At 38.5% G+C, this 72,089-nt stretch overlaps 2 protein-coding genes across 6 annotated transcripts; both read left to right on the forward strand.

The window, feature by feature from the left end:
* Positions 1-3,134: 3,134 nt before the first annotated feature.
* LOC125256319 (calcium-activated chloride channel regulator 1-like) lies at positions 3,135-30,391 on the forward strand. Of its 5 annotated transcripts, none has more exons than XM_048172257.1 (18): positions 3,135-3,533; positions 7,547-7,575; positions 8,045-8,108; positions 8,444-9,463; positions 25,241-25,516; positions 25,802-25,939; positions 26,034-26,184; positions 26,278-26,383; positions 26,466-26,622; positions 26,714-26,941; positions 27,085-27,309; positions 27,402-27,579; positions 28,183-28,289; positions 28,371-28,586; positions 28,672-28,936; positions 29,033-29,197; positions 29,420-29,644; positions 29,785-30,391. In XM_048172257.1, the coding sequence occupies exons 5-18, from the start codon at positions 25,370-25,372 to the stop codon at positions 30,165-30,167; spliced, it is 2,691 nt and encodes an 896-aa protein (XP_048028214.1). In that variant the 5' UTR covers positions 3,135-3,533; positions 7,547-7,575; positions 8,045-8,108; positions 8,444-9,463; positions 25,241-25,369; the 3' UTR covers positions 30,168-30,391. The 5 variants fall into 5 exon arrangements, with proteins under 5 accessions (XP_048028214.1, XP_048028194.1, XP_048028205.1 ...); XM_048172237.1 differs by lacking the exon at positions 7,547-7,575 and having other exon boundaries at positions 8,444-8,778; positions 9,396-9,463; XM_048172248.1 differs by lacking the exon at positions 7,547-7,575 and having other exon boundaries at positions 8,444-8,778; positions 9,396-9,463; positions 25,297-25,516.
* A 14,637-nt stretch (positions 30,392-45,028) lies between these two features.
* Positions 45,029-45,923, forward strand: LOC125262676 (calcium-activated chloride channel regulator 1-like; the record flags this gene model as incomplete). The annotated part of the gene is made up of 2 exons (XM_048181494.1): positions 45,029-45,275; positions 45,368-45,923. Coding segments are annotated over 2 exons (636 nt in total), but the record flags the coding sequence as incomplete, so codon positions are not given.
* Between the last annotated feature and the right edge of the window lie 26,166 nt (positions 45,924-72,089).

Genomic DNA, 72,089 nt, shown 5'->3' on the forward strand with positions numbered 1-72,089 from the left:
TTTTCCACAATTCATTATTTCTCTCCATTATGGCTATTCGTAAACCTTGCCATGTTTGACCTCTTGGGTTTCTCCAAAAAGCTAACCAGTGTTTAGTTTTGTCCTCTTCTTTCCAAGTGATTCCAGCTCTAGCCATATAATCTTTCCCACAATTCCATTTTCTAGTCTTGTGGTCGCATGGGCATATACTTGTAGTATATTCTTTCCCTCTTTCTACACAGTTTTGGTTCTCAATCATTTTCCTATAGGCATCCAATGCCTTTAATCTCCAAATGGTATGTAAATCCCAATTATACTGAGTACCATCACATTTACTTAAATTCTTTTCTGGACAGTCTTCCCAGAATTTACGTGTTACAATACTAATTTGGTATAGGGTTCGTAATCTCCTAGAGTATCGGCTAATGCCTTCAGTAGTTTCTCCTATTCTGGTGGATTCATTATACCACTTTATCCATGAAAATGGATCCCACATCTTTTTTGGTGTTTCATACATAGTATACTTATTTCTAGTATAGTATTTTGCACAATTTCTCTGAAAATTTCTTTTAGGATTATACAACCCCCACTTTTCTATTTGTGGCCCACCATTAGCTGGTGTGAGTGGGGTCGGGACAATTTGGGGTTCCCTAGTCTCCATAATAATTTCCTTTTGATGTTCCTGATAACATCCATGCTTCTCTCCAGGTCCAATATATTCTATTCCTTGCATCTTGTGCCAAATCCAAATTTTCTTTCTTTGTGTAATATTAAAGATGTTTGTTCTTGTTCTACATTTCACTAGTATATTTTTTCCCACTCCTCCAAAGTTCTCTGTTCACACGAACCAAAAATGAATCTTGTTTCTATAGTACAGTTTGCTACTTCTCTTATAGTAATTTCATCCACGACCATCAGTTGTGTGGTGAAATCAATTAAAGGCCAAATTCCTGTTATGATTGCAATTCCTATTGCTAGCATTACCACCAGACAAGGCCTAGGCAAACACGGTTTCCTCCATTGTTGCAGTTTTCTTGCCCATTCTTCTCGTTCATCTCCGTCTTGAAGTTGCATCTTTCCTGAAAAATAAAAATTTTAGATCACCCCCCCACCCCAGAACCTCCTGTCAATCTCACTTGATTATCAATCTTGTGCCAATTCAAGTTCAACAGCACATGCAAGAATTTGAGGTTCTGAGGCAGTGGTCATATTTATTATTACTTTAAACACCAGTGTATGCCTGTGTACTGGCAAAACTGAGGTTTCACCTTCCATTATTGGCCTCTTGCCAGGAGATAAAGCACCTGGCTGCATGCTTCCTTGTCTCCAGAAGCCAATTGGAACACACATAACTCTGTTCTCTTTTAAAAAGATTTTATTTGAGCATCTTTCTTTACTTTGAACATCCTCCGTATTTTTCTTCATACGGTAGGACCATAAATAATTGATGCTAGAATTACCCAGCTGTTTCTGATAATTTGTATTATCCACGTACACCTTTGCACCTTCAAGTCTTCAAGTTTACTAGATAAATCACCAAAAGTCTTATTCCAAGACCACACTCTATGTCTACCGTACACCAGCAATTTCCGTTGTTTAATGTCTTCAAGACATTCCTCACATTTAATCCATTTCATTCCTGTCCATAAACATTCACAGGCATCTTTTCTCTCTCCAAGTCTTTGAGTCATTATCACTTCAAGTTTAGGGAAAATAATCCTGCATTCCTGGCAGATAACACATAATGCTGCTTTTATGCCTCCAGGGCATTTGAAATATTGGTCTCTCGGTACTTTGGACATTGTTTGTGGTTTGCTGTCTTTTAATTCCTTTCTGGATTTTGGCTTACTTTTAGCTGGCCCATCCCACCAAATATATTCTCCAAAGCTACCACAAATTACACACATTCCTCCAAAAAATGCTTTATCACATTTTATTTTCACAGGTTTAGCTAACCTGCCTGTTTGTCTAGCTCTTTCATGTTCAACATTTGTTACTATATAATTAGCTTCACATTTTGTCATTAAATTGGTTTCAATTCTAATAACACCTCTTTGATTATGTATTTCTACTAACTTAAGCAGCTCTTCTTTATCTTGTTGATAGTTCTCTTGTTTAATTTCTTTCTTTGCCTCCTTATTCCTTAACAAGGACTTTTTTAGTAATTAAATCTTTAAATGGTTTATTTGTATTTTTATTGTCCAACCTGATCCCAATGTGTTGATCCCACTTGGCATGGTTACAGTTGGCCCTAATCCAACTTTTGATAGTGCCTACAGCCCTTTCTGCAAGGCCATTGCTCTCTGGAGCATATCGCAAAGACTTAGTTAAGATGATATGTTTTTCAGTTAGAAAATCTTCAAACCGTCTGCCAACAAAATATGTTCCATTATCCACACGTACACTTTCAGGACGGCCCCATGCAATCATTAACTCTTCAATGGCCTTAATTATTGCATTAGCTTTTGTTTCTTTTAAAGGCTTTGCCCAAATTCGTCCTGTAAATCCATCCACTGCCACCAATAAATATTTATTACCTGCTTTAGATCGAGGGTTCAAGGGCCCTGCAATATCTAAAGACCATTCTTGGTTTGCTCTTTCTGGTGTTATGCTTCCATAATCATTTCGTATTGTTCTATTATACCCTTTCCACATACAGTTTTCACAGTTTAATCGTATAGTCCTATATTTCTGTCTCCAATTGGAAACATGTATCTTATTATCTGTCAAAACTTTTCCCATTAAATTTACACTTGGGTGTCTGAGTTGATCATGAATTTTTTGTATAACATTTTCCTCCGTTTCCTTAATTACTACTATTCGTCTCATACATGCCAGCCTGTCGACCTCATTGTTTCCCTTGGCCATTAAAGTGTCTTCTTTAGAGTGGCTTGGTTGGTGTATAACGGTCAATTCCATACCTCCCATTAATTCCTGAACTTCCTGCCATAATTCTGCATGTTCAATTGGTTTACCTTTTGATTTGGTATAACCGTTTTCTTTCCAAATTGGTAAATGATCATTAATTCCTTCCACCACATAATTACTATCTGCAACTATTATGGCTTGTGAGATTTCACAGTTTCTCAGTGCTTTGAGTGCTTTCGCTACTCCCATTAATTCTGCGTACTGTGCTGTACCATCTGTAACTCCCTTTTCAGAGACCATGACCTTGCCGCCTCGCTTCACAATGAAAGCCCAATGATCTTCCTTATCTTTACTCGTCTTAGAACCATCCGTGAAAACAACTGTACTTTTATACATATCCAGTGTCTTTTTCTGACATTTTCTTAATTCTTTATGCCTAATTATTAAGTCTGGATCCAAGAGCATATTTTCCCATCTCTGCCATCGAATATTTTGTGCACGAGCGTCTTTAACTTTATTTTTAGAAAGATGAGCCAATCCTGCTGTATTCGTGTTAATAATTATCTTCTGCCCCCGTGCCAGACCTTTCAACTCGCAATACCTTTTACTGAGTGCAGCAAGTTGTTTTTCCACCGGAGTAAATTTAGTTTCTGGATTTTCCCAACTACCTGACATAATCCTAATAGGTATGTTACTTTTTTCATTCCTCACTATTAATTGATACCCTATAGTATCAATTTCCAAATCAGCTTCTAAATTCTTTCCATCATTTCTTCCTTCCAAATTTCCTGAACTTAAAATAGCTTCTTTAAGTTCTTGCAAAGCTTCTTCTGCTTTTTCAGTCCAATTTAGGCGTCCACCCTTTATGGCTATATAAATTGGTTTTGCTATCTGGCTAAAACGAGGAATTAAGTCTCTAACATACCCCATCAATCCCATTGTTTGTTGGACCTCTCGAACGGTTTTCGGGGTCCCAATTTGGCTGACTCTGTCTTTCATAGTCTGAGTAACCCCTCGATTACCTGCTGAAATCCAAAAACCTAAAAATTCTACCATGTCTGTCATCAATTGTGTCTTTTTTATATTTAATTTAAACCCTGCCTCCGCAAGACGGCTTAGCACCTGTTTAACAGTTTTTACATGTTCTTCTTCATCGTTAGATACAATCAACACATCGTCTATATAAATTTCAACCTCCAAATCCTTTAAAATTTCTAGCATTATCGCTTGAAACACTACTGGTGAATTTAAATAACCTTGTGGTAACCTTTGATAAACATAATGTTTATTATCTACAGTCAGTGTTGGTCACATTGCTTTAAAAAAGTAATTAGTTATAGTTACTAGTTACTTCTCACAAATAGTAACGGAGTTAGTAACTGAGTTACATCATTATAAAAGTAACTAATTACCAGGGAAAGTAACTATTGCGTTACTTTAAAAAAATAAAATAAAAATAAAAATATGCCAAATAAATTGAATGCCCCCAATATTACATATAAGTCTAAGAATAAATTATTCTTGATGCGACTCCTGACTGATGATCCGCTCTTGCTCACGACATGAAATTTCTCTGTACTGTGTTGGTAGCCATTAAAGAAAACGTAGTTTCATATTTATGTTTAAATAGTCCTATGTTATGTTTTAAATCCATTTATTCGATTATGAAAAGTTAGTGAACAGCATGAGTAAGATGCATCATAAGATATATCGGGAGACATGGAGTGGGTCAGATAAGATTTTTACCACTTCATTAAGTTTTGCTTTGTAGAAAGCCTTTCTTTAAAGTGAATTTCGTTTTGTAAAAATTGTATCTTAATTTTAATCAATGTTTCATCTACAAATTGCTTTGATTTAATATATAACAAGCAAATATAGCAGACAATAAAATCATGACATGGAGGCGCGGGCGCGATCACTGGCGCGTGAACTGGAGCGCGTCTTAAATGAACCGAAACTCAGAGGCTGCTTGCCTCGCAGACATGAGAAATATATCTATAGAATGCTTGAAATATCTACTTTAACGAAAATGAAGTTATTAAAAACGAAAAGAAAGAGGCTACTCTGATTATGTAGCCTAATCCGAATGAAATGTGCATTATCTCTCTAGGCGCGTCCATATGAGCAGATGATCAGCAATGAGAATCAGCAATGTCAACTTCATCTTTGCAGCCGACACTGATTCAGAAAACATTACTTTATTAATAAACAATTAAAATGTCTCCTTACTGTTTTTGTCACACTCATAATCATTACTTTTGCCGGTTCTTTATGGCAATTATGCGTGCCATTGAGTGCTATATAGCCTTTATTATGTAAACGCTCCTTATTATGGTTTATTCTCTCCAGTATTTAAGAAATTAAATTAATATAAATGTGATTAGTCAACTAATAGCTTAAATGAACAACTACTAGTCGACTAGAAAAAAAACTCATTTCACATATTTTCGATCAAGCATCAAAAAGGGTATTCTGGTTTGAGCTCGCGCTTCGCGCGCATGCTCTGACAGACACATGTAACAGGTATACAAAGTATACTAGTAAATATTGTTATAATTCACACAAAATTGTTCTATTGTACGTTTTATGATACCTGATCTAAAGGTGCGCTTCTCCTTTAAGTGTTGCATGGTCACAGTATGACCTAATTTCCTGTCCTGTCTCCTCCTCTTCCCTTTTGAACTGTGATTCAGTGGAAGAGAGTGTTATAAGGGCCACTCAATCTGAGGCTGCTTATTTTGTCTCTATTATTCAGTAAAAAGATCCAGTGAATCGGCTGCCTGCTGTCCCGTGTCTGTTTCTACATCCACACAACGTAACACAACGCAGACCAAGTTTTAATACCCGGTGTCGCTAGCCGCACATCACGCTGGGCATAAGCGAGCCGCACGGGTTACACACACACACAGCGCATCGTACATTATTATCAGTTTAAAATTATATTTGTGTATGACTTACCACAGCACACACCAGAGAAAAAAACTTTGCAGGTCCTATGGCTGAGAGAGAGCTTACTCTGATGAAAACCGCTTCAGTGAGCTCAATTATAGTAACGCGGCATTTTTTTTGTCAGTAACGGTAACGGCGTTGTAACGGGAGAAAAAGTAATTCGTTTGATTACTCGTTACTGAAAAAAGTAACGGCGTTAGTAACGCCGTTTATTTATAACGCCGTTATTCCCATCACTGTCTACAGTAAAGGCTGTTTTTTCCTGGCTTTCTTCAGCTAAAGGTACAGACCAAAATCCATTTGCAAGGTCTAATTTTGAGAAATATTTTCCATCTCGCAATCGTTCAATCGTGTCTCGAGAATTAATAAGGTAACGTCTATCCGGCTTTGTTACCCTGTTCAAGGCTTTAAAATTAGTCACTAATCTAAATGTATTATCGGGTTTAGGTATTAACTGTATTGGACTATTAGTAATAGCTCCTTTCATTTCTTTTATAACCCCTTGCTCCTCTAATTCTTGTATTGTTTGTTTCAATTCAGGTATTCCTTTTTTATTAATCGGGTATTGTCGTTGAGGTTTATGTATTCCTCCCTCAATAACATGTGCAAATTTATCACTCACTTTTCCGCAATCATATTTACTCTGTCCAAAGGGCGTTGTCCTTAATGCTGACATTAACTGATTCTTTGCCCACTCTGAACCCTTAATTCCCTTTTCTATTCTTTGTAATTCATAATTGACCTCTTTCAATCTTAAAATCTTCTTTAGGTCTTTTGCTGCTAATAAATTTTCTGAGCCTTCAATCATAGTAATTCCATATTTTTCCCCTGTTTTTTTCTGTTCTTATTTGCCCATCATATGTTTGTACATGAATTATACCATTTTTATCTAAAGGCTCAGCTGAAATACTCACTTCGGCCCCTGTGTCAATCAAAAAATTTGTCCCTTGTATTTCAATATATAAATTACAATCTTCCTCTTTCACTCTGGGGTCACAAAGTCTGTTTTTCAGCTGGCCGGCCGTATTTCATGCCAGGTCAGAGCCGTTTCTCTCTTTCTTACTCGCTTTATCTGTTTTTTCTTTCTGAAGCTGCGTTTGCTGCTCTGCCTGATTGACTACTTTATTCCTTCTAACTTTTTTTGAGCTATTTGTTTTGTTCTTATGGTCTTCAATCACTTTACTTCTCTCTACGGGGGTCATTTCTTCCCACTTGTCTGCTGGGATAAAGCTTGTATTCAGCGGGGTCCTTATGCTATTTTTCCCCCCTGATATATTATGCACTGGTTTCTTTGTTGTGTTAAAGGTCTGTCTATTTCCAGCAAACTTGTTTATTTTTCTCTGTTCACTCTGAAACCGTGTATCATACCTTTTAAACCCTTCCTGCTTATTAACTTGAAACCTATTATTTTTAAATTTCTTTTTATTCTGTTGCCCCTGTTTTGGTATATTTTGAGGTGCCATTTTCTTTATTGCTTTCACATGCCTGGAACCCAGGTCGTATTCGGCCAATTTCTCTTCAATTTTGTCCCTAGTCGCATTGTTTAACAACGTAATCAGTCCCTGTCCTCCAGGGATTTTCCATCCAACTTGTCGTAATAGTGCCACCTTTTCTGTAGCAGGAATCTCCTGTTCTATGGATAACCAAATTCCTAATAATGGAACCTGCTCCTTTTGGGCATTAATTAGGGTTTTTTCCCATTCAATAAATTTATCTTCAGTGCCTGTTAAATTTCTCATTCTTCCTAAAGCTTCTGCAGAGATTGGATGCCCAGTACAGGTCTGTACCAGCCTTGTAGCGGCATCCCGACTCAGCTGTGCATTCTCTGCTGCTTTCATAATACGATCTGCATATGCACTGGGGTCTTCATGCATCTTTTTGCCCCCAACTTGCTTTCTTACTGCTTCAGTAAGCTGTAATTCCAGCAGTTTTACATGTACGCTATTCTGATCTGTCCTGGTTTCCTGAGGAGCGTCGAATTCCAACTGTCTAATTGGGGTTTTAAATCCAGGGGTTGCTAATCTAATTCTGACCCTCTTCCTTGGTTCTGAATTTTCACTCTCCCAGTCCTCCGGCTCCGTTAATATAGTATTTTCTGTTATTGCTTTCTGACATTGTAACGTTTCTATTTCTCTTTTCAGACTTTTAATATCTGATTTCAGTGACTTAATCACTTTTTCCAATTCTTTAACTACTTTCCTAGTATATTCATATCCTTCTTGAAACAGTATTTGCTTCCCTGTTTTAGACCATCCTTCTGTACTAGCAACTCTCCGTGCCGATGGGGAGCGACTGGCTGACCTCATTTGTCCGTAAGTCATATTGTTATCCTGAATAATTCTCTGGTCCCACTTTTTTGTTAACGTTCTACCTCGTTTTTCACTAGTAGGATTTTTATATTTAGTACCTTTTATAACAACATCAGGCCAGTCATTTTCTATTAGGTGTGTTACTCGTTTTAATTCAAGCTTACTTCCTCTTTTATTTCGGAGTCTAGCTTCTCTATCAATATTGTCTGCTTCACTACTGTCACTATTTATACACGATGACAAAGAATCTGACGTGTCAGAATCACAACCAAGCTCTGACATTTCAGATCCAAATTCCGACTCCATCTCACCCTGTTGTAAATCTCCTTCCACTCTAGGGCCATCCCATTGAGGAGCAGATGGATGAGAGGATCCTGGCTGTTTTTGTTCATCTCTCCGTTTAAGAATTTTTTCCAATTCTTCTCGATTTGTATTAGACATTAATAAATGTATTGTTACCTGACCTTCCTGAGACATATCTGTGATACCTGATATTATTCCTTCTATTACTGATGTTACAGGATGTTTAAATTGCCCAGTTCCCATTAAAGTCATATGTATCTGACTTTCATTTCTGCTTAGTGTTTCTCTTATCACGGCTGCTGTTATCGTCCTGGCTTCCAGCCAAGAACGTTCTCTGCTACACAGCTCTTCTCGGCAGTCCGTCATTACAGTATGTGCCACAAAATTCCACTGAGGGAGCCCAGATGTCATTCTGACCGTTGCTGCATTTTGGGGTCCAAGCTGAGCCCTCATTTTCTCTATTTCCTGTAATGCTGGAGTACCTAATCTACTGAAAATTGCTTCAGCCGTTCCAGAGCCAGTTATCATTTGTTTGTTTCCATTTAATATTACAATGCCTCCTTCTGTTTTCTCAATTAAGCTGTCACGAACTAAAAGTCTTATTTCACCTATGTTTAACTTGTACAATTCTGGGGTAGGTGTATATGGATGGGCCATGGTAATAACACTTTCTCTATCCTCCTCTTCATTTACTGGTAGAGTTAATCTAATCTCTGCTGCTTGTTCAAAGTCATTAATGCCAAGCTGATATTTCTTGACTTTTTCCATATCCGGTATATCTCCTCTTACTTTCTTTAGTGCTTTACCGGTCATACCAAAAATTTCTATTTTGCCTTGATCCCTTTTACTAATAGTAGCTATTATATTTTCTGCTTCTGGCGTTTTACACTGTAACTGTATAGTACAAGCACGATTCCTCCCTAATTCCTGCATCCATTGTATGACTGCCAGACCTACTTCACTTTCCTTAAATTTCCCTGCTTTTAGTCCTTCTGTTGAGGGGAGCCACAGAAGTATTTCTCCTGGTTCCGTTTCCTGGACCGACGTCTCTGCTTGTAAGGCAATTTCCTGCCATCCTAATACACGAGAATCTCCCCATGTATAAACTTGTATAAACATATTGCTGGATTTGTCTTGGGCTTTCACTGCCATAGTAAAATCTCTTCTTATAGAGACTTCTTAGTCCTTTCCTTAACTCTTAAATCAATTTATTATGTGCACATTCAACCCTTTCTGGGTTACTTTTAAATAATCTCTCAGATTATTTCTTTCCAACTTAGTTTCTCTAGTCGTTGTTTACTTGGTGATTTATCTTCTAGTTGTTTCAAACTACAACTTTATCCTTAAGCAAAACAATGTACACGCTAAAAGCAAACACTTAATTGTTCAATTCTGGCCAGTAAATGGGCCATGGGGCTCTCGTGGAGAGCCTGAACAGCTCTGAGGACCAAGCCTGGCTCCTCCAGAACGGGGCCACCAGGAGGACTTTGTGCTCGTCTTCCTTGATTCGTCTGATAACCTGAGGGATCAGAGCGATCGGGGGAAATGCGTAAAGAAGGGTGCTGGGCCAATGGTGGGCCAGCGCGTCGTCCTTCTTCGAGAAATAAGTTGGGCAATGAGAATTGTCTTCTGAGGCGAAGAGGTCGATCTCTGCCTTCCCGAAGAATTCCCATATCGTGAGAACCGTCTGGGGGTGGAGCATCCACTCGTCTGAGGGGACATTGCTCCAGGACAGCATATCTGCTCCCAGATTGTTTTTTCCAGGAATGTGTGTCGCCCTGAGCGACAGAAACCTGGGTAGAGCCCATTCCAGAAGACGCTTCGCCAGTGTGCATAAGCGGCTGGACGAAAGACCTCCCTGGTGATTTATATATGACACCACCGCCATGCTGTCCGATTGGACTAGGACGTGGCGTCCCGTCAGGTGAGCCTGAAAGAAGTGAAGGGCACGAATCACTGCCAGCATTTCTAGGCAGTTGATATGAAGATGGCTCTCCTCGTGTGACCATGAGCCGAAGGCCGGTCTGCCCTCGCAAAGAGCGCCCCAACCTGAGTTGGATGCGTCCGTCGAGAGCACCGTCCTCCGCGACGCCGCCTGAAGGGGTACGCCATGCTTGAACCACTCGGGGTTCAACCAAGGCTTCAGGGCTGATAGACAGGCCTGATTGACCTTGAGACAGAAGCGGCCATGCCGCCAGGCGTGGGGGGGGACCCGAAACTTCAGCCAGTACTGCAGAGGCCGCATCCGAAGAAGGCCGAGCCGTAGAACTGGGGAGGCGGAAGCCATCAGCCCTAAAAGCCTCTGGAAGGACCTCAGAGGAAGGTAGGCTTTGTTTGTGACGGAAGCCGCGAGCTGCTGAATGGCCAGAGCGCGCTCTGGCGAGACTACTGCCGTCATGCGAACAGAGTCGAAAACTGCTCCCAGGAACGAAATGCGTTGGCTGGGAAGCAGCGAGCTCTTGGATAGGTTGACCCTGAGACCCAGGCATTCTAGATGGCTGAGGAGCACAGATCTGTGAAGTTCTAGCTCTGCTCGCGAGTGGGCCAGAATGAGCCAATCGTCGAGATAATTCAGAACACGGATTCCCATCTGTCTGAGTGGGGAAAGAGCCGCATTCATGCACTTGGTGAAAGTGCGAGGAGCCAGGGACAGCCCGAAGGGTAGGACCGTGTATTGGTAAGCCACACCCTCGAAGGCGAATCTCAAGAACCGCCTGTGGTGGGGGCTATCTGGATGTGAAAGTAGGCATCTTTCAGGTCCAGTGAGCAGAACCAGTCCTCGTGACAAATCTGTGCGAGGATCTGCTTCAGCGTCAGCATCTTGAACTTCCGTCTCATGAGGGAGCGGTTCAGGATCCTGAGATCTAAGATGGGTCTGAGACCGCCATCTTTCTTGGGGACCAGAAAGTAACGGCTGTAAAAGCCTGACTCGCTCTCTGGAGGAGAGACTATTTCTATAGCTCCTTTCCTGAGCAGCGCCAAGACTTCGGTTCGGAGAACGTGAGCGTTGTCCGAAATCACCGAAGTTTGAAGCACCCCGCCGAAGCGTGGGGGTCTTCGGGCGAACTGGAGCGAGTAGCCCTAGGACCCACTTTTACAGCCCGGGGATGGCCCGCCAAGCCTCGACCCGGGTGGCAAGAGGTTGAATGACATCGGCTGACAGCCCGCCTGAGGGGGGGCTGTGCACCGAGGGGAGTGGAAGAGGAAATTTGCCCTTTATTAGAAAAGGTAAAAATGTGTTCGCCGTGAAAACGGCGGTTTGTGTGGACGCAACATTTGTGGGCCCATCTGTAACACTGAGCATCATTCCCACGCCCGGATGTGAACGAGGCGGAGGGGAAACTGCGCAAAGGAGATTTGGGGGTGGTCCGGCCGCAGCGAGACATTCCCCCGTCCTCTTCCTTCCTCTTAAATCAGGATGACTTAGGCGTCACAGGGTCCAGCGCAATCTTGGGCCGGGGTCCCTGGCGTCTCGGGAAGGAGCATCTGGCAGAGCGAGAGCGCTGGCGTTGCTCCTTTGGCGGTGCTGCCTGGGAGGCAGAGGGGGCAGGCTTGCTCTGCTGAGCCGGCGCAGGCCTGGGTCGGCTTGAAGCAGATGCGGAGCTGGAGCGTTTTGGCAGGAAGTGTCTCATGGCCTGAGACGACTTCTGCGCTGCGGTGAATCGCTCGGTGAGACCCTCTACCGATGACCCAAAGAGACCGGAGGGTGAGACAGGGGCGTCTAAAAAGGCCATCTTATCCGCGTCCTTGATCTCGGTCAAGTTGAGCCATAAGTGGCGCTCTAAAACCACCAGGCTGGCCATGGACCTTCCAATGGCCTGGGCTGTGGCCTTCGTGGCTCGCAGGGCTAGGTCAGTGGCGCTGCGGAGGTCCCTGAAGGCAGATGCATCGAAGCATGTGGAGCGCCGAGGCAGCTTGGCCTGCAGAGGTGTAGGCTCGCGAAGCCAGGGTGGAGGTAGTCCTGCAGGGCTTTGAAGGAAGGGCCCTCTTAGATTTCCAGCCCACAGCCGTGGGAGGACAGAGGTGAGCTGCCACTGCTTCATCCAGGGGCAACGGGTGCTCGTAGCCCTTTTCTTCAGCGCCGTCCACAGTGGTGAGGGCTGAACGGTGCGTGGTGTGCAGGCGGGCAGAGTAAGGAGCGCGCCATGACTTGGTCAGCTCCTCGTGTACCTCGGGGAAGAACGGGGCAGCACGTTGACGAGGGGCCTGGCGTCTTCCCGGCAGGAACCACTCGTCCAGGCGGCTCCGTGACGGCTCTTCCAGCGGAGCCCAATCCAGGTCCAGCTGCTCCACAGCTTTAGAGAGGACGCGGAGAAGTTCGGCGTCCATGCCCGAGCCGTGTTCGATGGGCTCCAGCGGAGGCGGGGGGGCGGGGTCGTCCGACTCACCAGCCCAGCCTTCTGCTTCGGAAGCCGCGAGAGACATAGACTCATCTAGCGGCTCTTCATCCGATCCACCGAATGAGACGAGGTCACTTGCGTATGCTGAGGGACGCTGCTCAGGGTGGGAGAATCTGACGGGCGACTGTTCTCTGGCGGGAGAGGGCGAGGCACGCGGGGGCTGGGCCGACGTGAGCTCGCTCGACTCCGGGCGCTGGGTCGCTCTACTCGCAGTGCGGGCATGAGGCGTCACTGAGCGCGGCTTCCGCATGGGGCTTACCCAGGCATCCAACGCACTCGTCGTGTCCATTGTTGTCCTGCAGAGGGGCTCTGCAGGTGTCACAGGAGTGACGTGGCATTTAAAAATGCTGGCGCCGTGAAAACGGCGATTGGGGGGCTCTTTAGAGCGGCGAGGACCGCGGAAGCTCTTTTAGAGCGGACGAATCCGCTAGGAATGCTCTTATAGAGCGGTTATAGAACCGCGAGGAAACGCTCTCAGAGGGGGCGCCGGATGGCGGCAGGAGACGGCTGAGGCGGCGGCCGGAACGGGAAGCAGGCGGCAGGCGTCTAGAAGACGGCGCTCGGGGCAGTAGTCCACGAGGGCGCCGGCGCTGTCGTAGTCCGGCGGCTCAGCTGGGTCCGCTGCGGGGCCTCTTCAACGGCGGCGAGAGCTGCTTCTTCCAGGCGGCGAGCTTCTTCGGCTTCAGCGCGGAGATCAGCGAAGAGATGTGTAGTCGTCGCTGAAGGAGAAAGGACTGGTTTCCTATGGCGAAACGCCCGCTTATATAGCACTAAACCCCGCCCCTTTCGGCGGGAAAATTTGCGCGCTTTCTCGCCATAGGTCGCGCAGCTATGCCGCGCCGTCATTGGTTCAACAACTTCTCATGAGTGAACCAATGACGATGCAGTTACACTGCGTTATTGAAAAAGGCTTCAGTGACGGGGAAAAAGGGAGACTTTTCCCCATACGCAGTACGAGTGAAGTATCGAAAGGGAACTGTTAATTCTCAACAAGAACTTCTGTACATGTATGAAAGAAATAATGTCAAACTGGTTTGTGAACTGGTTTGACACTCAGTGTGGCTGAAGTCAGTTGTAGTTCTTGTATTTCTGCTCGTCTCTTTTTTCTGGTCTTGTTTCTCTGTCCTTCAGTGATTCTGCTAATCAGGTGTTCATTAGTGTCTGAATTCACTCACTTCTTTTCATTCACTCTGTCAAGTGGACTATATTAATGAACTAATGTAGGGAATAGTGAAAGAGGGAATAGGGTGTGATTTAGAACACAGCCTGTGAGTTTTAATGGAAAATGTTTTTTTACTCTCAGAATTTGGCCATTTTTCTACAGCAAGGTCTAACAGTGTATATTATAATTCAAATGGTTTTTGTTTTATTGACCACGATGTTGTTGTTGTTGATAATTGTTGAGAGGGGTACTTTTGTCATAATGATGTGTGAAATTGTGAAATATTATTTCAATGGAAAACACATAGCAGCTGGATAAAAGAGATTATGTCATACATTCTGCTGGAAAATATTAAATACATAATTTGAGACTGGAAACATATGTTTTAGGTCATTGGAGGGAGGGAGTTTTTTGACATGCCCAGGAGGTTCAGTTTTCTCAAATTCTTGAGAATGATGAACACTGTTGCCAGTTATTTACTGTAATCTACAGTATGTTACTGTAAAGATACCATGCACTAGATTAAAACTTGTGTTGCTTCATTTCATTTGCAGAAACCAACTACCTCAAATTGTCAGACTGCCATTTAAATTTACAAATGCTAAATAAAATAAAACAACATACAGCACCTCACCAATGGCTTTTTGATCTTCTCCTGAACCTAAGCACAGGCTCTACTCTTCAGCACAATGGTGACCCGCAAAACTCAATTTTACAGTAAACTACTGGCAAGAGTGTTGCCAGTATACAGAGGTGGGAAGTCCAGGGGTCAGAGAGTAAAAGTCCTGCCATATTTTTATTTCACCCACTGAATCATTAATGAGATAAATAAGTGTTTAATTGAGTGATGATTGACCATTATTGAAGACACCTGATGATAACAAGCAGAATCACCAAAGGAGAAAATCACTATTTTTAAGTTACCATCATCAAGGTCAGGGTTTGTTTTAGTTGAGCTCTTGACCCTTGACTCTTTAATATTAGATTTTGTTTGGGCAGTTTTAACTGCATTAACACCAATCAGACAAGCAAAGTTAGAAGATGATCCGATGGTGTGGGTTATGTTTTCACATAATCATTATTTGATCTAATTCACTGAACACATTTAGAGCCCAATCTTAGTTAGATTTACATTATTAATTACAGCAGCACTGTGATTCTATAGCAGAAGATCAACTTTATCAATGCAAACAATTTTTTGAAAGTTGTCCTTATCACAAAAAAAAAAAACTTATTTTAGGCACAAACAGACATCAAGAATCAGCGTATGAATTTCAACAACGTGACAAGCAACATATTCTGATAAACAGATCAACTCTGAACATTTGAAAACAAGCTACTAAAAAGTCACAGAAAAACAGCAAAATTTAAATAGTGAGAATAAAGAAAATTACTAAGACAATTCAGCTCATAATTTATTCATGCAGCAATGCATGATGGGAGGCTTGGATGAATTTTGATTGGTGGCACCCAGAATGCATTGCAACATGCTTTATTACTCTCACCACTGTTGAGATTCACAGACTGATTCTTGATGTCTGTGTGTTTAAATGAAACATTGTTTTTTTTTTTTTTTTTTTAAGTCAGAACTTTAAAAAAAAATATTTTTTTGTATTATAAAAGTTAATCTTCTGCTGTAGAATCACAGTGCTGTTGTAATCAATAATGTAAATATAACTAAGATGAGCTATGTGAAATATGACAGAGATAAAAGGGAACGATGCATTAAAATTAAAGTGTCCTGTTGTCGATAGGGGCACAACCTTAGTAAACGCTCCTATGGGTCGTATTTCAGGGAAGTGACAAATGACCTATATAGGCGTATTGGTTAAATAGTGAGAGCTGTTTATCAGAATATGTTGCTTGTCACCGTTGTTGAGATTCATACGCTGATTCTTGATGTCTGTGTGGGCCTAAAATAAACCTTTTTTTTTGTGATAAGGACAACTTTCAAAAAAAAAATTTGTATTGATAAAGTCTGCTGTAGAATCACAGTGCTGCTGTAATCAATAATGTAAATCTAACTAAGTGAGTTCAGACCAAATAATGATATTTGGTATTTATGTGTAACCAACACCACCTGATCATCTTTTAACTTTGCTTGTCTGATTGGTTTTAATGCAGTTAAAACTGCCTAAACAAAATCCATTATTAAAAAGTCAAGGGTCAATAGCTCAACTAAAACAAACCCTGACCTCGATGATGGTAACTTAAAAATAGTGATTTTCTCCTTTGGTGATTCTGCTTGTTATCATCAGGTGTCTTCAATAATGGTCAATCATCACTCAATTAAACATTTATCTCATTAATGCTTCAGTGGGTGGAAAAAAAATATGGCAGGACTTTTACTCTCTGACCCCTGGACTTCCCACCTCTGCGTATGACTGTCGTTACGAATCAAAATGTGTGCTCATTTAAATGCAATGTGTGGAGTTTTTACACCATTTCTCCTATTTCCATTTAGCAAAATTCATTTTTTTATTAACGACTACACCCACTCCATCCCTAAACCTACCCTTAGTGATTTATAGTGAATATAGACTTTATGAGCACATGCGTTCCCTGGGATCGAACCTGCAATCGCATGATCACGATTGCATATTGTTATTGCAATGCTCTGCCAATTGAGCTACACGAAACCTGAAATATGATGCAGATAAAAGGGAACAATGCATTAAAATGAGTGTCCTGTTGTCGATAGGGGCGCAGCCTTAGTAAACGCTCCTATGGGTCGTATTTCAGGGAAGTGACAAACGACCTATATAGGCGTATTGGTTGGAGAACATGTAGAAATTTAAAGAATTGGGAGCTAAGCTTAAAAGTTTACAGAATTGCTTTATTAACGCTTATTTGATTGTAGCTGGAGATTTTAATGAAACTCCTGATGATGCACAAGATAGATTTCCTACAAGAACTACTTCTAATTCACATGTTTCTAATTCACAAGATGTTCATGCTGTTAATCATCAGTTTGCCCCATTTATTAACCACATGTTAATTTCTTTAGATCTTGCATAATATAAAAAGTTAAATAGAACAAGGAGTTATTGGAAATTTAACAACTGTCTTTTGGAAGACGCCAATTTTAATGATAGTGTAATTCAGCTGTCTAATTCTATGTTCAGTAATACTGAAGACAACCTTGGCTCTAGTTGGGAGTTCTTTAAATTTAAAGTTAGAGACCTTGCTGTTAAAGGTGCCCTAGAACCCTTTTTCACAAGATGTAATATAAGTCTAAGGTGTCCCCTGAATGTGTCTGTGAAGTTTCAGCTCAAAATACCCCATAGATTTTTTATTATTCAATTTTTTAACTGCCTATTTCTGGGCATAATTAAATATGCGCCGATTCAGCGCACATCCCCTTTAAATGCTTGCACCTTTAATAGAAGTAAACAAATTAAAAGAGAAAAAATAAATTAAAGAATTTGAATTCATTCATAGATTAGATTTGTTAATGCAGAAAGAAAATCCCAGTAAAGAAGATGAGGTTGAATTGAGCGTATGTCAATCACACATTGAAAATGTGTACACAGTGATTGTTAAAGGTGCTTTTATATGCTCTAGAGCGAAGTGGATCGGGAAGGGTGAAAGAAACACTATTTACTTTTTTGCTCTAGAGAAAAGAAATCGTAAAAAGACATCTCTCTCTGCCTTAAATGTTAATGGTGTTTTATGTACAGATCCAGGAATGATCTCAACCTTTGTATATTCTTTTTACAAAAAATTGTATACTTCTCAGTTTTCTCAAGAAAAATGTGATGATTTTCTTTTGTGTATTCATGATAAGGTTTCATGTATTAATGATGATTTTAAGCAATTTTGTGATTCTGATTGTAACGGTGGCTGTTTCAGAGGAGTAGGATCCAGATGCAGCAAACAGTTATTCAAACAAACATAAATCAAAGTAAATCCAGGCAAAACTGATAAATCCAGACATGGGCAAGGAAAAACTGACAACAACCGCACACACATAACATCCATGGAAGAACAACACCAGACAAAGAACATGAGAAACACTGGGGTATACACAAGGAGAAAACAGGCTACCAGAATAACAAGGATCAAGAAACACAGTAGACAGCCCAGGTGACACCCATCTGGGCCCCACATAGTTGTGCTGGCTGGGTATAAAAAACAACTTTAATAGGCCTACGAAATATTCTTCTCATTTGCGGGCCACAAGAGAAATAATGGAATAAATTATGACAGTTATATATAGTCTACCGTTATCAGCATATTATGTTGAAATTCGTCTCTGACAGAATATGCTCCGTTAATGCAGCGTCAGACAGCTCCGTCACTTTTTACTTTCACTTTGAATACTGACCGAGGTTAAGCTTTCACCAGCATAACACTTGCACAAAGTTTGCAAGTGTGACGCATCCCCCTGGAGCTTTCGGCTTGCGGGTGTGCCCCACGGATTTCATTGGATTCAGATGTTTCCTCAAAGTCTTGTGAATGATTATTCACTGGAAATTGAATCAATGTTTTGTATTCTAGTGAAGAGGGAAAAAACTGTTTTCTTAAAGAAGAACAAATTATTAACACAGACAGCACAATGTCTGCTTTCTGGATCAAACCTAAAAGGCAGACACCTAAAACACAAAGTATTGGTGTGGGCAGAATATAAATTGCTTGAATCACGCACCCTTTCACTTAAAATAATTAATTGTCAGTTGAGGTTTATTTATTGAAAGTGTTGTTTAACATACAAAGAATACAGTATGATATCCTCAACTTGTAGTGTGTAACTTTAAGTGTAACAGATAGATTTGATTAAAGACTAATCTTATAGACTAAGACTAATAAAATTTAATTTTGTAATTGTTTTCAAGTGTCTTGTTGAGTTTTTATGTAATAAACAAACATTTAACCTGTGATGGTGAACACACACTTTTAGACCTTGCTGTAGAAAAACAGCCAATTTCTGACAGTAACAAACAATTTTCCATTAAAACAGTAATATACTGTAGAAAACCGTGCATTCTGGGTAATATTTGTCATTTTCGAGAAAGTAGCCTACAGGAATATACTGTGAGTTAACATCGCTCAAAGTCGACACTCAGAGGTGGGAAGTCCAGGGGTCAGAGAGTAAAAGTCCTGCCATATTTTTATTCCACCCACTGAAGCATTAATGAGATAAATAAGTGTTTGATTGAGTGATGATTGACCATTATTGAAGACACCTGATGATAACAAGCAGAATCACCAAAGGAGAAAATCACTATTTTTAAGTTACCATCATCAAAGTCAAGGTTTTCTTTTTTTAAATCAGAACTTTAAACATTTTTTTTTTTTTGTATTGCAAAAGTTAATCTTCTGCTGTAGAATCACAGTGTTGCTATAATCAATAACATAAATATAACTAAGATTGGGCTCTAGATGAGTTCAGATCAAATAATGATTATGTGAAAACATAACCAACACCACCTAATCATGTGCTTGTCAGGTTGGTTTTAATACAGTTAAAACTGCCCAAACAAAAACTAATATTAAAAAGTCAAGGGTCAAGAGCTCAACTAAAACAAACCCTGACCTCGATGATGGTAACTTAAAAATAGTGATTTTCTCCTTTGGTGATTCTGCTTGTTATCATCAGGTGTCTTCACTAATGGTCAATCATCACTCAATTAAACACTTAATTATCTCATTAATGCTTTAGTGGGTGGAAAAAAATATGTCAGGACTTTTACTTTCTGACCCCTGGACTTCCCACCTCTGAATCACACCCTATACTCTCATTCACTATTCCCTACATTAGTTTACTAATACAGTGCACTTGACAGAGTGAATGAAAAGAAGTGAGTGAATTCAGACACTAATGAACACCTGATTAGCAGAATCACTGAAGGACAGAGAAACAAGACCAGAAAAAAGAGAAGAGACGAGCAGAAACACAAGAACTACAACTGACTTCAGCCACACTGAGTGTGAAACCAGTTCACAAAAAAGTTTGACATTATTTCTTTCATACATGTACAGAAGTTCTTGTTGAGAATTAACAGATTTGTATGTTGATGTTTTATTGAAAATAAAAATTAATTGAAGTTTGCAGTCACCATTGTGGTGACCAGTGTCTGCTTTAGTTGGGCTCTTGACTCTTTTACATTAGCTTTGTTTGGTTGCTGTAACTGATAGTGATGTCCGGTTCGTGAACGAATCGTTCTTTTTAACCGGTTCTTTTCAGTGAACTGGTTGAACCAGTTCACCAAATCGGTCTGAATTGTTCCAAACAGTTTGTATCTCCAGTAAGCAAACACGAATCCTCAAATTACTAAAGTTACTCACTTTTTGACGTGCCTGACACTACCTCTCGAAATAAACCAACATCCCGGAGTTATTCAGTTACTCCAACAGTACACTGACTTTACCTGATGTAAAGAGAGAACTGATGATGATGATGGGCACGAGCAGCAGAGCAGCTGATATGAGTGCGCATGCGCGGCGCACACGAACGAACATACACGGCCTGTCACGGTTCTCGTTCTCGAGTCAAGAACCGGTTGCAACGGTTTTCGGATCATCAGTACACAACCGAGAACCGCTTCTTTCGGACATGTCCGATTTGAGAACCGGTGAGCTGATGATACTGCGCATGCGTTTAACTTTTCAAGAGAACGAAAAGCACGTTAGTCAAGTTTTGTTGAACATCGGACAGTGTGATAATATAAAACATACTGGAAATATGTTTATGACTTAATTCAAAATACAAAAAAAATTTTTGTGCTTTTCCAAATACACCATAGCAGATTAATAGCATATAATACTGTACATAATACTGTACATAATAATACATGCCAACATGAACATAATATTTTGTACATAGATCAAACTAATGTTCAGAAATAGTTCTACAAATTTATTTTTCTATATTATTTAAAAAGCAATATAGTGAAAGTTGTGCATTTGTGCTTTCAAGTTATTTTTTTTTAAAGATTGGAAACATTTATTTGTTTCATAAATAATCCATGGACAGTTTATTTAATTTCTAAACAAGGTGATATAAAGATAACTACAGCAAGAGCAAACAAGCGACTCCTTTTGAATCGCTCTCGCGGTTCTCGAATCTCAATCTCGTTCTCGAGTAGAATCGGTTGCAACGGTTTTCGGATCATCAGTACACAACCGAAGAACCGCTTCTTTCGGACGTGTCCGATTTGAGAACCGGTGAGCTGATGATACTGCGCATGCGTGATTCAGCGTGCGCTCTGAAGCTACCGAACAGTAACATCACAGCACCGGTTAACTAGGACAACTATGAGAGGACTCGAATGAGGGGCCAATCTGGCGAAACGTAAGTTTATTTAATTACAAATAAATCGTAATGTAGGGGAGAGTGGGGTAATGTGAGACATCGGGTAATGTGAGACACCCCCTGTATCTCTGCAACGGAACACATTTGTGGTTATGTGACAATTATGTTTTCAAGCCCCTCACATTTCCCCTTGGCCATGAAGGAGAGGACCTCATGGTGCTGTGCTAAGCATGTTTTTTTCACAAAAATATTGTTTTTGCATGTAAAAGTAAATTTTCTTGCGGTCAACTTAATCAACTGTTGTGCCAAAGCAGACTGATTCAGGTAGAAAAACTTATATCATACATGTTGATGAACTATCAACATATAAAACCATGTGATGATGCTAGCTGAAGATTAGCCTGAATTGCTAAGAGAGATCGTTTTTTTCTAAAATGTAGTGGTGGGGTAAAGTGAGACAAATGCTTTGGGGTAAAGTGAGACATGAGGCACAAGTTAAATTTAGTCTTAAAAATATTTTAATGTAATATTACATTGCACATGTTTTATTTTTAATGTCATAAACATTGTAGAAAAGCCATCATGCCAAGGCAAAACATCAGGAAGACAACCTCTGGGGCAAAACACCCCTCGAGGAGAATGATGTGGCACATGTTCCTAAAAGTGATGTAGTGAAGAAGCTGCCTCAACCTAAAAGGCCTGGAGAGATGGAGAGAGCAACTCCTCATCTTTCCCTGTAACCTTCAGGGCTGGAATATAGAGTAGGTCTAGTTGTAGAGTATGACAGTAGGCTGATGTTCTAATGCAGGTGGGTCTAGTCCTGTGTTCTGAGTCCCAGGCTGTTCTAGCTGGTTCTGATTGTGCTTTGCTCTGACCTCCAGACACTAGCTGGCTCTAAGGGTGCGTTCACACTTGTAGTTCGATTTGGTTGGTTAATTTGGTCCGGACCAAATAAGAAAAAAAAAAAAACATTTAGTCCTGGTCCAATTAGCGTTCAGATTGGCAATTTTATCACCGAACCAAAAGATACCGAACCTTGAGGCATAGGGATACATTCACAATGTGATTGGTCAGATTTTATGACGTATTGCCTATTTTGAACCGGAACTTAACAAAAATCCCAAACAATGCTGTGTGCTGAGGTAAATGCGCTCGTTGTGTGTGCATAGCAGTGCGTAGCCTGTGTGTGATGGTACTTTGGCCAGCTGGGAACTCGTGAAGAGCTCATAAAATGTGTAAAGTAGTCAAAACAGCGGCAGGAATCCACCCACACAAACGAGACGCGCGTCTGATGCCTGTGATGGGCAAACTCGCGACTATGACAAGAAAAACCGACATGCGTGAGGATTCTGTTCTTTTTAGGGCAGCGTTCACATATGTTCAAATGAACCGCACTGACTGAGCAATCGCATCAGGTGTTCTGACCCCCAGACTGTGTTCTGATCTAACTGGTTCTATCTGTCATTTGAATGTTAATTAAAATATTTTGAATTATATTATGTTGTATTTGATTTTGTTCAGAGTTAGAAAAGTGTTTAGAAAAAAAAATTGCTTAATTGACCAATCCCCATGATTCTGTTACTAGTCCGACATTAGTTCTGGAATGTGTGGTTGTCAAGCTAGCTGTCAGGATTCGAACTGTTACAACATGTGTTGTTATGGTAGTTTCAGAGTGGAAAAAGTAAGTGGATCAGTTTACCCCCTTGATTTCTCTGGTCTGTCTCGGTTTACCCCTAAGCTGGGGTAAAGTGAGACACAAGATGACTTTTTTTAAAACAATCATATTTTCACTGACCTTCGTCCTGAATACATTCTGATCATTTCTATGGCTAGGAAACATCCTGAATTAATGGGAAATGTGTAAATTTTACTGATATATCATTTTAGCTCGCTTAGAGGGGAGCAAATGTAAAAAGTGTCTCACTTTACCCCACTCTCCCCCTAAGCGGATCAGGGTTTCTGCTCTGATGAAGACTAATTTATTTACTTTATAACTGTAAAACTTTGTTTGCACATCACTGCCTGTATATGTCATGTGTTTGGATGATTTACATGCAAAACTAAATTGTAAGAAACGCTTCAGATTATAATGTTTTAGTTGACTGATGTTATGATTACTGACTTTATATATTTGAATGTGTTAAGTTTTTTCATCCCGGCCCGCGTAATGACGTCATTACGTCGGAGCGTAAAAAAACCGGTGAACCGGTTTTTTCAACCGGTTTATTGAATCGAACCGTCCAAAAGAACCGGTTCGCGGAAAAGAACCGAACTTCCCATCACTAGTAACTGAGTGTTTATAAAACACAATTGGCAAGAAAGAAACCAATATGAAGTTGATCAGGTTTATTGGCTCTTGTAATGATCTTGCTTAGTTCACTGATTTCTGTGTTTTATACTATATCTGTGATTCAGCAGAATAAGGACCAGCAATGTTTCACTAATCAGTTGTTTAGAAGTAAATATAACGTGCATAAAATGGCAGCAGAGACATCAACAATCTCATTGTGAATCTCAACAATGGTGACATCCAAAAGTTTAATGTTGCAATGCATGCTGGATGCCAGCATAGTACAAAACTCCCAGCATGCACTGCAGCATGAATAAATTATGCAGCTTTTTGCCACCATTGTTGAAATTGATGTGGTGATTTTTGATCTGTGTGTGTCTAAATAATGCTGCAGCTGTTTTTTATCCATGGTGTGTAAAATAAACTAATTGTAACTGATTGTTGTTGGAACTCTTGCTGTAGTTTTGCAGTGGTGATAATGTAACAATGGATAAAACACAGTATGAATTCAGTGTATCAAAAGAGTGATGTGACGGTTATGTCTTCACCAACGCAGAACTATTAGCACTCAGTGACTTTTTTCTCTATATTTGTTTCTGCCATAATAAATGTGACAAAATATTTTAAGCAGTCAGAGAAAAAAACAAAAGTCACGGGTAAAGAGCTCAACTAAAGCAAGTGCTGTTCTCCTCAATGGTGACATTAAACCAAACATTTTCAATGAAACATCAACATCTAAACTTCTGTTAATTCTCAATAAGATCTTCTGTAGAAATAAAGTTAAACCGGTATTTTAGTTAAATCGGTAATAAGTGTAATAATGTTTACAGTTGTAGTTCTGCTCGTAGTTGTAGTTTCTGCTTGTATTCTTTTCCGTTCTTGTTCCTCTTTTCAGTAGTTCTGCTTGTTAACAGCAGGTGTTCATCATTAATGCTCAATCATCACTTAAATATTAACTTAATTATCTCACTATAACGCAGCGTCAATTTTACTTTTACTTTACTTTTACTATAGTGTGGACACACGAGGATGTTTCTGTGGGGTTGAAAGGGTTAAAGGTGTAAGATAAAAAGACACACCCACAAATTATATTGTAACAGTGACAAACTGTAAGTTAAAAAACAGTTATACACTGGCAACACTATTGCCAGTAGTTTACTGTAAAATTGAGTTTTGTGGTTCACCATTGTACTCAAGAGTAGAGCCTGTGATTAAGTTCAGGAGAAGATCAAGAAACAATGATGATATGTTGCATGTTGTTTTATTTAACAGATGGTGATTGTGTAGTTGTTGATGCAGTGAAAGTCTCTTTATTTATTTTATGTTTTTTATTGAACTCCAAAGAAATAAGTTTATAGTAATAATGTGCTCATATGATTAGCATATCATTAAAAAATAGTTTGTAATTTTAAATGGCAGTCTGACAATTTGAGGCAGTTGGTTTCTGCAAATGAAATGAGGTAACAAATTTTAATTTAGTGCATCTTTACAGTAACATACTGTAAATTACAGTAAATAACTGTACAATCAATAGTAAATCACTGGCAACAGTGTTGCAACAGTGCATTTTTAGTTTTATGCACTATTTTGAGCCCATATCAATGCACTGACACAGTATAGTCACACAAAGTAAAATAATTGTTAGCAAACATTTTTCAAATGTACAATCCATGTGCAAATTTAATATATTAAGTACATATACATCTTATGTTTTAATTGGACCAGAATGTAGTCACACCCCTGCATGGCATTGAAGCACACACCCTCTTATCTCTGATCAGACTCCTCGGGATCACTTGTGAAATTGTTTAAAAGGGGGTTTGAGGAGTTGCTGTTCATCAGAACTCTACAGCTATGGACTCAAGAACAGTGTTGGTCTTATTATGGATGTTGCTGTCGTCCTCCACTGGAATCAAACTAGATGGAAATGGTTATGTTGATGTTACCATTGCAATCAGTTCAAGAGTACCACAGGATAACACGCTCATTGATAAAATCAAGGTGAATATATGTTTTTTTGTCTATTTAACAAAATATGAATTAAGTGGCTTTTGTGACAGATAATATTTTGTTGCAGTTTGTAAAGAAAATCATAGAAAAACATATGGGGGGGGAATTCAGTTGATTGGGACACTTTTTTCTCTCAATTGCAAAAATTGTTCCAATCAACCCTCAATTCACCCTAATCAAGTTTCATTAACAGTATTTGTGAATGAACAAATTAAAGTATAATTACTTTTTTATAAATACTGTATTTTGAGTTTTTCTAATTTTTCATTCTGACAGGACATGGTCACTAAAGGGTCGATTCATCTTCATCAAGCATTGGATAAAAAGGTTTATTTCAAAGAAGCAACGATACTCGTTCCACCCCACTGGAATAGTAAGGATTTTACCAAAGCAAGAACAGAGTCCTATGAAAAGGTACAGAGAATTATGCCATTTTATCTTACGTGTCAAATAGTAATGTTTACTCATTTCATTAACATACTGCTGACAATTTCAATGTGAAATGCAGGCAAACATAAGAATTGATAATGCTAATCCAGCATATGGTGATGAACCCTACACTCTTCAATATGGTGAATGTGGAGCTGAGGCTCAGTTCATTCATTTCACCCCAAACTTCCTCCGAAACGACACACTCATTAAGACTTATGGGTCAAGAGGTAAATGTCATTTGTTATCCTTCAGCATTTATCCAGGTTAATGCACTAATCTGTTTGTTTTATTAACATGAATATTTGTTTGTTTGTTTGCAGGAAAGGTCTTGGTTCATGAATGGGCTCATCTGAGATGGGGCGTGTATGATGAATACAGTGACACAAAGCCATTCTACTACTCTAATGGTCGTATTAAAGCTACAAGGTCATAAAACTTTAACAAAACAGAATATTTTTAAAATGTCACTGAAAATTATCTCAACCATTGATTTCCTGCTTATCTTTAGTTGTAGCAAAAACATTGAAGGTCAGTTTTATGATGAATCACGTCAACCATGCCAGACTCATCCACAAACTTTACTACCGACTAAAGGGTGCAAGTTTTTTCCTAACAAATATCAAAACACAGACAACTCTATAATGTTCTTACCAAGCCTGGATTCTGTAAGTACAGATTTTACATGTTCCCACACATGCAAATTTTATCTTTGACCATTTGACGAATGAAGAATTTATTTGAAATATTTGGTTTCAGGTGAGCACATTTTGTCGTGAAAACGAGCACAATTATGAAGCCCCAAACTTGCAAAACAAAAAATGTGGCAAAGCAACATGGACTGTGATATTTGAGGATTCTGTTGATAAAGACGCACTTCGTTCTCTGAAACCACTGCTGTCCTCTCCACCAGCGCCAACTTTCAAAGTTGTGCAGCGAAAGCATCGGGTTGTTTGTCTCGTCCTTGATGTCTCCGGAAGCATGAAAGTATGCCATAACATTAACTTTACTTGAAATCAAAGATGCTTACAATTATTATTACCTTCAATGCTCTGATATGATCTAAATCATTTTGAATGAGTATAAACCTGATATTACATGCATTTTTTTTTATTGCACCCCTTTTCTAGGGCTCCAGAATCCTCCGACAGCAGCAGGCTGCCACACATTTCCTGCAGACCATCATTGAGGATCAAGCCAGTGTTGGAATTGTAACCTTTAGTGATAATGCTAAAACTCTGAGCCCCTTGACTACTATTGACAGTGAATCCACACGAGAGAAACTCATCAAATTGTTGCCAAAAGTAGCAGGTGGAAGAACATACGTTTGTAAAGGCCTCAATCTTGGCTTACAGGTGCAATATTGATCATGTTTATGATGTGTTAAGTATATAGCCTACAGTTTGTTTTTATACCAATGTTCTGTATTTGTCTTCAAAACTTAAAGGTACTCGAAAAGGACAATGGGGATGTGATAGGGGAAATCATTTTTCTGACAGATGGTGAAGCATCAGACAATATTAATAGTTGTGTTCCAGCTGCAATTAAAAGTGGCGCCAATATACACACAATAGCTTTGGGTGATAAAGCAGCTAAAGCACTGAGGGAAATGGCTGACAAAACTGGTAAGTACCATCATCACATAATGATGTACAGTGTTCCAGAAAAAGTCTAAATAAAAAAAGAGAGTTCCAAGAGCTCCAAGTTCCATGTAAATGATTTTTTTTTTTGGGGGGGGGGGTAAATTAAATGTAAATTTATTATAGTATTTATTTATTTATTATTATTATTACTATAATTATTATTATTATTATTATAGTATTTATTTATTTATTACTCTAAATTTATTATAGTATTTATTTATTTATTTATTATTATTACTATAATATTATTATTATTATTATAGTATTTATTTATTTATTACTCTAAATTTATTATAGTAGGCCTTCATCTATAGGTGGATCTTGACATGAAAAATTTTGGGAACTAACAAAATTTCAAAGCAATTGGCAAATCTACAAACATATGATGCTAGAAGAATAACAAATTATCTGAGCCATATTAGTAACTTTTAACCAACTGATCCCAAGGTGATTTTTGTTATATATTGTTTGATGTTTTGGTATGTATTTGTGAAAAATGCAAAAATGTAGTAAATCATAATATTCATATTATGAATGTCTGTTTATTATCCAGTGTGTATTTCTCATGTTTTATGTTGGAATTAGGGGGGAACTTTTTCACAGCCAGTGACGACATTCTCTCTAATCAGCTACTGCATGGATTTTCTTCACTCACGATACCAACAGGAGATCAAACAAAAGACCCAGTTCAGGTTTGACATGTAATTTCTCATGGTAAAATACTTTAAGATTATTATGAACATTCTAATAATTCATTTTTATCAACACTTTAGATAGACAGTGCGGGAAAAAAAACATCAGACTGGTTCAATGGGACAATATTAGTGGATCAGACCATTGGTACCAAAACCAGCTTTACAATAACCTATGAAACAAGTTTACCTGACATTTCCATACAGTCACCAAGTGGCTCAACCTACAAACAAATACAGATCCATCACTATGAATCAGCAAAAACAGTCACTTTAAAAGTTCCAGGAACGGCACAGGTGACAAACTACACAAGATTTAATTAACTTTCCTAAAACATTTTCATTAATTATTCATCTAATAATACTATTGTGTGTTTGCTAGCCTGGGGACTGGAAATACAGTATCCAAACTACAATAAGTCAGTCTCTGACTGTAACAGCAACGAGTCAAGCGGCACGAGCTGATGTTCCTCCTATCGTTGTCAAAACCCGCATGAACCAGCAGTTCAGTGACGGCACTAAACCCATGATAGTGTTTGCTGAGGTCAGTCAGAATTACATGTCTGTAATAAAGACTGAAGTGTGGGCTACACTGGAGTCCGAATCTGGATCTGCACAACAATTACAACTTCTGGACAATGGAGCAGGTAAATTACCCATCATTTTTGTTTCAAGTGTGCACTCAACTCAGATTTACACTATAAGGCCAAAAATGCTCAAATAAATCAAGTATTGTTTTACAGGAGCTGATGCTTTCAAAGATGATGGCGTCTATTCCAGATATTTCACACAGATGAAAAAAGGGAGAAGCAGCTTGAAAGTAAGAGTGAAGAATCTAGATGGACAAGCCAGATTCACTGTCCAAAAAAGGGATGGTGCCCCATACGTACCTGGATATGTGGTAAACGGTAAATCGTGAGATTGAGACTCTTAAAGCAAACTGTTCAAACATTTGTCCAAGTGGATGCTGCTCACTGGTGGTGGTTGAGGAGAAACCCCCTGATATGGGTGTACAGTAGTACAGGAAATGCAAAAACATATAAACATATAAATGCAAAACATATAAATACTTCATTAATTAATTCAATTCCTCAACTTTAAATTTACTAATGCGGTTCTTCTAATTTCAGGTGTGGTGGAGCTGAACCCTCCAAAGCCTCCAGTTTCTGAGGAACCACTTGAGGTTGGAAGATTTACCAGGACAGCCACCGGAGAGAGTTTTGAAGTGGATTTTACAGGCTCAACCCCACCAAATTTCCCTCCTAACAGAATCACAGATCTGAGTGCTGAGATCCAGGAGGACTCTGTGTTTCTCAGCTGGACGGCTCCTGGTGAGGACCTCGACTATGGGACAGGTAAAGCATACAGTTATAATACCAAAATTTAAAATACAAAGTTTTTCATCTTCACTGACAACATAGGAGTAGTTTCAAATTTAGATCATGAAATAATTTAAATTTAATTGTCTTGCATGGCATGTTTCTTTTGCTTTAAGCTAAATCCTATGAGATCAGGTGGAGCTATGACCTTCAAATGCTTCGAGAAAACTTCAGCAATGCTCATGTAGTCAACACAGCTGCCGTCTCACCGCTGGAGGCTGGATCAGTTGAACAGCATTCATTCAATCTCAGTTTCACAATCCAAAATGGCACCACACTTTTCTTTGCAGTTCAGTCTGAAGACAAACAAAATGCGAAATCTGAAACCTCTAACATCGCTCAAGCTTCAAAGATCCTCCCTGATCCAAACCCCTCTGCAATATCAAACCCAGGCTTGAATTTGACAGTTCTAGTAATTTCGTTGTGTGTAATAATGGTCATATGCTTTGCTGGTGCTGTAATCACATGGTCAGTGAGACGCAGAAAAGCTTTGATATAAGCAACAATTGGGAATTAACAATTTGGAATCCAACAACTTTAGAACATTACTTAAAATAACCATTTTTATCAAACAGAATTTCTTACTTTCTGAATATTTTTCAAGTACATGTATTGCTATCTTATTTAGAAGTCTCATTTATAATAGATTCTCAATCGATTTATCTTCCTCTGAAATGTGAGTGACTTTAAATACAAAAGAATAAAAATATTTTTGTACAGTAAGACATGTATTAAACTTTTATTATGATGATTTAAAGCACATTTTTAGTTAAGTCAGTCTGATGGGGACCTATTATGCCATTTTTCAAAGTATTGAATTTGTTTTTGGGCTCAACTAGGTTGTCATGCTTGAATGCTCAAAAAAACACTTTATTTTTCATATTATTTTATATTGTTGCAGCACCTTTCTTCCCAGTCTGTCAGTAATGCTTTTAGTTCCTGTCTCTGTGAAGCCCCTCCTACCGAAAAGCTCAATGTGCTCTGATTGGTGGTGTGTTGTGATTGGTCAACCACTTTGAGTGTTTTTTTGGAAATGTCACTCCCCTTAACATAACCGTGAGTTTCAACACACTACTACTAAGGGTACGTTTACATGACAATTATGTATTCAAAATGGAAATGTTTTTTCTTTGTATAATTCTGTGAAAATGACTAAAAACACATATCTGGCCTCTAGTTGGCAATGTCAGTTTGTAAAGAAAGACTACACTCCTGCACACATACACACATTTTTTTCACAGAGCACCAAACGTTTAAGCCCATAGGCTAAACATATAATAAAAATGTGCATGCTGTCACTGTTTTCACAGATTTGCGTATTTATAGTTTACATGGAGACGATAACGGTATCATTTTCAAAAACTTCCACTTTGAAACCCGTTTTCAAAAGTTTGCATTTTCAGGCCCCCAAAATGTTTTTGTCATGTAAATGAGCGTCCAAAACGTATGAAAAGGTAAACTCAAGAAACTCAGCCAGGCATCACCCCCTTTTTTTTTTTTTTTGCATAAGCCTTGGACAGAAATTATTTATATGAGGAATATCATGACGTGTATGTTCCTGGAAGAAACTCAAGACTACAATCGAGGCGTTAAAGGATTAGTTCACTTTCAAATTAAAATTTCCTGATCATTTACTCACCCCCTTGTCATTCAAGATGTTCATGTCTTTCTTTCTTCAGTCGAAAAGAAATTAAAGTCCCTGTGAAGTTGCAAACAACTTTTCTCCAGTGTTGTGATCAGGGCTTGACATTAACTTTTTTGCTCACCAGCCACTGTGGCTAGTGGTTTTCCAAAGTTACTAGCCACTCAGCATTTTCACTGGCCACAATTTTGGTAAATTACATTTTATATGATTAAAGTTGACTTTGTTATGCTTAAATTACTTTATTTTGAGTCATTTTACTTGATTTAGAAGATTTAAAACCCTTTCAAACTTTTAAATGCAGATTGACCACCCAAATCAAGACTACACTGTATATCAGCTGGTATGTACAGGTGGGCAAGAGGTGGACAATATGAGCATGGGCTAATATGAGAAATTGTATAAGTTATTTGTGTTAGGCTATATAAAAGAACAAAGAAGCAAATTACAAAAACAATAGTACATTAAAAATAATTTTTTTTCAGATACAGTAGGTTTATTTAACATATAGCCTAGCCTACATTTATTTAACATCTTTTGTTGTTTGATTAACATTAATGACAGACAGGTAGGCCTATTTAATTGTGTTGCTGAATGCATGGACGTAACTGACACATATCCAGTTATTACCCACCTGTTTACGTCCACTTAAGCCATAACTGACTGTATTCACGCGAGATACTCCACACGATGGACATTTAGACATCTGTGTGCACGTGTATTTTACTATTCAGGCGCGAGGAGAACTGATCGCGCCCGCAACAGAGAGAGAGCGCACGCGAGAGAGCGCTTCTGTTGTGTGTCATTCAGCGCAATTCTGCCTATCCCTCCTTCACTAACTGCACGTAAATAACGAATTGTGTGATTGGATTGTAATTTTGTGCTACGACGATCTTCGACATCATTTGGCTGTAAAATTATATTCAACCCGCCAAAGTGGCTAGTGGGAGTGGCTGTCTTACCCGCCACAGCTGAAATCTACCCGCATTTGGCGGGTTGGCGGGTGTTAATGTCAAGCCCTGGTTGTGATGTATTTCCAAGTGAAACAGAATACTGAATAAAGGGCAGGTTTTACTTTAGCGCTCCTCCTCTCCATCTCTCGCTCATAGCAGACTACGGTTTGAGGGGAGTGTTTTAAGCATTTTCAACCTAAGCCGTCAAACTGACGTCATCAGAGAAGGCAGGGCCGGCCCGAGGCATAAGCGAACTAAGCGGCTGCTTGGGGCCCCCTGGCCAATAGGGGGCCCCCCAATCGTGTTTTTTTTTATTGTATTTTTTTTTATTAAATAACTTAAACAAGTGATATAAATGAATGAATGAATGAATACGAATGAATAAATAAATAATTCGAGACAAGAAAATTCTGATGTGCCGACAACTGCTGCTGTGTCTGCTAGCAATTTGAGTCATGCGCAATTGCGCATAGACACCTCGCGTGCATTGACAATTCGCGCCGGCGCGCAAGTGCACGTCACTGTAATAAATGTTATAAATGATAAGCCATGTCACAAAAAAGGATGTATCCCTCTGGTGCCGAAAAAAGAAAGAAGAAAAAGACAGAGGAGGAGAAAAAAGAGCAAGATAAAGGTATGTTTGCATAATTATTTACAGAATGTTTTGTGCAGCAGCACAAATTGTGCTCATGTCACTTGAGGTAGCAGCTAGTCATGACTCATGATCTTATATAAGCCATCACCAGAGCTAACGTTAAATCGCATTATTAATATACATTTATCTAGGTGTATTTCACGTATTGATTATAGATATCAGTTTAAGTTGAAAGGGATGCATTATTTCTTTATTATTTATTTATTAATATGGTGGCGAGTGATGTAGCAGTGCTATCCTCGGTAACACTTTAGAATAATGGTCCGTCATTAATAAGTAACTATGCAGGAAGTAATGCAGGACTAATGAGTAGATCTACATTAACACTTGAGCTACTACTATTAACTAATATAGAAACAAGCTTAACTAATCAGTAAGTAATATCAAATTTAGGACAAAGATAGTTCCTTATTAGCTAATCAATAATTAGAGAATGACATTGGCATCAATAATAACTAATAGGTAACTATGAGAAATTATAAAGAATTACTAATTAATTACTAATCACAACATTAAAGTGTTTGAGATGTGAGCAATTGTCTTTTTTTACTCTCAGTGTGGTCATAAAATGCATCATTAATTACTCAAGTGTTACCTAGTCACTATGCAGGAACTACTAGTGATCAGGACCATTATTTTAAAGTGAAAAACATGTTTTTCACTTTAAAATAATGGTGCAGACCACTAGTAGTTAATCTCAACATCGTCATAAAATGCATCGCTAATTAATCAAGTACCTAGTCATTTTCTTCAAGAACTACTAGTGATCAGGACCATTATTTTAAAGTGAAAAACATGTTTTTCACTTTAAAATAATGGTTCGTGATCAGTAGTAGTTCCTGTATAGTGACTAGCTAACACTTGAGTAATTAATGATGCATTTTATGATTATATTCAAAGTAAGAATTATGACTGATTACATCTCAGACACATGCTTATGTTCTTTACAATTTGTCCATTAGTTAATAGTTATTAATGATGGTAATATCATTAGGTAATTACTGATTAGTTAATAAGGAACTATCTTCAAAATTTGATATTACTTACTGATTAGTTAAACTTGATTCTATAGTAGTTAATAGTAGTAGCTGAAGTGTTAATGTAGATCTACTCATTAGTCCTGCATTACTTCCTGCATAGATGTTTGTCTATTTTGGTTTTATTTAAAAGATTGCACATTTAATGCACATTTGCATTTGCTAATTATTTATTTCATGTTTTGTGACAGTTTGTATACAGAAGTTTAAGAATAAAGTATTTTAAGTATTGATTTTTTTATTATTTATTTTGTATTAATACATAACCTCACTGTATTCATTTATAATGTAACATTATAGTGTGACATTTGTGTCAATAATCTTCAACCACAGGTGACTTCACGTGGTGGGAGGGGGGCCCCCAAATCAAATGCTGCTTAGGGCCCCCAAGAGGCTCGGGCCGGCACTGAGAGAAGGGACGCCATTATAGACCGGAAGTAACTTTTCAGATTTTGATTAAAGATTACCACGACAAACAATTTTTTTTCTGTGTATTAACTTGCACGGATTAATTGTTCACCACAAGACTAGTAATACGCACTAACAAAGTAAACGGTCAATTTTGATTTCATGCCGACTTTAAGGTTTTTGATGAAAACATTCTAAGATTTTTCTCCATATAGTGGACTTCAATGGAGCCCAAACGGTTGAAGGTCAAAATTACAGTTTCATTGCAGCTTCAAAATGTTCTACACGATCCCAGACGAGGAATAAGGGTCTTATCTACAGAAACCATCGCTCATTTTCTAAAAAAAAATTATTTTATATTTTATTTTATTTTATACATTTTAACCATAAATTTTCATCTTGAACTAGCTCTCTTCTTCTCTATTTGAATTCCAGCAGTGTAGACACTGGTAAGTGTATTACTGCCCTCCACAGGATAAAGTTTGAACTAACTGTTATATACTTGCACTAGCATATTGTATATGACAATTTAGTTCAAACTTTGACCTGTGGAGGGCAGTAATACACTTACCAGTGTCTACACTGCTGGAATTCAAATAAAGAAGAAGAAGAGAGCTAGTTCAAGATGAGCATTTATGGTTAAAACGTATAAAATTGAATTTTCTTTTTAGAAAATGAGCAATGGTTTCTCTAGATAAAGACCCTTATTTCTCGTCTGGGATCGCTGTAAACTGTAATTCTGACCTTCAACCGTTTGGAGGCCATTGAAGTCCACTATAAGGAGAATAATCCTGGAATGTTTTCATCAAAAACCTTAATTTCTTTTTGACTGAAGAAAGAAAGACATGAACATCTTGGATGACATGGGGGTGAGTAAATTATCAGCAAATTTTAATTTGAAAGTGAACTAATCCTTTAAGCACCCAAAAAATTCTGTTATCATTTACTCACCCTCATATCATTCCAAACCCGCAAGACTTTAGTTCATCTTCAGAACAAATGAAGATATTTTAAATGAAATGTGAGAGATTTCTGTTCATCCACTGACAGTCTATGCATCTACCACTTTGTCGCTTCAAAAAGTTCATAAAGAGATCATAAAACTAATCCATATATGAATCGAGTGGTTTAGTCCAAATTCTCCGAAGAGAATCCATTGCTTATATGATGAACAGATTAATTCACTGAGCTTTTTATGAGCAAAATGTGATTAATTTTGTACTGGGTCTCTTCTAGAATTACATCAACAAAACCGTTTTAATCAGAAAATTTGAATAACACATTGCTCACTAAACACTTCAAACCTCCTGCAAGATTTACTTACACACAGACATCAAGAATCAGCATATGAATCTCAACAATGCTGACAATGGTGTTACCCAGAGTAACACTGATCAATTACTGTTACTCCAGACCTTCCCTGAAGCCGATTTGGTAGGCTATGTATTCTATTGATTTTTAATTTGGAAAATATGTTAATATAATGTTTATCAGAGCAGACAAATAATTATTAAGACAATAGACAGATCATATACATACACAAAATAATCCTAGTCTGTCATAATTTATGACATTAAAGGAGTTAGTTACTTACAGAATGACAAATTAGTGCACACTTCTGAAGGAGTTCTTTATAAATAATTAATTGAATGTAAAATAAGCCTAATATAAAATAACATTTGTTTTAGTTCACATAAGCTACTTCATCTATTGTTGAGCTGTCATTGTGGTCCGTGTACTTTTGCGTCCATTCGTTTTTCTTTTTTAAACCAGAAATGAAATATGGAAAATGCGGTTTCTTTGTTTTTTAATTTAACATTGATGAATAGAATTAGCAGATACAAGCCAATTTTCTTTATGCAAGATTAATATTTTATAAAAAAATAACATAAATGATATTCAAATTGTTATTTAATATGTAAAAATGCTACATTTAATTTTCCAGTGTTTCTCGTCATACACACAGACGCTAAAGCGCCCTCTAGTGGCTTTTTTTTTTCAAGAGCCAGCCTAAATGACATTTATTAATTTTCATTCATTAAATTATTATTATTTGTACATTTATATTTTAACCTAAACATTAAATTTCTAAACCTTATAGCCTTTTGTTTAGCGCTCTAACATGATTGAGTTCCCGCTTGTGGTTTTAATCCCGTCATTTTGCTATTTACTATGTGAATAAAGGCCAAAACGACATCTAAATTACTGACTTTTTCGTCTGACTCTGTTAGGTGTTTTTATATTGTTTTATATTGAGAAATAGTTTGGAATCAGAAGTCACTTTATGCCGTTAAAATTGAAAATATACCAACATGATGACAAAATTATACCCCAATATGTGATTTTCATGAAGACAGAATTCCCATGCCCTTTGCCTCATTGGAGGTTTGACATGAAATATTTCTCAATTCTCATTGAATGCAAGGCGTTACGGCCGCGTCGCTGGACATTAATGCTTTACGTTGCTCAACCCTACACTGTTAGCAATTTCTGTAAATTACACAGTATTTTACTGTAAAACAGTTATACAGTATGTTACTGTATTTAAAAGTTGCATTATGGGAAATATCCCATTGGCATCAATAAAATACAGTAAAAACAAATGAGCGTGAAAACTGACCAATCACAGAGAGGCTTATTTTTCCGCTTGGAGAAAGAAGAAAAGGAAGACACCGATGCAAGAACCAGGCAGCAGCAAAGGTGTGTACAAATATTCCTGCTTTTTATTAAAATAATTTGTATTTTTGGTTTAACTAAAAGTGTACATATATGAGTCCATCTTGCCGGGTGTTAAAAATTAACACTGAAGCAGTGTTAAAGTTAATGGGATAATTGATTGATGATTGAGTGATGATTGACAATTAGTGGTGACACCTGATGTTAATAAGCAGAATCACTGAAGGAAAGAGAGAAAAAAGGTCTTAATTAATGGAACGTTTCATTTCAAGTCACCATGAAAGAGGTCAGCGTTTGCTTTAGTTGGGCTCTTGACTCTTTACCTTTTATTAGTAATTTTTCTCTGATAGCTCCAACTTTGTGTTTGTAAAGCACATTTGTTATGGTCAGAGAAAATATGATCTGGTCACAATATGTTTTGGTGATGATATTGTCATCATGCAGTGGCCTGATGTCGTTCAGTGTCAAAATCTCTGACCATATACTTGATGTGTAGCTTTAGTATTAATGATTGTAGTCCTGTAATTTTACAGCTTGAGATCCAAACAGTAGTAGAAACTTTTTTTTTTTTTTAAGAAAAATACATTACGCACTGAAGCTTCAGTGTTTAAACACACAAACATCAAGAGTCAGCATATGATTCTCAAGAACGGTGACGATAAATAAATACAAAATACTGACAAACAGATCAACTCTGAACATCACAAAACAAGCTACTGTCACAACAAAACAACAGAAAAATAAAGCAAACATGAACAATCTACGAAAATTACAGGACAATTCAGCTGCATAATTTATTCATGCAGCAATGCATGATGGGAGCCATGGATGAGTTTTGATTGGTGGCTCCCATCATGCACTGCAACATGAAGCACTTTGTTTGATTGTCACCATTGTTGAGGGTCATATGCTGATTCTTGATGTCTGTGTGTGTTTAAAAAAAAAAACCTTCAGATTATAAAAGCTCTGCTGGATCTCAAGCGGTAACAGATGTACTGTAAAGAAATATTATAAAATCTATGTAACCGGGTAATACTGGATGTCTCCAAAGAGTCTGGCCATTTCACAATGAGAATGTCATCATCAAAACACAACCATTATGACTGTGCTTCCCAAAGCATTGTAAACCTAAATTGATCAATTTTGTCTCACAGCACATTTGGGAAATGTAGTCCAGTTTCTCTGGCCATAACAAATGTGCTTTACAAACACAAAGTTGGAGCAGCCAGAGATAAATTAATGTTAACAAATAGAGTCCAACCAAAGGAAATGCTTTTCACCATCATGGTGACTTCAAACTAAACTTTCATTAAAACATTAACATCTAAACATCTGTTAATTCTCAGTAAGAACTTTTGTTGTTGTATGACAGAAATCAAATCAAACTGGTTAATAATAAGTGTAATAATGTTTAATGGCTGGAAGTCAGTTGTAGTTGTTGTGTCTCTCTCTTTTTCTCTTGTTGTTTCTTCAGCGATTCTGCTTATTAACATCAGGTGTCACCACTAATTGTCAATCATCACTCAATCATCAATCAATTATCTCATTAACTTTAACACCGCTTCAGTGTATGAGAGCAAACACATTCCACTGCGGAGAGTTATTTTAAATTTGTAAGTTTTTAAGATTGTTCTTATGACTGAATTTGTTCATTAATTGTTTTAAAATGCTGTAATGTTAAACGTTTATGTATAAATGTTACTGCAGGCTTGGGGAATATCAGATTTTGTGAAGAAAACTGAAAGTTCAGTCTGCAAGAATATTAAAATGTTATTTCAAGTATTACAATTGAACAATTAAAAACTAAATTATAAACGTTATACAGTTGTCATTGTCTTTTTATTATTTACTGAGACCTGTTAAAATACAGTAATTTACAATTTGTACAGCTTTATAGTAAATAGAAACAGTGGACAATGAATTACAGGAAATTTTACAGTGTAAAGTTATATGTTTTTGATTGTATTAAAATATATTTCTAGAGAAAAGACCTTAAAATTATTGTATTTTTTACAGCAAAAAAATACTATACTGTAAATATGTTTACAGCAAGTTAAATGGTACTGCAAATACTGTATTAATACAGTATTTTTACTGTAAGTTCAATTTACAGTAAGTTACTGGCAAACTGCTGCCAGTAAGTTACTGTAATTTCTACAGGAAGTTTTTTACAGTGTACCACTTTTTGAAAGGGTCGATATTGTCCTGACCATGTTTTGAAACCTCTCACGGCACGGATATGTAATACAAAAGAAACACCTCTAGTTGATTATCAGTTTGAGTTAATAATAGGCGATCTGGCACTAGAATGTGTTGTTTTTGAAATCATGTTGAGTGCTCGTTGTCGCTGCTATCAGAGGCGCTACAGTGTTCTCTTGGCGCTCGTGCACACATGAGCAGTGTTCACACGGACGAGCGCTTCAATCTATCGCTCTGTTGCAGAGACTCTCTATTTGTTAGGTTGAAATCACAAAACAAAATAGCTACACATAAACGTATCCCTGTTCTTGATATACAATCTTAATGAACATCTTTGGTTTTAATGAGAAAAAAAAAATACATGGTTGGGTTAGAACCCAGAACCTCTTGCATGCTAAATGAAAATGCTGCCACAAGTCTATCAGGACAACCTTATAAGAATTGCGGATCCTCGTATTTATTAACTAATGTACATACTCTCGGGACTAATGGCATATTGTATTATAGCAGATGTAAGGAAAAAACTATCATATTAATTTACGCCACTGCAAACAGCATCCCCAGCTTCACTTATTACTAACCAGATTGACTTGATTTATGTTAGACATCAACAAAGGTTGTTATTGAGAATTAGCAGAGGTTTTAACTCTGTTTCATTTGAAGTCACCATAATGGTGAATAGTTGTTCCATTAGTTGGGCTCTTCACTCTTAATATTCATTTGTCATATCTGACTGCTGTGACAGTGTGTTTGTTAAACACATCTGCAGCAGTAATGAAAGCTAAACAAAATAACTTCAGATGATGATGGCTGTCTGGTGATTGTTTTGTGAGTGTCATGAAATGGACCGTCATTTGAATCTAACAACTGTGTTGCGCTATTGATTCATCTACATTATAAACTCTGCGCAGCAGGGGCGCCGGAAAAATACTGTAAAATAACGGAAAATAAATGTCTTATTAAATGTTTTAAAATAACGGTTATTTTACATTATTTTCTGGCGCTCCTGCTGCCAGAAAAGTACCGTCTTTTCACAGGATTTTTTTACAATTTATCTATGCTTTTTTTCTGACAGTATTTTTCTGTTTTTAAACGGACATTTTCTGGTGCCCCTGCGCCCCTGTGTACTGTAAATATGTTTACAGAAAGTTAAATGGTACTGTAAATATTAATACAGTATTTTTACTGTAAGTTCAATTTACAGTAAGTTACTGGCAAACTGCTGCCAGTAAGTTACTGTAATTTCTACAGGAAATTTTTTACAGTGTACTAAAACAACAACCAGAGAGAAACTACATTTTCTCGCACATTTTCTTGTCATCATCAGCATCTGCTATAACTGCAACGTAAACAAAGTGGAAGGACAATATAATGTTAAGCGTTTATAATGGTTTTCTATAAGTGGAAAATGCTGAATGTTGAAAGCGTGTTGCCTTAATATTCGACCTGCTTGTCTGCACATCTTTATTGGTCATTTAATATCAGTGTCTTAATGCATTAGCGTTTTCTTCATAACTGTGTTTTATTTTCTAGGAAAATGCTTAACGTGTTATTAATTGTGTTCATAGTGGGCTGCTTATAAAGGTGTAGTGAATTTGCTCCGCCAATATCACCTACAAAGCCACATTAAGGATTTTTTCACGTTAAGCACTTAGAATGTCCCGCTTCGCTGGACGCGTTTGCTGCCAGTATAGCATCTCTTGGACATGCGGCAGTATCGCACCCCTCGTGAGTGAGAATGGGGTGGAAATCAAGTCAAGATAGGGTGACCACCCGTCCCGCATTTTGCGGGACAGTCCCGAAATTGTAGTAAAAAGTAGTGTCCCGCATTTCATTTATGTCTGTCATTTTTTTTCATCCCTGAAATTACAATACCACAGTAAGAAATACCTATAATAAAAACTGGGAGCATTTAAAAATCTATTTGTGCAGCCGTCATATTCTAGCTGTGAAAATAACCAGTCAACGCAATCATAGAGAGAGGTTTTCCCTCTAATGACAACTGAATGGACAGCGCAAGAGCCTCATCAAAGTCAGTAATACAACTACACCAGCAAGGATTTCATCTCACATACTGGATAAGAACCCCAAGAGCTGCTCAAAGCTGCCCAAATCGATTAAAGCATGTAATCATCCATCCTGATGATGTTAAATATTTCCAACGAACGGCGGCGATCAAGCGCCACACACGGAAATGGTCGAGCACCTACAGAAAAACGAGACATTCTCCATTTGTTTTAACCAATACAAAATAGCGAAATTCAGACACGACTTTCTTCACACGTCAATAGTTAATTTAATGCGGGTTTATGGCGTTATTATAATGAAAAATGTCGAGAGCGCATTATTGTATCACGAGAGCGCATCAAATACGCGAGCAGGAATCTCTCCGCTCACAGGCGGATTCCCTTGCACAAAACTGGACGCGCCCGCGCTCTCGCTCACATATTACATCTGCGCGATCAAACTTTGTCCTCCTGCATGCCACCGTGAATCTATCTTCTCTCCAGGATTTAATGTTGCCATAAGCGCAACATTATGGGCACCCACCGGCAGAAACATTAATCGGCGCATATGCCAAGTTTGCCAACAAATGTAAATCAATATTTACATAGCGTAATAGTTGTAAATTTATCTGTTTCATGTGTCCCGCAAAATCACATCTACTGTACTGTCCTGCAACAGATCAATAGCCAGGTGGTCACCCTAAGTCAAGTATTATGTTTCAGAGACATGGCTCTCGAAAGTGTGGGGGAAACAACAATTTTACAAAAGAAAACTTGTAAATTGACATTTCTTCGACTTTAATCTGTCCTTTTTTAATTTTGGTTTATAAAGATGCAAAACGTAATAAACAAAAATCTGAAAATAAGTCAATATTTATTTTGTGCACATGAAATTTGTGTATTCGGTTTTAATTTTAATTTTCGTATTCACAAAAGCATTTAAAAATACAACAACCGTTCGTTTTTTGTTTTTCTTGACGTGGTTAAAAAAAGAAAAAGGAATGGACGCAAAAGTACACGGACCTGAATGGGTGAGTGTTTTTTTTTTTTTTTTTTTTTTTTAAATATACACATATGCAGACCTGTTTCTACCTACTTAATTATCATATTGGAGAGTTTTTGTGAAAAATGGAGACTTTTGAGGGCGATCCTAGAGATTTTCTAGAGAGGGAAGACAGCTCTCAGAAATGCAGTGATGATGAGACCGGGCAATGAATTATGGGGAATGTAGTCTTTGATGGAATGGCAAAAGTCTGTGATGCAGTGCCCCCTGGTGGCTCTCAAGGGCACTCCAGCTGGTGATTGTGAAAATGTATTATTGAATGGCAAGAAAAAAAAAATAATGTGATACTTTATTGTGTACCTTGAAACACTGTATCACAATAAAGCAGTATTATATTTATCAGAATCAGAAGGAGCTTTATTGTCAAATATGTTTGCACACAAGGAATTTTTTGGTGACAGAAGAAGCTTCACAGAGACAACAACAGTAGCTACACATATACAAAAATAAAATAAATATATATGTGAATAAGATACACACTATAAACAAATTTGTATTAACTAGAATTAACAAGGAAAGGACTGGGATAAGAAGAGGTAGGGTATTGTAGCAATAACTGTTATTGCGTAGTTGTTGCACAGTGGGGAGAACATTTAACTGCTCATGATTTCCTGGGGGAATAAACTTTTCTTGTTCCTGTCTGTTCTGGTGCTCAGTGCTCTGTATAGCGCTGGCCAGACTGCAAGTCGGACTTGTAACCCAAAGGTCATGGTTTCGAGTCTCAGGTCCGGCAGGGATTGTCGGTGAGTGGAGTGAATTTCCAGCGCTCTCCCCACCCTCAATACCACGACTGAGGTGAGACCCTTGAGCAAGGCACCGTACCCCCAACTGCTCCCGGGCGCCGCAGCAATGGCTGCCCACTGCTCTGGGTGTGTGTTCATGGTGTGTGTGCGCGCTGCTGTGTGTGTGCGCACTTGGATGGGTTAAATGTAGAGCACAAATTCTGAGTATGGGTCACCATACTTGGCCACATGTCACTTCACTTTCAAATTTCAAACAGAAGGTGGCTTGGATGTGACAGATCCAGAGTGATTTTTGAGCCCTTTTTCTCTCTCTGGATGTATACAGTTATCTAGTGTTATAGAATACTACTTTGATTCCTGAGAAGTTGACACAATGCTTGAGGCCAATAAGTTTATTTAAAAAGCACCATCAGATTTGAATCATCAGTCCATAACAGCAGGGGTGTGACTTGGGCTAATAGTCCCTAATGTTTTATTTTTGTGTGTTTTCACTAGGATCGTATCTGGTCTTTTTTGAAAGTGTGGTGGCAACTGGATTGATTTAATGTGTAATGGCTGTAATTTAACATGTACAATTTAGACTGTAAATATTACCTGTTGAGCTTGTATTTTAAAGTAGAACTTAATTATGAACTTTTTGAGCACTCATGGCACTCATGTTATTTCCCCACTTCCTTGTCACAGCAATAATGACAAGGTAAAAAAATAAATAAATAAATAAATAATAATAATAATAATAATAGAGGCAAAAGGTTAATTTTATAATTCTGCCCTACAAAAGACAGTAACTTCATTTTTGGTCAAAAATTTGTTATTGATATTTTGGGACATTCAAGACCTCATTTATCATGTGGATACGTATATTGAGTCAATTCCATTTTTTTTTTTTTTTTTTTTGAGAAAAAAATAATGGGTTGTATTGACAGTAATTTCCAAAAGCCCATGAGAAACCAAGGCAGAACACCGTAACCCCAGTTACCGCTCTTTGACTTTGTTTTGGAACACTCAAACTGAGTTAGGGTTCTCTGTTATTATTTAGCCGCTGTTTAGAAGTTATTGTATGGCCTAGAGTTACGGTATTCTGCCTTTGATTTACTGTCCATTAAAGTTTGCTGCATTTAAACTACAGTGTAGCCTGTGTCATACATCTGTCACTGAAGCACTTCTGACACACACGATACCTGAATAAAAGTGTAGGTACAACAAGTACTTGAGTTCTTGTTTTTACTAATAGCGTTTGGCCCATTGCTCTCAAAGGACAATGATAGGTGACCATACATCCTCTTTTTCCTGGACATGTCCTCTTTTTGGACCTAAAAAAAATGTAAATCGCCTAAAATGTCCGGGATTTGGCTTTTGCTGTCTGCAGTCGCTATTCCTTCTCACAGTCAAATTTGGAATATCGCATAAAACGTGTAGGCCTAAGCAAGGGCGTAGATTTGGTTTCAACATTGGGGGGGTTGAGCGTTGGTATGCTGCCTGTTTTGTTTTTTGTTTTAATTAAAAAAAAAATCTGTTTTATGTGTAGCGTTATTGGATAATTTATTTCTTCTCTATCTATCTATCTATCTATCTATCTATCTATCTATCTATCTATCTATCATAACTTTATGGAATATAACCATTCATCAAATTCTAACATAGAGTGATTCTAAAAAGAAATAAATTATGTTATATATTGAAACCGCCAGTAGGTGGCAGCGATTCGACGTTTTAATGAGTGAGCTACTTAAATATACATGGAATATACAATGTTTCACATGGACTACTTTGATGATGTTTTTATTACCTTTCTGGACATGGACAGTATACCGTACATACACTTTCAATGTAGGGACAGAAAGCTCTCGGACTAAATCTAAAATATCAAACTGTGTTCCAAAGATGAACGGAGGTCTTACGGGTTTGGAACGACATGAGGGTGAGTCATTAATGACATAATTTTCATTTTTGGGTGAACTAACCCTTTAAATTTATTCATGCGGTTCCTGTAATTTCAGGTGTGGTGGAGCTGAACCCTCCAAAGCCTCCAGTTTCTGAGGAACCACTTGAGGTTGGAAGCTTTACCAGGACAGCCACTGGAGAGAGTTTTGAGGTGGCTTTTACAGGCTTAACCCCACCAAATTTCCCCCCTAACAGAATCACAGATTTGAGTGCTGAGATCCAGGAGGACTCTGTGTTTCTCAGCTGGACGGCTCCTGGTGAGGACCTCGACTATGGGACAGGTAAAGCATACAGTTAACACAAAATAAATGTGGGGATCACAAAATAATGTATATCTTTTATAGGCCTCACAAGGTGTTTCCTTCTTTTTAAGCTAAATCCTATGAGATCAGGTGGAGCTTTGACCTTAAAGAGCTTCGATTCAACTTCAGCAGTGCTCACGTATTCAACACATCTGCTGTCTCACCGCAGGAGGCTGGATCAGTTGAACAGCATTCATTCAATCCTAATATCACAATCCAAAATGGCACCACAGTCTTTTTTGCTGTTCAGTCTGTGGATAAAGTGAATGTAAAATCTGAAATCTCCAACATTGCTCAAGCTTCAAAGATGCTCCCTGGTCCAAAACCCACAGACATGCCAGGTCTAGACCTGAAGGTGATGTTTATTGCAATTTCTGTTTGTCTGGCAACTGTGATGATTATCGGTATTATTGCGATAACAACATGGAAGCTGAGTCGAAGAAAACTTTCTGGTTCTTAGACTACAACTAACATTAATATCTGATGCAAAGAAAATCTTACTTTGCAGAATTTTCTTTAGTTGTACACCATATGCTTGGCAAAAATATAAAATGCAAAATACAGTTTGGTAAATTGTGCTTAGATTTCTTTATATTGGAAATGTTTGTGTTCTATAGAGGCATATAATTAAACTCACTCAGATGATGACTGCTGTTCAGTTTTTGATTTTGGCTTTAGCTATTGTTGTGTACCCTGAATATAATTAAATAAATGTGTCTAAAAGCATTATGATTCCCATCATTTCAAATTATGTCCATATCTACGAAAGATGTGTGCCCTCCCATGATAGATTAATAAATAATTAAAAAATGAATAAACAATTCTGTTACTCAGCAGAAAACTTTTATAAATATGATACATTATTTATTTTAATTCCCTAAAATCAGAAAAAAAAACCTTGCAAACAAAAAATAGAATCAAATTTGATTCTGCCCTCTGTTATAAAAGCTTACTTTTGTTGATTCGTTACAAACACAGTCACTTTGCATGATATCCACAGACATATTAGCTAGTGTTGTAGTCAAGACCACCTAAACCGAGACCAAGACAAGACCAAGACTTTGAAGGGTCGAGACCAAGTCAAGACCAAGACCAAGACAAGCCGAGACCAAGTCAAGACCAAGACCAGTGCAAGTCCCCACACTGCATGACACACTTATGATAAAATGAGGAATATGCATACGATTGGCACTTCTCTCGTGTGTGTGGGTGTGTAAGAGAGAAGTTTTGATAAAATAATCAAAAGGCATTGCAGTTATGTGGGAATTTATCTTTTTCTTCTATAAGCAAATAAATGCGAACAAACACTTAAGAGCTGAAATTAACTTAACCATTTATTCAGAACTCCTTTTCCATGGTTTGCCATCCACCTAACACAATGCAGGTGTTTCAGCCATAAAATTACAAAAATTGTAATTGGGAGAACCTTAAACATTGATGACATTATATGCCAAACCTGAATGAATTGCAGTGGCAAAACACTCCTATCAAGCTTGCCACCAAGGATAAACATAAAGCTGTAGGTAACGATTAAAAAAAAAAATCAAATATGATCAATGGGAAATTTGTTTAAAGTAGCATTTGGTTACATTTAAGAAAAATGAGAGATTGCAACATTTTGTGACCCAAACGTGCACGATGGGGTCTCATTATAATGCCCCCTCTACTGAAAACCCTCTCCACTGGTGCAGAGGAGGCAGGGACCGACAGCACCTTCATGGCCAGATTGTGGAGTTGAGGGTATCTGTCATGGTTTTTGGCCCAGAAGGAGAGTGCATTGTCAGTGTCAGTATCTGTATCATGGATGACGTCAAAGTATTTGCTTATCTGTGTTTCAATACTTGAATCCTGGGTTGTTGAGCTGCGCTTCTTGTGAGCCTTGTAGCGGGACAGAAGATGCGGGAATTTGACTGGTGGCGAATCACTGGGTGGATCCACATTCATGGCCTCTGAGTCAGTTGCTTCTCCTTCACTGCTTATTTTCTCCACTTCTGAGATCAAAGTCTCTGAGAAACAAAAACATAATAAATTGGTTAGATGTAAAGAGACAGAATGTCTGCACATATCAGAGAGTTACATTTATACTTTTAGGACAAATTTAAAAATAATTTAAGAATGATTTTTAGACAAGTCTTTATTTCTTATTTAAATGAGCATTATGTGTTAATACAAACTTAAAGGGATAGTTCACCCAAAAATGAAAATTTGATGTTTATCTGCTTACCCCCAGCGCATCCAAGATGTAGGTGTCTTTGTTTCTTCAGTAGAACACAATTGATGATTTTTAACTGCAACCGCTGCCGTCTGTCAGTGGTATAATGCAAGTCACCGGGAACTTGGACTATAAGAGTAAATAAAACACGACAGACAAATCCAAATTAAACCCTGTGGCTCGTGACGTCACATTGATGTCCTTAGACACGAAACGATCGGTTTGTGCGAGAAACCGAACAGTATTTATATCATTTTTTACCTCTAATACACCACTATGTCCAACGGCATTCATCACTCGATTCGTGAGGTCTGATCGCGCTCTGACAACGGCAGTGATGTCTCGCGCATAGACTCCAATGAGTGCCAGACATCACTGCCGTTGTCAGAGCGCGATCAGACCTCACGAATCGAGTTCCCGCTGACTTGCATTATACCATTGACAGACGGCAGCGGTTGGAGTTAAAAATCATCAATTGTGTTCTACTGAAGAAACAGACACCTACATCTTGGATGCACTGGGGGTAAGCAGATAAACATCAAATTTTCATTTTTGGGTGAACTATCCCTTTAAGCACAGGGTCTTTGTTCCAGTGCAGACTCAGAGGTCAGTTTTAGGTAGGAATATGGCAGGTTAATAAGATTAGTAAGATTTAGAAAGAAGTTACTTAAATTATTCTAGTATGACCAGTATATTTATTTAGGTCAGATATAGTATACTGTAATACATCTAAATGTTGCCTTACTTTTTTACTTAAGTATATAGGCAAGTACTAGACTTTTCTTGGATTTATCTCTACAGGTGACCATGACAGGCAATTAGTCAGGTTGTTTTATGACAAAAATAAACCGTTAAAAATTAAAACCCCATGAATTAAACTTTAAGGCCTTTCAAGGACTACTATTTAAAAAAATGTATGACATTTTAAGATTTGAAGAGTTCAGATGCAAAACCCTCTAAATCCATCAGACTTCTTTTCTTTTAAATGAGCATTTTTTACCAGGCTTTTACAATCAAGTTCAGGAGTTTCATTTTAAAGGTAATGATAAGGTTATTAGCTAGTGAATAAAATAACTTTTTTTTCAAAAATGTCACTCTAGACAATTTATTGGTTTTTAACGAGTTAGATTTTCTTTTGCGTCAAAACCAGCTAAATCCACTTGTGCTTATTTTGCAAAAACCTAGAAATCCACCTATTTGGGGCAAGACATAGTAAATAGTTGAAAAATCACTAAAGATGCAACTAGAAACCCTGAAAAAGATGATAGCACAATCATTTTAACTAAACAGTAGACAAACCTCTTTACACAGGGATCTAACACGTCTCTTCTATTCAGCCTCCACTTTTTGCCTCCTCTGTTTACATGGCACAGTTTCCATATGAGACAGAAGAATAGCATCTTGTTTGACTTTGTCTTTGTCGAAATAGAGCTGTTGTTTGATGTATAATAAATCCGATTCCTTCAAAGTAACGGCACTGCGCGAATAACTGTTATGAGTGCATGATACAATTGCGACCAAGCCATTTCCACTGTAGGCTATTTTGCCTTATGACAGGCAGAGTTTTGAGGTAAATAACGTTTTCTTCTGCCATTCAATGTTAGTAGGACAGGCTGATCCATTTCATCGTACTCCATCTTTTATTTTAAAAATCTCAATCTGAATCTGACTCTAAAAAAATCTCCTCAGCACGCCGCTATATTGAAACCGCTCGAAATCATATGATTCGATTCGCGGCTTCTGATTGGTTCTCGGAACATAGCGGCTTTTGCTGCCAAAGGGAAGTGGCGTTTAGAGGCTTTTGCCAACAAACCGATATTTCTGAATGGGCTGATGCTGCGATTTAGAGGATTTGAAGCACGTGATTTGTTGAACGTGTACTACGTGCCGTAAGCATTCGCTCAATGTCATTATCTCATTTTTGACAGAGGTGGCGTTTAGCGGCTTTTGCATCTGAACCCTTCATTTGCAAATTACAAGACTATTGTTTTCACTGGATAAGAATTTACTGTATATTAACCTGTTAGTGTCTTCTTCAGTTCATCTCGGAGTTTCTTCACTGAGTTTCCCCCATTGTTAACATCCAGATCCACCCAACTTAAGCCAAACTGTGGATCCAGCATGGTAGCTAAGAAGTACACATTGTGGCTAAAAGGTTCCTCTCCTCCACTCTCTTTGGCCATGTTTGTTTTGGTAAAGATTCCAGAGAATCTTTTCACCAGAGACTGACGGAGGGCCTTAACTAATGGCCGGCACTGCATTCTGGTATACTCCATCTTGAGTAGGTGTGTATTCAAGTGCAGGACAGTTGGAACCACCATGCTGATGGTAACTGATTTATCCCCTTCTGTCTGGTCTGTTGCCTCAGAGAATGGAGCAAGAACTGCACTCAGTTCCTTCAGCTGGTTCCACTCACGAGCACTAAACATCACATTCTCATAGTCCTTACTGCACATTTCATTTAGAGATTTGTGGTCCAGAGCTGTGAGGGCCTGTACTTGTTTGAACGTGCTGTTCCAGCGAGTGGTGTTTGCTGCTGGAATGGTCTTATTAGAGTCAAACATAGCCTCAAACTTTTCTTTAAATTGTGAGCTGCTATGTAACAGCGTCGTGAACCGTGATGTTTTGGCTATGGTGCGGGAAATGGCCCTTACCTCCTTCATGCCGTCATTCACAACTAACTGCAGAGAGTGGGCAAAGCAGGAAAGACATTCACCTGATGACCATGGTAATTCTGTGTCTTCCACTAAATTCATGTCCTCCCACAAGTGTTCATCATCTAGATTCTCCTCCTCACTCTCACTGTCATCAGACTGTTGTTGTGGCATGTAAACTTTGAAAGCGCATTTCATATTAGCAGCATTGTCTGTGATGATATAACTTATCTTCTGACGTATACCATATTCCTCTGTGATCTCCTCAAAGGCAGAAGCAATTCGCTCCCCACTATGTCTGCCTGTAAAATGCCTACAGTCCAGCAAGTACGATTCGAGTGCATAGGAATCTGAATCCTTCGATTTGTTGCACACATGGGCAGTCACTCCAAGGAAGGAGCGCAGCTTGCGATCAGACCAGAGATCAGTTGTTAAAGAAACAGATGACTGGGTCTCCAGCTTCTTTAAAACAGTTTCCTTGACTGTCCTTACCAACACTGGTATCTGTTTCTCAGAAATTGTTCTTCTAGAGATTGGTGTGTACTTATTGTCCATAATCTCAAGAAAGTGTTTAAAATGTCCATTTTCCACAAGTGACAGTGGCAGACAACACCCAATTATCAAATCTTGGATAATGGCTTTACTGATGGCTTGTTGTCTTGGTGAATGTAGGCTGTACACCTGCACTTTCTGTGTAAACGACGACGTTATAGTTGGCTGTGTGACATCTGTCTGTTGCCCTGCCTTGTACTCCAAGAACCTAAAAATTCAGGGAGGAACTGGTAAGATATCTGGTGATATGAACAATAATCACATTAAAAGAGCAATCTTAAAAATAAATAAAAAATGTATCAAAACTGAATACAATTGTTAAATCATATCACATATAAAACACACAACAGTACATGCACAGCAAAGGCATTATGTAAACTATTTTTTTTTTTTTTTTACACAAGTTACCCAAGGATATAATTGAAATGGTATAATATGGTCAAACCAGTTTATTTTCTTACCATAAGACTAAAAATAACATCATCTTTAAGGTATTTTAACTTCTATTAGCCAAGTCTCTTTTAGTGAGCCTGAGGTAGGGATGGGTGACAAATCTACATATCACGATATATCTTATAGATGATATAAAGTAAAGAAATATAGTGTACATTGATATAAGTTAAGTTTATTTTGTCAGTTAAGTTTGTTTGTGTACAGCAAGCCTACCACACTCCTGTTAAAAACTGAAGCTAAAATGCCTCGATCGTCCCCAGGTGGTTGGTCCCAGTAAAGCTCTTAATCCCCACCCCCTTCTGCTTGCGAGGTTGCTTTTGAAAAGCGCTCGCGCTTTAAAACGTTCCGTAAAAATGCTAATAGCTAATCTCGAGATTGCTAAAATGCTAATCTCGAGATTGCTAAAATGCTAATCTCGATTAATCTAGTCATTCCATATTGTCTTAACTGAATGTGAATAACAGGAGAGGGAATATGCATCATACAGATCCAAGCATTAGTCTTGCTTAGTAGGCAAATTATTATATATTATATTATTATGTATATATATTTTTAATTTACATGTTGGTAACATTATTGTGCAGCTTTATTGTGCAACAGGGAAGGAAACCCTGTTTTTGCATTTTATTTTTGATCAGTTTGTTTTAACAAATATCTCACATGTGATTTGACATATGTTTTTGGTTAATATCGCCCAGCACTATGGGGAGGGAGGGGTGAACTTGAGTTTTGGTACAGCAAAATTTGCTATCATCCCTTGCACTTAACTTACCTTTCTTTATGCTTCCTTTCCAAATGTCGATAGAAGTTTGACGTGGTCCCAGCCGTCTCAGTAAGCATTGCGTTGCAGAACTTACACACTGCTGTATGTTTTCTTTTGGATGCATTTTTGCAGATGACCTCTTTGTGGTTTTGGTAGCCAAATTGTATAACAGAAGATTTGGCTGACATCTCTCCGACAGGCACGGTCACGGTGACGGCACAGCTTGCTCTCCTGTCTCCCGCATTCACGTGTGTGTGTGTGTGTGTGTGTGTGTGTGTGATGCGATGTGGGGGTTGGGCGTTGGCAGCGCGGGTGCGGCGAGCTCGGGGAGGGGAGTAAAAACGTACTCGGTTACTAACGTAACCTCGGTTCCCTGAGATACGGAACGAGTACTGCGTATGGGGAAAGGTCTCATTTTCCCCGTTACTGAAGCCTTTTTCAATAACGCAGTGTAACTGCATCGTCATTGGTTCACTCATAGACAAGTTGTTGAACCAATGACGGCGCGGCATAGCTGCGCGGCCTATGGCGACAAAGCCCGCGAATATTCTCGCCGAAATGGGCGGGGTAGCTATATAAGCAGGCGCTTCGCCATAGGATTTCAGGTCATTCAACTGAAGCGACGACACTGAAACAGCAGCCTCGTGGCACGGCATGTAACGCAGTACTTGTTCCGTATCTCAGGGAACTGAGGTTACGTTAGTAACCGAGTACGTTCCCTTACGATACTTCATTCGTACTGCGTATGGGGAACGAATTCAACCGCGCCGTGCCACGGCAGGGAACGACTGGACTTGTCTTGGACACCGCGAGGGAACCAGAGGACAAGTGAGAAGGCCGGAGCCGTGAACCCTCGTTACACTACCAAAAGGGGAGTTAACTCCCAGAGTGGCATGAAACGGAGCCCGATAGAGGCTGCTGGATCATACCGAGAGGACCCGAGCTTGTAAGATCGGGAAGTCCAAATGCTAAAATCTGACAAAAGTGGACGGCGAGGACCAGCCGGCCGCCTCACAGATGTCTTTAATCGAAACTCCACTAGACTAGGCCCAAGAGGAAGCCATTCCTCTAGTAACTCCTATGGGGCAGTTGAGGCCCATAGAGGAGTAGCAAAGAGTAATAGCGTCGACTATCCAACGCGCAAGATGTTGCTTTGAGACCGAAGACCCTTTGGTGCGGCCACCAAAGCAGATAAAGTGCTGATCGGATTGCCGGAAAGGCTGTGATCGCTCAACGTAGGTCCTTAATGCCCTGACGGGGCAGAGCAATTCCAGCTCTCGCTCGTCCGACGAGGGAGGAAGCGCTGAGAGGGAAATGACCTGTGCTCTGAATGGAGTCAAGAGCACCTTAGGGACGTAGCCATGCCTAGGTTTCAAAACAACCTTGGAGTCGTTGGGCCCGAACTCAAGGCATGCAGGGCTCACGGAGAGGGCCTGCAAGTCGCCAACACGCTTAACCGATGCTAGTGCAAGTAGCAGAGCAGCTTTGAGCGTCAGGGGCCTGAGGTCAGCTGAACACAGTGGCTCAAAGGGAGGCCCTTTAAGAGCTCTGAGGACCAAAGAGAGGTCCCAGGTGGGAACGGTGAGAGGACGAGGTGGATTCAATCGCCTAGAACTTCTCAAGAAACGCACCACAAGGTTGTTTCGTCCCACTGACTGGCCAGCGATAGGAGCGTGAAACGCTGCGATGGCTGCTATGTAAACTTTGAGCGTTGAAGGGGTGCGACCCAGTTCTAAACGCTCCTGGAGGAAAGACAGTATCGGAGATATGTCACACTCCACTGGGTCTATGTTGCGTGCAGAACACCAGCCAACAAAGACCGACCATTTCTGGGCGTAGAGGCGTCTCGTGGACGGAGCTCTCGCCTGAGAGATGGTATTCAGCACGTCCCCGGGGAGGTTAGCAGGCTCCCATCGAGGGACCAGAGGTGCAGAGCCCAGAGTTCTGGCTGGGGATGCCAAATCGTCCTGTTCGCCTGAGAGAGGAGGTCCCGTCTCAGGGGGATCGGCCACAAAGCTTTCGTGGAAAGCCTGAACAGCTCTGAGGACCAAACTTGGCTCCTCCAGAGCGGGGCCACCAGGAGGACTCTGTGCTTGTCTTCCCTGATTCGTCTGATGATCTGCGAGATCAGAGCGATCGGGGGAAAAGCGTAAAGGAGGGTGCTGGGCCAGACCTGAGCCAGTGCATCGTCCTCCTTCGAGAAATAAATTGGGCAGTGAGAGTTGTCTTCTGAGGCGAAAAAGTTTACCTCTGCCTTCCCGAAGAACTCCCAGATCGTGAGAACTGTCTGGGGGTGGAGCATCCACTCGTCTGAGGGGACATTGCTCCGAGATAGCATATCTGCTCCCAAGTTTGTTCTCCTGGGTATGTGAGTCACTGTCTGGGTATGTGAGTCACTGGGTCTGAGTGACTGAAACCTCGGTAACGCCCATTCCAGAAGACGCTTCGCCAGAGCGCATAAGCGGCTGGACGAAAGACCGCCCTGGTGATTTATGTATGACACCACTGTCATGCTGTCCGACTGGACTGAAGACGTGGCGTCCCGTCAGGTGTGCCTAAAACGCGTGAAGGGCTCAAATCACTGCCAACATCTCGAGGCAGTTGATGTGCAGATGGCTTTCTTCGTGAGACCACAAGCCGAAGGCCGGTCTGCCCTTGCAAAGAGCACCCCAACCTGTGTTGGATGCATCTGTTGAGAGCACCGTCCTTCTGGACACCGCCTGTACAGGGCCCATACAGGGTTCATCCAGGGTTTCAGAGCTGTCAAACAGGCCTGATTGGCCGTGCCGGCAGGCGTGAGGAGGGACCTGGAACTTCAACCAGTATTGCAGAGGCCGCATCCGAAGAAGGCCGAGCTGCAGAACCGGGAAGGCGGAAGCCATCAGCCCTAGCATCCTCTGGAAGTACTTCAGAGGGAGATAGGCTCTGTTCCTGACCGATGCCGCGAGCTGCTGAATGGCCAGAGCGCTGGCGATACTACAGCTGTCATACGGGCTGAGTCGAAGACTGCACCCAGGAACATTATACATTGGCTGGGGAGCAGTGAGCTCTTGGCAAAGTTGACCCTGAGACCCAGGCACTCCATGTGGCTGAGTAGCACGGATCTGTGATGCTCCAGCTCGGCTCGTGACTGGGCTAGGATGAGCCAGTCGTCGAGATAATTGAGAACCCGGATTCCCAACTGTCTCAGTGGGGAAAGCGCCGTGTTCATGCACTTGGTAAAAGTGCGAGGAGCTAGGGACAGCCCAAATGGAAGGACTGTATATTGGTAAGCCACACTCTAAAATGCGAATCTCAAGAATCGCCTGTGAAGGGGGGCTATCTGGATGTGAAAGTATGCATCTTTCAGGTCCAGCAAGCAGAACCAGTCCCCGGGGCAAACCTGCGCGAGGATCTGCTTCAGCGTTAACATCTTGAACTTCCGTCTCATTAGGGAAAGGTTCAGGAGTCTGAGGTCTAAGATGAGTCTGAGACCACCATCACTCTAGGGGATGAGGAAGTAATGGCTGTAAAAACCCTGACTCGCTCTCTGAGGGGGAGACTATTTCTATAGGCCCCTTCTCTAACAGAGACATCACTTCGGCTCGGAGGACGTGAGCGTCGTCCGTGTTTACTGAAGTGGGAAGCACCCCGCCAAAATGCGGGGGTCTGCGAGGAAACTGGAGTGAGTAGCCTTGAGATATTATCCCCAGAACCCACTTGATACTCCGGGGATGGCCGGAGACACGCTGAGAAACTCAGCAAACAGATATGTATATTTTTTTCCAAGAAGCATATGAGTCCCACCTGAGTCAGGGGAGAGCATCAAGGTATATTCAGCCGAGCGGTGTCGGAAGTGAGACCGCTCAGCAGAGCCAGCAAGTCACATGAACAGAGGTCCAGCATAATGAGCATGTTAGTTCCACCGAGCACGAGTGAGTATTGAGCTCGCTTTCAGTGAGCGCATACATCCTCATGAACGTGGCTTGCAGGGGCAGGGCCGGCAAACGACACGCAGAAAGACTGGAATAAATATGCTACATCGACTGATATACTGAATATATAAATAACATAGGTCTCACCTGAGACGGGTGAGAGTGTCGTTATATTTCTCAGAGAACGCGGTTTGCAGGGCAGAACCGGCAAGCAACGCGCTGAGAAATTCAGCAAACTCGGCAGAAATACACTGTATCAACTGAAATATATATATATAACATATGTCTCACCCAAGACAGGGGGAGAACGACATGTTATATTTCTCAATGAATGCGGCTTGTGGGGCAGAACTGGCAAGTAACGCGTAGAGAAACTCAGCGCAAACAGCAGAATCAGCTCCATTAATAGAGTATAAAAACATGTTTCTCGCCCGAGTCAGGGGAGAACGTCACGTCATATTTCTCAATCGACACGGCTTGTGGGGCGGAACCGGCGAGCGACGCGCATTGAGATAAGGAAAAATACACTCACACAAATAGAAAATGTATTATAAGTCTCGCCTAAGTCAGGGGAGAGCATCATGTCAAATTCAGCTGAGAGATTCAGATAACTTCTGCAAAAATTTGTTATATAAACTGAATGTATATAACATGGGTGTCACCCAAGAGGGGGGAGAGCGACATGTTATATTTCTCAATAAACATGGCTCGCGGGCAGAACCGGCAAGCAGCGCGTAGAGAAGACTCAGTGCAAACAGCAGAAATATGCTCCATTAAATTAAGCATATAACATGTTTCTCACCCAAGCTAGGGAAGAAAGTCATGTCATATTTCTGAACTAACGCGGCTCGCGGGGGAGGGACCGGTGAGCGACGCGCATTGAGATAAGAAGAAATACACTCAATCAGATAGAAAATGTATCATGAGTCTCGCCTAAATCAGGGGAGAGCATCATGTCAAATTTAGCTAAGAGTGAGAGCTCGCTCTCGTGCTCCCGAGTGAGAGCACGCATCCTCAACGAACGCAGTTTGCGGGGGAGGACCCGGCAAATGACGCGTTCGGAGAGACGCCGTTTGAAGCAAACGCCAGCGAGAAAGTAGAAAAATAAGCTCTGTACTCACCTGACGGAAGATGGCAGAGGATGAGCTGAATGCTCTCAGATGCTGAAGGCGGCACGAGGGCGGCGCGGTGAACAGTTGCTAGAGAGCGAAGATCCGTGGAGCGAGGGGCTCTGCATGTGGCACAGCTGTGGTGTGGCATTGAGGCAACGGCGCCGCCGTGAAAACGGCGATTGTAGCTCTTTTAGAGCGGCAAGAGCCGCTGAGGAAAGCTCTTTTAGAAAGTGGTGTTAAGCTGCGGGAAATGCTCTTTAAACGGCGCCGGATGGCGGCAGGAGACCCGCTGAGAGGCGGCCGGAAGCGGAAAGTGGGCGGCTCGAGAGCGGCACTCGAGGCGGCAGTCTGCGAGGGCGCCGGCACTGTCTTCGTTCGGCAGTCTCAGCTCAGTCCACTGCGGGAGCCTCTTAGACGGCGGCGAGAACTTCTCCCAGGCGAGCTTCGTCCAGGCGGCGAAGGCTTCAGCCGGAGATCAGCGAAGAGCGATATGAAGTCGTCGCTGAAGGAGAAAGAACTGAAATCCTATGGCGAAGCGCCTGCTTATATAGCTACCCCGCCCATTTCGGCGGGAATATTCGCGGGCTTTGTCGCCATAGGCCGCGCAGCTATGCCGCGCCGTCATTGGTTCAACGACTTGTCTATGAGTGAACCAGTGACGATGCAGTTACACTGCGTTATTGAAAAAGGCTTCAGTAACGGGGAAAAAGGAGACCTTTCCCCATACGCAGTACGAGTGAAGTATCGAAAGGGAACTAAAAACATTTAAAATGAGACCAAGCGGCAACCTCCCCCAGTTTCTCGTGAAGCCAATACGGAAGTAACTTAAACTGTGATTCATCGACTGGCCGCTAGGGACAGGCTGCAAAAGGGAGCAGAATCTCATTGACCATCATGTTAAAACAGCCAAGTTTACAGAAGAAAAAAACAATTTTACACTCTGGTTCAAATTGTGTTTTGGTCTATACTGCTAATTTTGTCCTTCATGACAACTCTGAGGGGGGTGAATTTTTTTATAACTCATCCGTTTAAATTATATTAAGCCTTAAAGTTCTGCATAATTAAGGGTGTGGTCACTTAAGTGACAGGTGGATTGGCACTGCTGTCTGTGAGCCGTCATGTTACCTCAGCCGCTGAATTTGGCATCTCAGCCGTATTTGTGCCTTTTTTCTGGATTATTTTATACAATATATGGCTTGCTGCATACTCGAGACAGATGTCAGTCTGTGTACATGTGCTCGCATGCGGAACACACGTTGTTGGATCGTCGTGGCATTGGCTAAAGGTTTTGTTCCTTAGATTTACTACAATGACAATACCAGGAGGATATTCAACTCCGACAGCACTGCTTGGATATAACTAAAACTGCTGCACTATTTTGAAAAATTATACTTTGGACACGGGCTCATTAGTTTGAGAGAACATTTGAGAGTTATACAGATATCTGGTACCTATATATGTACGTATAGAGTTTTACATTATAAATGATGTTTTATGTTTTGAAATGGACATTTTACCCAAGTGCAACGGATTGGATTCATCTCGCGATCTCTATTTCATTAAAGGTATGAAGTCCCAGTTGATTTTTTTGTGTTATTTGCACACCCCACACAAATTAATTAGCCTACTGGTGTTAGAGCATCTACGTTATCTTAAAAATCACCGTAGATTGACAGTAAACCTTTAGTAGCCTACTTTCTAATGGTATTGTTATATTTATTAATATTTTAGATAGTATCTAAGATAGACATGCTAGGCGGGCGTGGTTTCAGCAACAAGTCGCATGGGCTCCAACTACGTACCACCTCTTTGCCCATTTTCAGTTATCCATGAGTGACGTGCAGTCACGTGCAGCTAAGATGGCCGCGGCCTCATTTTCGCGTCAAAACTGCTGTTCAGAACTCTATGGGTGACGTCACGGACACTATGTCCATATTTTTTACAGTCTATGAATTAGACACGAGTCAAGTTCTTGGTCGGAAGTTTAATGTCTAATCACAGTAATGATGTTAACAAATAATTTCGTGATATGCCCTCAGTTTTGGTCTTGACCGGTCTTGAAATGAAATCCCGAGTCCTCTTCGTCCGAGACCAAGACATGACGAGTAAAAATGCAGTCGATTCCGAGACGAGACCAAGACCTTTAAAAAGTGGTCTCGAGACCAAGACCGATCTCGAGTACTACAACACTAATATTAGAATAGGCTATCTGTTATGATTTACTGGGTGTCTGATATATTAGTTATTATGTGTTTTATATCATTTTTAACTTTTTTTTAATCATGAAGAAGTGTTTCACCATCTTCCACTTGACAAGTCATGTTTAATGTTGTTGAGAGTTGCTTAATAAATTTCATCAGATCCTGTGAGAGGGTTAAGCAAATAAGATAACATGTCATGTAGATATAAATATATCAATACGCCTTATAGTCATGTTTGAGGGGTTGTAGGAAAAGGTCTGTATGGCTTTATGGATGGGCTGATTGTGGCATTTGAAAAATCATAAGGGTGATCTGGGTTCAGTTGTGCTGCTTGATATTTTTTCATACATTTTTAAACCATACAGTTCAAAGGTTGTAGAAAACTTGCTAAATATAAGTGAAATATTTGTGCCTTGCCTATTTACTATTTAGTTTGCAATTTATTTAATTTTTCTTTTAATTCTTAAAGTGACGATGTTTGTGTCCGTTTTTGAATTGCAGTATTACGCCATTCAACTTGATGCTAACTCATGTCATGTCTGAAGCTGTTGAGCCGTAATTACTCAGCAAAGATTAAGAAACACTGCAAAAGGGTTAAACTGATAAGGGTCTTTCTATTGCCACACTTTTTTGTGGGGATTTAGTTTTTCTCTTCGCTACTGTACAATTCTGATTACTTGCTCCTGTTATAGGGATCCCCTTACTACTCTGTTTTGATATTAATTGGCACATGAAATCTGGAGCAAGATTATTTACACATTTAAAAAACATTTTAATAAGAGACCAACTTGATAACATTTTCAAAACTAAGCAATCTATATTTTTGTAAAATATTACAAATTTCTTGTCCAAAATTTTTAGTGTTTGTTTATATAAAAGTCTGACAGGTTTAATAGTCAATTGAGACTCCAGACAGTCACACAATAAGATATGTGAGAAGACCGTTGCATGCATGTAACTTAGCTGCTTTTAAGTATATTATTTTACTTTTCATATATATATATATAGATATAGATATATATATATATATATATATATATATATATATATATATATATATATACAGTCTAATCATATAAAACTATTGAACTATTGTTCTGATGGTACTACACAGCCTCTTTACATGCACATCAAATTTTAATTGAGAATAACACCTAAATATTTAAAATCATTAACTGTCTCTATTGCCTTTTGATTGATCTTAATTATAAAACTATTAATTTACTTCCTTCTAATTGAAAAAAAAATAACAATTTTTTTGAGTAATTCAAAGTCAATCAGTTCTTTTGTGACACACCAGTCATTTCATTTGTTAATATATATATAAAGATGGCCGCTACTGAGTGCTCCAAAAGGTCTCAGCCTGCTGCATTATTAACTTGACTTCTTGAGTAGGTGCTATAAAATTCATGTGATCTAAAGTTAAACCTAAAAGTTTGTTCTATCAACAATTGAAAGAATTTTCTATCAAACACTGTCACAATGGAGAATATGGATCAACGTGAGTTTTCCCTCCAAACAATCTTGGGTGCCATACAACAAAGCAAAATGGAAACGACTGCCCATATTGACAATATGATTCTACCTGTGCAGACTACTTTAAACAATATACAAGGGTCACTATCTACACTATGTGACCAAATCACAGAGTTAGAGCATCGTGTAAGTGCCAATGAATGTAACATCGAAGATCTGACTAAGCGAGTTATTGCTGCGCTTGAAAAGGAGAACACATACCTGAGGGAAAAAGCCGATGATGCCGAGAACAGGAGCAGGGTTAACAATCTTCGCTTCACTAATGTCTCGGAGCACAGTGAAGGCACCGACACGGCAAGCTTCATAATTCAGCTTCTATGCCACCTTTTCAGCAGTGACAGCTTTCCCACACCGCTAGTGATTGAAAAGGCTCATCGTTCTCCTACATACAGCTCCATAAGTAATGCGAGATCTCCACGGCCTATCCTTGTAAAGTTTCTACACTTCCAGGATAAAGTCAAAATCTTGCGTTTGGCCAGAGAGAAAAAAAGAGCTCAGTTTCCAAGGCAGACGCATATACATCAATCCCGATTTCAGCATAGATCTGCTTAAAAGACGCCGCCAATACGATGACATCAAGAAAAAGCTGTGTGAAGCAAGGCAAAAGTTACTCATTACTATACCCTGCTACTTTGAGAGTCATTATTGATGGCAAACCCAAGCTTTTTCGCACTCCCGGGGAAGCATATGAGTTTTTTCAGGATTTCGTCTCTTCTCCATGATGTAACTTATAACCCTGGTCATTCTTCTAACGGCTGAATAATAGGGATGGGCGGATCGATCCTAAAGTATCGATACTTTCGATACTGGCTTTGTATCAAAAAGATCGATTCTCAAATAGAAGTATCGATCCTATTCATTATTATTTATTTTTTTGTGATTATGGTATATTTAATAATAGTAGTACGCCGTATATTATTGCAATATTTACTTAAATAGGAACGGCAATGGAACTACATCTTCTTCCGCTGTATCTCCGTTGTCGAGACAATATTCGCTCACGCTCACTCTGTCAAAGACAAGCAAGCACGCACAGCGCAGGATTTTAAAGGGAGTCGAGTGCGTGGCTGCAGTCATGACTGAAAGAAAAAGTAGTTTAATCTGGAGTTATTGGTCCGTGTACGTTTTGATAGTTTGTTTTCCAATTTGAAATGAAATACTCAGAAACGAGAAAACAGTCGTTTCCCGTTTTTTCGTTTGTTAAAAAAAACGGAAAAACGAGATTTTGACTCGATTTTCGTTTTTTCGGGTCATGGATAGAAAACGGAAACACGACTTCAAAACTCGTTTTCCACATGTTGGCGGTAATTACACGCCCCTTTCAGCCGATTGGTCAATCAAATCTGAGCCAGTGACGTCATCTTCAGTTCGTTCAACAAAATAACAGTCCTCTGCCGCTATATCAGTAGATGTCATAAATCGGCTTCTTCTGTGCAAACTAACGCGTATTTCACAGAAATATTTATTTCAGAAATGTTAATCAGCACACAGACTGTTGTAATGCGGTTTGTAGTTTAATATGCATGGTGAAACTGCGCTACCCACACAGAGGAGCGGATGAAAAGCACAGATTAAAAACAAAAAACTAGTTTTTATTTTATTCTATTGAATAAATAGAATAAATCACAATAAATAAGTATTGTAAGCAATTTTGAAAAACGAACAATACCATCTCTCTTTATTTATTTATTTTATATAGCCTAACATTGCCTGCTGAATATAGGCTAATGTTAATAACCCTTTGGTTAAAAGATTGAGGGAATATGTAAAGATCAAACATTAAAGATCAAAATTACAGCTACATAGCTATTTTAGTTATGACAAAATAATATATATAAAACGAATTAATTTAAAGCTGAACTGAAACAGAAACCGGCGTTATAACTACCTCTCTAATTTGACTCAAATCCAAATGTTTCAATATTCACGATCTGGAGGCTAAACTATGTTTATTATTTGAACGCTTTTATTGTAGCCTACAGACTACTTAAAATGAGCAGTATAACTTTTTATATATTGGTTGAATAGGCTATGTTATTTTGACAGTTAACAGGCTGTGATGTCAAGTTACTAAAACTGATGTGTGTTGCGCGTTAGGCGCCGACGCGTTCACTTGAATTTTCTTATAAAAGCGGAAACAACTTAAATACTCAGACATTTATGGTCAAATATATGTAACACCATTCGAATCTGCGAAGGGTTAAATAGGCCTATTATTTTTGTACACTCACAATAAAAACAAAACATTGCTCGTAAAATAAACAAAGAAATTTTCTGCCGTCTCGGTTTCCTTTCTGAACTTCTCAAAAATGAACCGACACTCATATTGTCGCATTTTTTCCCCTTTCATTTTGGTAATATGTTAATTACTTAGTGAAATAAATTTCGCGCATAGGCTATTTATTCGTTTTATATAATTGAATCCTTTTTTTCTCCGTTCACAGAAGCGCTGCAGGTGCGTGATGATGATGAATCCTCATGTTCTGTTGTTTATTCTGCTATTTGTTCATGTAGGCTAAAACTAAACCCCTGGATGTTTTTAATGATTCACAGACATTTATCATATATGCATACAGTAAATTTCCCCGCTGTTTAAGCCACGAATATTTACAAAATAAAATAATTACAAAGATAATAAAAGATAATAAAATAATTACAAAGATAATAAAAGTTCTATGTTCAATAAGAGTTTTTGTTTTGCTGTTGTCCACTAAAGCAGTTGACGCAGAATCGCCAATTGCCGTTAAATCGAAATTGAAAGTAAAATGTTCAGGGCCATTTAATTCATTCAAAAGCGAAGGAAAGACAGAAAAAGTGAGGATAGCAAGTAAACTGTGACATATAATAATGTTCACTGTGTTCATAAAAGTGTTAATTTAAGAGATAAAATCTGCATGGCCATTTATAAGCTAAGGAAAACTAAAAAGCCCCCCGATGGTGATACCGTTATTAGGTGTTGCCACACAGTGGATAGCCTATTTTCTAATATGACTGCATAGTCTACTGCAAGGAATGCGTCTGCTAAATGATTGAATTTAAATGTATAAAATGTAAACAAAACATTAAATAAGAAAAAAAATGAGTGCAGTAGCCACTGATCTATAGAGAATAGTCTATCATTATGTATAGCCTATTGATCGGTGGTAGTATCCCAAAGGATGTCATGCGCTTGGTAACAGATGTAGAGCATTTACATTTTACATTTAAAAAAAACAATGACAGCTTAAAAACAGACTTAATTAAATTTACTGTAGGTTTTTTAAACTTTTTTTATCTTTTAAACTTTTTTCTATCTATTTCTGTGAAATACTACGCGTTAGTTTGCACAGAAGAAAGCCGATTTATGACATCTACTGATATAGCGGCAGAGGACTATTATTTTGTTGAACGAACTGAAGATGACGTCACTGCTCAGATTTGATTGACCAATCGGCTGAAAGGGGCGTGTAATGACCGCCCACATGTGGAAAACGAGTTTTGAAGTCACGTTTCCGTTTTCTATCCGTGACCCGAAAAAAACGAAAATCGAGTCAAAATCTCGTTTTTCCGTTTTTTTTTAACAAACGAAAAAACGGGAAACGACCGTTTTCTCGTTTCTGCTATTTCATTTCAAATTGGAAAAACTATCAAAACGTACACGGACCGTTATTACACTCCAGTTAAGAATGACGAAGCTTCGTGTGACGTTTGTCAAAAAACAATACGCCACACTTTTTTCAAAAGCAAGAGATTTTGATCAGTCAAAGAAAAACAGGCTGAAGGGAGAATGTCAACATTCAATTTGTTTAATCTCAAAAGCATATAAAGGGAAGAAATGTAGAAACATTATGTGACAATTATTGAGAAAAGGTTTGTGAGACACATTTACATTTTTGTTATATTTGTTATATTTTGTTGTTAGCCTACAGTGATATCTTTGTTCATTTAGGCTAATTAATAATGTTCAGTATTTTTTAATAAATAAATAAAAAAAGAATAATGTCCATTGCAGTTTATTTAATATTAATAATGATGGTTATCAAAAAACAATATACAAATATTTCATTGGAGTATCGGTATCGGTATCAGTATCGACGATACTTGCCTTGAAAGTACTTGGTATCGGATCGGAAAGAAAAAAATGGTATCGCCCATCCCTACTGAATAATGTTTGATATTACGAAAGATACACCATATGCGGTAAATACTTTAAACTTCTCATTTAAGTACTGTACATGCCTGGTCATGTCACTGCAAGCACTTCTTTAAGGTTTTTTTTTTTCTCTCTAATGACTCTACAAGTACGTTTTACGTTTGCCGTATTCGGCGGTGTTCAGTCGCACATTACTATGCTAATGTCGTAAGACCTCAGTGAGTGTAATTCACTGAAATACCTAGTGGGCAAATTGTGATTTTTTTATGTGCTTGCTATTTTGAGTTTATCTTCTTTGGTGATTTAATACACATTTTTATGTGTCTGTTTGAGTTTCCTTATTATATTATTACCCCTACATTTAATTAAAGTAGTAGAGACGCAGCAGGCTGTACCTGTTATCTGCAATTGCAGTGAGCCTCCTATTTTTCATTTTTATGTATGTCATGTCCTGTTTGTCTGTGTGTTTGTCTGTTGTGTGTTTGTCAATGTATTTCTTCTGCTTTATGTCCTCTTTCTCTCCTATGCCCCATCTCATACTTATTAAATTTGAGGAATAGAATCGTTTAAGGGTCTAAAAATAATCCACCTTAACATAAGAAGTCTAGTACCAAAAATTGATCTTCTGAGAGTTTGGGTTTCTATCATAAGCCTCATATTATCACCCTTTCTGAAACATGGTTACACAATAAAATATCAGATGTTGAAATAAAGATGGATGGTTATGCTCTTTTTAGAGCTGACAGAGGCTCCAGGGGAGGTGGGTTAGTAACATATGTCTCTACAAATTTAACAGGTGAACTTCTCATTCCAACTGTTGAGCCGGTTAATTTTGAATCACTTATTGTAAAAATAATTTTTCATGACAATAAACATATAATTATAACTAATATCTATAAACCACCATCTGCTTCATCTGATTCAATTAAGTCAATTATTAATACAATTAATTCTCTCAGAAAAAACAGTGAAATGGTGGTTCTTGGTGATTTTAACTGCAATTGGCTTCACCGTTCCTCCTCGAGTGACAGAAATATGATTGCAGGTGCCAATTTCACTCAGTTATAAAAGAACCAACCAGAATTGGTCGCTATTCGTCATCCTTGCTTGACTGGATACTAGTTACAAATCCAGATAGAATAAGTACATCGGGTATATTGTCTGACAGCTTTAGTGACCACTCAATTGTTTTCTGTGTGTGGAAAATTTAAAATACCCAAACTACCACCCAAATATATTAAAGTCAGACAATGCAAAAACATAAATACTGAACAATTTTAAATGACCTGGCTAATATTAATTGGACTAGATTTTATTTAATTCCTTCTGTTGAGAATGCATGGGATTTCTTCTATTCTGAAGTTAACAATGTAATTAATCAACATGCTCCATTTAAAACGATTCGCGTGAAAGGTCGACATCTCCCATGGATTAGTCCTGATTTAATATGCCTTTTTAAAAAACGTGATCGAGCGTGGGAAAAATGTAAACAATCTAGAGACCCTACTGATCGGGAAGTATATCGACAACTTAGGAACCACTGCAAAACACAAACTCGGAACGCAAGATCTAACTATTATAAGGATGCCTTTAGTCAAAATTGGAATAATCCTAAACAGTTCTGGAAACATCTAGATCACCTCCTTAATAAATCAAATAATGACTCTATTAATAGCGTTATTGCAAATGATCATGTTATTTCTGATCCTCTTATGATCGCTCAGGCATTTAATGCACATTTTTCTCAAATTAGTACACTATATTCTGATTATTTAGTTTCTTCTAGTTCATCAAATCAAACTGATGGATCTTTTTCATTTTCTAGAATTCAGCCATCTGAAGTATTTCAAGCCATCTCTGAATAAAAAATGGTACTGTTGGACCTGATGGGTTGGAAGCCAAATTTCTTAAACTTGGATCCAGTATATTAATACATCCACTTTCTGATTTGTATAATATGTCTTTAGATATGAGTTCTATTCCAATTGTTTGGAAAACAGCAAGAGTAACTCCAATATTTAAGGGAGGTGATAATACAGATTTATGTAATTACCGTCCAATTTCTATTATTTGTACAGTTACCAAAATATTTGAAAAGATTATTTATCAACAATTATATAAATATCTTAATCAATCAAACATATTATCTCCTTATCAATCAGGTTTTCGTTCTGGGTACTCTACTACAACTGCTTTACTTAAATTCACTAACGATGTATTCTCCTCCTGTGACAAGAACCAATGTACAGGTGCTATATTTCTTGACCTCTCCAAGGCTTTTGACTTGGTAGATCACTACTTGCTCCTGGACAAGCTTAAATCCATAGGTTTTAATAGAAATGCTCTCTTATGGTTTAATGCTTATCTCCATAACAGACGTCAGTTTGTTCAATTTAAAGATGCACAGTCTGATGAATGTATTATGGAAAAAGGTGTGCCACAGGGTTCTATCCTTGGCCCCCTTCTTTTTTCTATTTTTGTTAATGATCTCCCGCAAGTATGTAATAATTGTCAAGTACATTTATATGCAGATGATACTGTTGTCTATTTTTCAAGTTCCAACTCATTTCTTCTTCAGAACAAATTACAGACAGATCTTAAATCAGTTCAAAATTGGCTTAAAAGTAACCTCTTAAAACTCAATATGAAAAAATCATTATGTATGCTCTTTGGTACTCATCATTCTCTTAAATCTGCTGAACTTAACCTGTATTTTGATAATGGTACTCCAGTGACAAAAGAGACCTCTGTTAAATATCTGGGAATTTGGCTTGATCCAGAATTAAATTTCAAACCACATATTGATTACATAATAAAACGAACATACTCTTGTTTAATGCCTCTATACAGGTCATCAAATTGTTTTACATTTAGAGTACGAAAAAAGATAATTACCCAATTAATTTTACCAGTTATTGATTATGCAGATATAGTTTATCAAAACACGTACAATGTATATCTTAAACCATTAGATGTTCTATTTAATAATCTGTGTAGGTTAATTTTAAAGTGTCCATATAGAACTCATCATTGCCAATTATATAATCAGCTTAACTGGTTGTTGCCTGATAAAAGACGACAGTATCACTGGTTTCAATTTATTTTTAGATGCACCTATTTGAATTTACCACCATATCTGAAAAGTTTTTTTGTACAATATACTCCAACTTATTTTCTTCGACATTCTCAATGTCTGACTTTTACTGTCCCTGTTATGTGCAAAGTAGTCGGTCGGAGGTCCTTTTGTTATAATGCTCCTTCAGACTGGAATAATCTGCCTCCATCTGTGAGATCTAATACTACTTTAGGCTCCTTTAGAACTTCTTTGTTAAACTATTTGAAAACTGATTGTAAATGCTTTTAATTGTAATGGTTCCTTGAAATATCTTGTTCTTGAAAACTGATTGTCAGTTTTTGTAATTGTTATGGTTCCTGAAACAACTGTCTTTGTAAACATTTGTATACCCTGCAGATTCTGAAATGGTCCTGGGAGGGTAGGGGGGATCTTTGAGCAGATTTGTCTTGTAATGTTCTGTTTGTTTTGTATTGTATTGAGGCACTGTATCTGTTGTATGTTCTTGGTCCCCCTTGAAAACGAGATGCTGCATCTCAAGGGGCTTTCCTTGAATAAAATTTCATAATAATATATCTGCAGCTTGTGGAGTCTGTGCTGATACATAAATGACTGTGTCATCTGCATGTAACTGACATTTAGTTTCCTAACAACATGGTAAATCATTGAGACATATAAGGAAAACAACAGTGGACCTAAAATTCTAAAATTGACCCTTGATCTTGAATAATTAATTTTAACACACTGATCTCAAGATTCTAAATATGTAAAAAAAAAAAAAAAAAAAAAAAAAAAAAAATATATATATATATATATATATATATATACATATACATATATATAAAACTAATTGATTGCCTGCTGAGAAAAACTAAACAGATTTAATTTATGCAGGATTATTTGATGAATCACTGTATCCAATGCATTTTTGAGGTCTAAAAATATTGTGCCTATACCATTGACCTATTTAAAGAATGGATACTGCATTTGTAAAATAATAATAATATGTGGTTCTGCAACTGCAGCCACTTTTAAGTGAAATTTAAGGTTTATGTTAAAATTTGTCATCTAAAGCTTCATAAATATAAACACGGTGTCATTACACACTTTGACCTAAAAAAAGTAAATTAATAATATGATTTAATTAAAAATTATGAAGCATTTATTGGTCCAAACACCATTTTTGCTCATGTCCCACACCTGTGGTTTCAATGTTAAGATGCATACAATTAGCTAATTCGGTTACACTTTATTTTAAGGTGTGTTTGTTACACTGTAATAATACATTTAAGTACTGAGTAATATTAAATAATTACATGTACTTACTATAGGTTTAGGATTAGGTTTTGGTTTGGTTTATGGTTAGTTGCATGTAATTATGCATAATTTATAGTTATTACAATAGTAACTACATGTAACATATGACACTGTAAAATAAAGTACCGCTACTTCTTTTACAATATGACATAATTTCAAATGACTTTTTTAGTTTTATATAAATGTTACTTTTCACCATCTTAAAGTTCTTTGTTTGTTTACTAATCATTTATATGATTTTTTCTAAATAAATCTAAATCTAAATACACCTGCCTCACACTTTTGAGTCCTTACCGCAACACTGAGAAAAGACTCTTAATATGACATTTGTTCAAAGCCAAACAAATCTAGTTTCTATGGAAACAGAAATTAGCATGTGAGCACATGGCTTACAGACTGGGCCACCTCCATTAGGTCACTCACAAGATCCAGAAAACTAAGATAAAGAGCTTCTTTTCTTTTTCAGTATTTATTATGTGTCCTTACCATTTGGCTTAGTAATTGTGTATTTTGAGCTACATTTTAAAGGTGCCCTAGAACTTTTTTTTACAAAATGTAATATAAGTCTAAGGTGTCCCCTGAATGTGTCTGTGAAGTTTCAGCTCAAAATACCCCATAGATTTTTTTTAATTCATTTTTTTAACTGCCTGTTTTGGGGCATAATTAGAAATGAGCCGATTCAGGGTGTGTGGCCCTTTAAATCTGGTGCTCCACGCCCCAAGAGCTCGCGCTTGCCTTAAACAACATAAAAAAAGTTCAAACAGCTAATATAACCCTCAAAATGGATCTTTACAAAAGTGTTCGTCATGCAGCATGTCTAATCGCGTAAGTACAGTGTTTATTTTGATGTTTACATTGATTCTGAATGAGTTTGAGGCTATGAGATTCGCCTGTTCTTTGGAGGTCTTTTAAACAAATGAGATTTATATAAGAAGGAGGAAACAATGGAGTTTGAGACTCACTGAATGTCATTTCCATGTACTGAACTCTTGTTATTCAACTATGCCAAGGTAAATTCAATTTTCAATTTGATGGCACCTTTAAAGGATTAGATCACTTTTAAATAAAATTTTCCTGATAATTTACTCAACCACATGTCATCCAAGATGTTCATGTCATCCAAGAAATTAAGGTTTTTGATGAAAACATTCCAGGATTATTCTCCTTATAGTGGACTTCAATGGTCTCCAAACGGTTGAAGGTCAAAATTACAGCTTCAAAAGGCTTTAAACGATACCAGACGAGGAATAAGGGTCTTATCTAGCGAAACAATCGGTCATTTTCGAAAAAAATACAACTGTATATGCTTTATAAACACAAATGATCGCCTTGCACGTGCTTCCCCCAAAACCGCACTTTCGTATTCTTCAAAAAGCTTACACTGTATGTCCTACGCCTTCCCTATTCTACTTACGGAAAAAACGGAACTTGCGCTGCAGTGATGTGTTAACTGAATTTGGTAACCCTACAGTGTAACAGGTTAGGCTACACTACATTGCATTGACCAAGTTCAAACCGACCGCTTCATTGTTATCATACGGAGCTGACTGAAACACTGCCGGCGGGACATTACACAGGAAATGTGTTTGTCAAGCATCTTAAACTTTAACCTGTTGTGTTCTCAACATATTCATTTAAATAAATTCAAAATGCAATTATGTGCAGGAAACAGTCCAATGAGTTTAAGTGAAATGCAAAAAGCAACAACTTTTTACACATTCTAAAAGTTTAGCATAAACATTTGTTTAAATTTTACAATATCATTCTGTAATGTTATGTAGAGTTAATATGCTGAAATTAATTGATTCCACTTGTATGAGAGAAAAAAAAAGTTTTGCCATCAGCCACAAGAGGGCAGCACACACACACAGAAAAAAAAAAACATCTTAAGATGACCTGTCATGGTAAGGCTTCTTCTGGTGAAAGAACATCAGATATTATTTTCTCTCTCTTTATTGTACTGATGTCTGCACAATGAAATGAACAGATTTCCGTGTAATTCTTCAATCTTTGTCAATGTTATAGAGCAGTCTGTATGCGTAGGTGTACCAAAGCCTAGTCTTTTAACAAATCTCAAGGTTCGTTTGAACCAAATAAAGCATAATGTTGTGTAATCAGTGTTTCAGAACTTAAAGTAAACTTGAGGAAATCTGTTCTCGTCAGTCGTCTGTTCTCACACTGTTATTCTGACTGTGGAGGACTGAAGCTGAGATATTTAAATAATAATTGTATATTTAAATGTCAAGATGTACAGCATATAAAAATACACTTCCAAGTGTCAGGCCTCAGCGAATTTGAAAAGGTCATTTTGTGAACTTTTCACCTTTCAAACCTTCTGTTTCTGTTAAATCACTCTGTCTCTTTGCTATGTTTAGGTATTACCACTGGATTGTTTATGGATAAATCTGACACAGCAAGAAGAAAATGCACACTACATGATAATTTATTCAGATTAATAATGTATATGTGTAAATGTATACTCTCTAGTTGAAATGTTTATTAAAGATATTACATTGCATTCGGAATGATGATGTTAATTCAGTGTAGAATTGATTCAGATTAGCATTAACTTACTATTTTAGCAAACTTACATGACTTGAATTTTGTAAATCTGTTTGATTCTCACTAAAGCGTGAGAACTGAGATATTGCTCAGGGCTGATATTGCAGAAATTCTCTGAGAAACTAACCAGTAATTTACATGACTGGACAGCATAAACCTCCAAGGTTGCTTCACATCAGTCAGTGTATTTTCTAGCCCTCCCTTTCTAGGCCAGTTGTGCTCAACCTAAGGTTATTTGTATGACATGGATATTTTTAGGAGATTTGAGTCATATAATACAGCAAAATTATGAACTTTATAAACAAAAGAACC

Source organism: Megalobrama amblycephala, linkage group LG2 (assembly GCF_018812025.1).
Source record: "Megalobrama amblycephala isolate DHTTF-2021 linkage group LG2, ASM1881202v1, whole genome shotgun sequence".
Classification (NCBI taxonomy): Eukaryota; Metazoa; Chordata; class Actinopteri; order Cypriniformes; family Xenocyprididae; genus Megalobrama; species Megalobrama amblycephala.

Excerpts from the sequence above, each read along its gene's own strand:
- LOC125256319 (XM_048172257.1), top strand. The coding sequence starts at position 25,370 with ATGGACTCAAGAACAGTGTTGGTCTTATTATGGATGTTGCTGTCGTCC. Across the intron at positions 26,942-27,084 it reads ATGTCTCCGGAAGCATGAAA|GGCTCCAGAATCCTCCGACA; the intron begins GTATGCCATAAC and ends CCCCTTTTCTAG. Across the intron at positions 29,645-29,784 it reads GGACCTCGACTATGGGACAG|CTAAATCCTATGAGATCAGG; the intron begins GTAAAGCATACA and ends TTTTGCTTTAAG.